Below are 70,887 nucleotides of genomic sequence, written 5' to 3'. Positions count from 1 at the left end.
GGGGTCCCGCACACATCCAGGGGAGCCCCGTTTCCGCCTCCTAGCTCGAGATGAGGGATCCTTTCCCTGTTTCGTAGGGAAAGAATTCCCGGCGTTCCCGTCGCATCTCAAGAGGAGGCGCTCTCCACAGGAAAGGCGAGAGGAACTCCAGGGTCGTGACACCATTCCAAGAGTCCCCCAGATGTGTCAGTCCATTCCAGAGGAACCTGTTTTCCCTGCACTGCCTTGACGTTCAAGCCGAGGATCGACTCCCACCACGTGTGCACGTGGGACAGCCCTGTGGGAAAGCCTCGTGGGAAAGCCTCGTGGGAAAGACTCGAGGGAAAACCATAGATCCTTTGATCCACGCGGCGGACTGCGTGACACTGCTTCTACTGCTCTGGAGGAAAGCGCAATGCATGCCCGCATTCGAGACGAGGACTGACTCCCCTGGGGAGACTCCAGAAGTACCCCAAGATCCATGTCAGCACTGGAGAGGAATCCTCAGTTTCCGGCCCCGACTCCACACAAGGTCTTAGGCCCCGGCATCGACGGGAGAGGAATCCCGAGACGCCCCCGAGGAACTCGCATGGGGACTGGCCTTTCCTGAGGCCACCAGAGCGGGTCCCTGAGGTCCCCGTCGTAAGTCGAGAGCACCTGCCGCAACTCGAGAAAATCTAGGAGGTTTTCCCCTCCAGGCGAGATGAGGCCCATTTCCGCTGAGGCTTCTCGAGGCCAATCACGTCTAACCACTGGAACTTCCAAAGGGTCCTTCACACCCTTGCTGCAACTCAAGAAGTTCCCCAACATACCCGTTTGCACTCGAGAGGAAGCACGTGGTGTCCCGCACACATCCAGGGGAGCCCCGTTTCCGCCTCCTAGCTCGAGATGAGGGATCCTTTCCCTGTTTCGTAGGGAAAGAATTCCCGGCGTTCCCGTCGCATCTCAAGAGGAGGCGCTCTCCACAGGAAAGGCGAGAGGAACTCCAGGGTCATGCCACCATTCCAAGAGTCCCCCAGATGTGTCAGTCCATTCCAGAGGAACCTGTTTTCCCTGCACTGCCTTGACTTTCAAGCTGAGGATCGACTCCCACCACGTGTGCACGTGGGACAGCCCTGTGGGAAAGCCTCGTGGGAAAGCCTCGTGGGAAAGACTCGAGGGAAAACCAAACATCCTTTGATCCACGCGGCGGATGGCGTGACACTGCTGCTACCGCTCTGGAGGAAAGCGCAAGTGCATGCCCGCATTCGAGACGAGGACTGACTCCCCTGGGGAGACTCCAGAAGTACCCCAAGATCCATGTCAGCACTGGAGAGGAATCCTCAGGTTCCGGCCCCGACTCCACACAAGGTCTTAGGCCCCGGCATCGACGGGAGAGGAATCCCGAGACGCCCCCGAGGAACTCGCATGGGGACTGGCCTTTCCTGAGGCCACCAGAGCCTTTCCCTTAGGTCCCCGTCGTAAGTCGAGAGCACCTGCCGCAACTCGAGAAAATCCAGGAGGTTTAGCCCTCCAGGCGAGATGAGGCCCATTTCCGCTGAGGCTTCTCGAGGCTAATCACGTCTAACCAGTGGAACTTCCAAAGGGTCCTTCACACCCTTGCTGCAACTCAAGAAGTTCCCCGACATACCCGTCTCCACTCGAGAGGAAGCACGTGGTGTCCCGCACACATCCAGGGGAGCCCCGTTTCCGCCTCCTAGCTCGAGATGAGGGATCCTTTCCCTGTTTCGTAGGGAAAGAATTCCCGGCGTTCCCGTCGCATCTCAAGAGGAGGCGCTCTCCACAGGAAAGGCGAGAGGAACTCCAGGGTCGTGCCACCATTCCAAGAGTCCCCCAGATGTGTCAGTCCATTCCAGAGAAACCTGTTTTCCCTGCACTGCCTTGACGTTCAAGCCGAGGATCGACTCCCACCACGTGTGCACGTGGGACAGCCCTGTGGGAAAGCCTCGTGGGAAAGCCTCGTGGGAAAGACTCGAGGGAAAACCATAGATCCTTTGATCCACGCGGCGGACTGCGTGACACTGCTGCTACCGCTCTGGAGGAAAGCACAAGTGCATGCCCGCATTCGAGACGAGGACTGACTCCCCTGGGGAGACTCCAGAAGTACCCCAAGATCCATGTCAGCACTGGAGAGGAATCCTCAGGTTCCGGCCCCGACTCCACACAAGGTTTTAGGCCCCGGCATCGACGGGAGAGGAATCCCGAGAGGCCCCCGAGGAACTCGCATGGGGACTGGCATTTCCTGAGGCCACCAGAGCGGGTCCCTGAGGTCCCCGTCGTAAGTCGAGAGCACCTGCCGCAACTCGAGTAAATCCAGGAGGTTTTGCCCTCCAGGCGAGATGAGGCCCATTTCCGCTGAGGCTTCTCGAGGCTAATCACGTCTAACCAATTGAACTTCCAAAGGGTCCTTCACACCCTTGCTGCAACTCAAGAAGTTCCCCGACATACCCGTCTGCACTCGAGAGGAAGCACGTGGGTCACGCACACATGCAGGGAAGCCCCGTTTCCGCCTCCTAGCTCGAGATGAGGGATCCTTTCCCTGTTTCGTAGGGAAAGAATTCGCGGCGTTCCCGTCGCAACTCAAGAGGAGGTGCTCTCCACAGGAAAGGCGAGAGGAACTCCAGGGTCGTGCCACCATTCCAAGAGTCCCCCAGATGAGTCAGTCCATTCCAGAGGAACCTGTTTTCCCTGCACTGCCTTGACGTTCAAGCCGAGGATCGACTCCCACCACGTGTGCACGTGGGACAGCCCTGTGGGAAAGCCTCGTGGGAAAGCCTCGTGGGAAAGACTCGAGGGAAAACCATAGATCCTTTGATCCACGCGGCGGACTGCGTGACACTGCTGCTACCGCTCTGGAGGAAAGCGCAATGCATGCCCGCATTCGAGACGAGGACTGACTCCCCTGGGGAGACTCCAGAAGTACCCCAAGATCCATGTCAACACTGGAGAGGAATCCTCAAGTTCTGGCCCCGACTCCACACAAGGTCTTAGGCCCCGGCATCGACGGGAGAGGAATCCCGAGACGCCCCCGAGGAACTCGCATGGGGACTGGCCTTTCCTGAGGCCACCAGAGCCTTTCCCTTAGGTCCCCGTCGTAAGTCGAGAGCACCTGCCGCAACTCGAGAAAATCCAGGAGGTTTTGCCCTCCAGGCGAGATGAGGCCCATTTCCGCTGAGGCTTCTCAAGGCCAATCACATCTAACCACTGGAACTTCCAAAGGGTCCTTCACACCATTGCTGCAACTCAAGAAGTTCCCCGACATACCCGTCTGCACTCGAGAGGAAGCACGTGGGGTCCCGCACACACCCAGGGGAGCCCCGTTTCCGCCTCCTAGCTCGAGATGAGGGATCCTTTCCCTGTTTCGTAGGGAAAGAATTCCCGGCGTTCCCGTCGCATCTCAAGAGGAGGCGCTCTCCACAGGAAAGGCGAGAGGAACTCCAGGGTCGTGACACCATTCCAAGAGTCCCCCAGATGTGTCAGTCCATTCCAGAGGAACCTGTTTTCCCTGCACTGCCTTGACGTTCAAGCCGAGGATCGACTCCCACCACGTGTGCACGTGGGACAGACCTGTGGGAAAGCCTCGTGGGAAAGCCTCGTGGGAAAGACTCGAGGGAAAACCATAGATCCTTTGATCCACGCGGCGGACTGCGTGACACTGCTGCTACCGCTCTGGAGGAAAGCGCAAGTGCATGCCCGCATTCGAGACGAGGACTGACTCCCATGGGAAGACTCCAGAAGTACCCCAAGATCCATGTCAGCACTGGAGAGGAATCCTCAGGTTCCGGCCCCGACTCCACACAAGGTCTTAGGCCCCGGCATCAACGGGAGAGGAATCCCGAGAGGCCCCCGAGGAACTCGCATGGGGACTGGCCTTTCCTGAGGCCACCAGAGCGGTTCCCTGAGGTCCCCGTCGTAAGTCGAGAGCACCTTCCGCAACTCGAGAAAATCCAGGAGGTTTTGCCCTCCAGGCGAGATGAGGCCCATTTCCGCTGAGGCTTCTCGAGGCTAATCACATCAAACAACTGGAACTTCCAAAGGGTCCTTGACACCCTTGCTGCAACTCAAGAAGTTCCCCGACATACCCGTCTGCACTCGAGAGGAAGCACGTGGTGTCCCGCACACATCCAGGGGAGCCCCGTTTCCGCCTCCTAGCTCGAGATGAGGGATCCTTTCCCTGTTTCGTAGGGAAAGAATTCCCGGCGTTCCCGTCGCATCTCAAGAGGAGGCGCTCTCCACAGGAAAGGCGAGAGGAACTCCAGGGTCGTGCCACCATTCCAAGAGTCCCCCAGATGTGTCAGTCCATTCCAGAGGAACCTGTTTTCCCTGCACTGCCTTGACGTTCAAGCCGAGGATCGACTCCCACCACGTGTGCACGTGGGACAGCCCTGTGGGAAAGCCTCGTGGGAAAGCCTCGTGGGAAAGACTCGAGGGAAAACCATAGATCCTTTGATCCACGCGGCGGACTGCGTGACACTGCTGCTACCGCTCTGGAGGAAAGCGCAAGTGCATGCCCGCATTCGAGACGAGGACTGACTCCCCTTGGGAGACTCCAGAAGTACCCCAAGATCCATGTCAGCACTGGAGAGGAATCCTCAGGTTCCGGCCCCGACTCCACACAAGGTCTTAGGCCCCGGCATCGACGGGAGAGGAATCCCGAGAGGCCCCCGAGGAACTCGCATGGGGACTGGCCTTTCCTGAGGCCACCAGAGCGGGTCCCTGAGGTCCCCGTCGTAAGTCGAGAGCACCTGCCGCAACTCGAGAAAATCCAGGAGGTTTTGCCCTCCAGGCGAGATGAGGCCCATTTCCGCTGAGGCTTCTCGAGGCCAATCACATCTAACCACTGGAACTTCCAAAGGGTCCTTCACACCATTGCTGCAACTCAAGAAGTTCCCCGACATACCCGTCTCCACTCGAGAGGAAGCACGTGGTGTCCCGCACACATCCAGGGGAGCCCCGTTTCCGCCTCCTAGCTCGAGATGAGGGATCCTTTCCCTGTTTCGTAGGGAAAGAATTCCCGGCGTTCCTGTGGCATCTCAAGAGGAGGCGCTCTCCACATTAAAGGCGAGAGGAACTCCAGGGTCGTGCCACCATTTCAAGAGTCCCCCAGATGTGTCAGTCCATTCCAGAGGAACCTGTTTTCCCTGCACTGCCTTGACGTTCAAGCCGAGGATCGACTCCCACCACGTGTGCACGTGGGACAGCCCTGTGGGAAAGCCTCGTGGGAAAGCCTCGGGGGAAAGACTCGAGGGAAAACCATAGATCCTTTGATCCACGCGGCGGACTGCGTGACACTGCTGCTACCGCTCTGGAGGAAAGCGCAAGTGCATGCCCGCATTCGAGACGAGGACTGACTCCCCTGGGGAGACTCCAGAAGTACCCCAAGATCCATGTCAGCACTGGAGAGGAATCCTCAGGTTCCGGCCCCGACTCCACACAAGGTCTTAGGCCCCGGCATCGACGGGAGAGGAATCCCGAGAGGCCCCCGAGGAACTCGCATGGGGACTGGCCTTTCCTGAGGCCACCAGAGCGGGTCCCTGAGGTCCCCATCGTAAGTCGAGAGCACCTGCCGCAACTCGAGAAAATCCAGGAGGTTTTGCCCTCCAGGCGAGATGAGGCCCATTTCCGCTGAGGCTTCTCGAGGCCAATCACATCTAACCACTGGAACTTCCAAAGGGTCCTTCACACCATTGCTGCAACTCAAGAAGTTCCCCGACATACCCGTCTCCACTCGAGAGGAAGCACGTGGGGTCCCGCACACATCCAGGGGAGCCCCGTTTCCGCCTCCTAGCTCGAGATGAGGGATCCTTTCCCTGTTTCGTAGGGAAAGAATTCCCGGCGTTCCCGTCGCATCTCAAGAGGAGGCGCTCTCCACAGGAAAGGCGAGAGGAACTCCAGGGTCGTGCCACCATTCCAAGAGTCCCCCAGATGTGTCAGTCCATTCCAGAGGAACCTGTTTTCCCTGCACTGCCTTGACGTTCAAGCCGAGGATCGACTCCCACCACGTGTGCACGTGGGACAGCCCTGTGGGAAAGGCTCGTGGGAAAGCCTCGGGGGAAAGACTCGAGGGAAAACCATAGATCCTTTGATCCACGCGGCGGACTGCGTGACACTGCTGCTACCGCTCTGGAGGAAAGCGCAAGTGCATGCCCGCATTCGAGACGAGGACTGACTCCCCTTGGGAGACTCCAGAAGTACCCCAAGATCCATGTCAGCACTGGAGAGGAATCCTCAGGTTCCGGCCCCGACTCCACACAACGTCTTAGGCCCCGGCATCGACGGGAGAGGAATCCCGAGAGGCCCCCGAGGAACTCGCATGGGGACTGGCCTTTCCTGAGGCCACCAGAGCCTTTCCCTGAGGTCCCCGTCGTAAGTCGAGAGCACCTGCCGCAACTCGAGAAAATCCATGAGGTTTGCCCTCCAGGCGAGATGAGGCCCATTTCCGCTGAGGCTTCTCGAGGCTAATCACGTCTAACCACTGGAACTTCCAAAGGGTCCTTCACACCCTTGCTGCAACTCAAGAAGTTCCCCGACATACCCTTCTCCACTCGAGAGGAAGCACGTGCGTCCCGCACACATCCAGGGGAGCCCCGTTTCCGCCTCCTAGCTCGAGATGAGGGATCCTTTCCCTGATTCGTAGGGAAAGAATTCCCGGCGTTCCCGTCACATCTCAAGAGGAGGCGCTCTCCACAGGAAAGGAGAGAGGAACTCCAGGGTCGTGACACCATTCCAAGAGTCCCCCAGATGTGTCAGTCCATTCCAGAGGAACCTGTTTTCCCTGCACTGCCTTGACGTTCAAGCCGAGGATCGACTCTCACCACGTGTGCACGTGGGACAGCCCTGTGGGAAAGCCTCGTGGGAAAGCCTCGGGGGAAAGACTCGAGGGAAAACCATAGATCCTTTGATCCACGCGGCGGACTGCGTGACACTGCTGCTACCGCTCTGGAGGAAAGCGCAAGTGCATGCCCGCATTCGAGACGAGGACTGACTCCCCTGGGGAGACTCCAGAAGTACCCCAAGATCCATGTCAGCACTGGAGAGGAATCCTCAGGTTCCGGCCCCGACTCCACACAAGGTCTTAGGCCCCGGCATCGACGGGAGAGGAATCCCGAGAGGCCCCCGAGGAACTCGCATGGGGACTGGCCTTTCCTGAGGCCACCAGAGCGGGTCCCTGAGGTCCCCGTCGTAAGTCGAGAGCACCTGCCGCAACTCGAGAAAATCCAGGAGGTTTTGCCCTCCAGGCGAGATGAGGCCCATTTCCGCTGAGGCTTCTCGAGGCCAATCACATCTAACCACTGGAACTTCCAAAGGGTCCTTCACACCATTGCTGCAACTCAAGAAGTTCCCCGACATACCCGTCTGCACTCGAGAGGAAGCACGTGGTGTCCCGCACACATCCAGGGGAGCCCCGTTTCCGCCTCCTAGCTCGAGATGAGGGATCCTTTCCCTGTTTCGTAGGGAAAGAATTCCCGGCGTTCCCGTCGCATCTCAAGAGGAGGCGCTCTCCACAGGAAAGGCGAGAGGAACTCCAGGGTCGTGCCACCATTCCAAGAGTCCCCCAGATGTGTCAGTCCATTCCAGAGGAACCTGTTTTCCCTGCACTGCCTTGACGTTCAAGCCGAGGATCGACTCCCACCACGTGTGCACGTGGGACAGCCCTGTGGGAAAGGCTCGTGGGAAAGCCTCGGGGGAAAGACTCGAGGGAAAACCATAGATCCTTTGATCCACGCGGCGGACTGCATGACACTGCTGCTACCGCTCTGGAGGAAAGCGCACGTGCATGCCCGCATTCGAGACGAGGACTGACTCCCCTGGGGAGACTCCAGAAGTACCCCAAGATCCATGTCAGCACTGGAGAGGAATCCTCATGTTCCGGCCCCGACTCCACACAAGGTCTTAGGCCCCGGCATCGACAGGAGAGGAATCCCGAGAGGCCCCCGAGGAAGTCGCAATAGGACTGGCCTGTCCTGAGGCCACCAGAGCGGGTCCCTGAGGTCCCCGTCGTAAGTCGAGAGCACATGCCGCAACTCGAGAAAATCCAGGAGGTTTTGCCCTCCAGGCGAGATGAGGCCCATTTCCGCTGAGGCTTCTCGAGGCCAATCTCATCTAACCACTGGAACTTCCAAAGGGTCCTTCACACCCTTGCTGCAACTCAAGAAGTTCCCCGACATACCCGTCTGCACTCGAGAGGAAGCACGTGGTGTCCGGCACACATCCAGGGGAGCCCCGTTTCCGCCTCCTAGCTCGAGATGAGGGATCCTTTCCCTGTTTCGTAGGGAAAGAATTCCCGGCGTTCCCGTCGCATCTCAAGAGGAGGCGCTCTCCACAGGAAAGGCGAGAGGAACTCCAGGGTCATGCCACCATTCCAAGAGTCCCCCAGATGTGTCAGTCCATTCCAGAGGAATCTGTTTTCCCTGCACTGCCTTGACGTTCAAGCCGAGGATCGACTCCCACCACGTGTGCACGTGGGACAGCCCTGTGGGAAAGCCTCGTGGGAAAGCCTCGTGGGAAAGACTCGAGGGAAAACCATAGATCCTTTGATCCACGCGGCGGACTGCGTGACACTGCTGCTACCGCTCTGGAGGAAAGCGCAAGTGCATGCCCGCATTCGAGACGAGGACTGACTCCCCTGGGGAGACTCCAGAAGTACCCCAAGATCCATGTCAGCACTGGAGAGGAATCCTCAGGTTCCGGCCCCGACTCCACACAAGGTCTTAGGCCCCGGCATCGACGGGAGAGGAATCCCGAGAGGCCCCCGAGGAACTCGCAATAGGACTGGCCTGTCCTGAGGCCACCAGAGCGGGTCCCTGAGGTCCCCGTCGTAAGTCGAGAGCACATGCCGCAACTCGAGAAAATCCAGGAGGTTTTGCCCTCCAGGCGAGATGAGGCCCATTTCCGCTGAGGCTTCTCGAGGCCAATCACATCTAACCACTGGAACTTCCAAAGGGTCCTTCACACCCTTGCTGCAACTCAAGAAGTTCCCCGACATACCCGTCTGCACTCGAGAGGAAGCACGTGGTGTCCGGCACACATCCAGGGGAGCCCCGTTTCCGCCTCCTAGCTCGAGATGAGGGATCCTTTCCCTGTTTCGTAGGGAAAGAATTCCCGGTGTTCCCGTCGCATCTCAAGAGGAGGCGCTCTCCACAGGAAAGGCGAGAGGAACTCCAGGGTCATGCCACCATTCCAAGAGTCCCCCAGATGTGTCAGTCCATTCCAGAGGAACCTGTTTTCCCTGCACTGCCTTGACTTTCAAGCCGAGGATCGACTCCCACCACGTGTGCACGTGGGACAGCCCTGTGGGAAAGCCTCGTGGGAAAGCCTCGTGGGAAAGACTCGAGGGAAAACCATAGATCCTTTGATCCACGCGGCGGACTGCGTGACACTGCTGCTACCGCTCTGGAGGAAAGCGCTAGTGCATGCCCGCATTCGAGACGAGGACTGACTCCCCTGGGGAGACTCCAGAAGTACCCCAAGATCCATGTCAGCACTGGAGAGGAATCCTCAGGTTCCGGCCCCGACTCCACACAAGGTCTTAGGCCCCGGCATCGACGGGAGAGGAATCCCGAAACGCCCCCGAGGAACTCGCATGGGGACTGGCCTTTCCTGAGGCCACCAGAGCGGGTCCCTGAGGTCCCCGTCGTAAGTCGAGAGCACCTGCCGCAACTCGAGAAAATCCAGGAGGTTTTGCCCTCCAGGCGAGATGAGGCCCATTTCCGCTGAGGCTTCTCGAGGCCAATCACATCTAACCACTGGAACTTCCAAAGGGTCCTTCACACCATTGCTGCAACTCAAGAAGTTCCCCGACATACCCGTCTGCACTCGTGAGGAAGCACGTGGTGTCCCGCACACATCCAGGGGAGCCCCGTTTCCGCCTCCTAGCTCGAGATGAGGGATCCTTTCCCTGTTTCGTAGGGAAAGAATTCCCGGCGTTCCCGTCGCATCTCAAGAGGAGGCGCTCTCCACAGGAAAGGCGAGAGGAACTCCAGGGTCGTGCAACCATTCCAAGAGTCCCCCAGATGTGTCAGTCCATTCCAGAGGAACCTGTTTTCCCTGCACTGCCTTGACGTTCAAGCCGAGGATCGACTCCCACCACGTGTGCACGTGGGACAGCCCTGTGGGAAAGGCTCGTGGGAAAGCCTCGGGGGAAAGACTCGAGGGAAAACCATAGATCCTTTGATCCACGCGGCGGACTGCGTGACACTGCTGCTACCGCTCTGGAGGAAAGCGCAAGTGCATGCCCGCATTCGAGACGAGGACTGACTCCCCTGGGGAGAGTCCAGAAGTACCCCAAGATCCATGTCAGCACTGGAGAGCAATCCTCAGGTTCCGGCCCCGACTCCACACAAGGTCTTAGGTCCCGGCATCGACGGGAGAGGAATCCCGAGAGGCCCCCGAGGAACTCGCATGGGGACTGGCCTTTCCTGAGGCCACCAGAGCGGGTCCCTGAGGTCCCCGTCGTAAGTCGAGAGCACCTGCCGCAACTCGAGAAAATCCAGGAGGTTTTGCCCTCCAGGCGAGACGAGGCCCATTTCCGCTGAGGCTTCTCGAGGCTAATCACGTCTAACCACTGGAACTTCCAAAGGGTCCTTCACACCCTTGCTGCAACTCAAGAAGTTCCCCGACATACCCGTCTCCACTCGAGAGGAAGCACGTGGGGTCCCGCACACTTCCAGGGGAGCCCCGTTTCCGCCTCCTAGCTCGAGATGAGGGATCCTTTCCCTGTTTCGTAGGGAAAGAATTCCCGGCGTTCCCGTCGCATCTCAAGAGGAGACGCTCTCCACAGGAAAGGCGAGAGGAACTCCAGGGTCGTGCCACCATTCCAAGAGTCCCCCAGATGAGTCAGTCCATTCCAGAGGAACCTGTTTTCCCTGCACTGCCTTGACGTTCAAGCCGAGGATCGACTCCCACCACGTGTGCACGTGGGACAGCCCTGTGGGAAAGCCTCGTGGGAAAGCCTCGTGGGAAAGACTCGAGGGAAAACCATAGATCCTTTGATTCACGCGGCGGACTGCGTGACACTGCTGCTACCGCCCTGGAGGAAAGCGCAAGTGCATGCCCGCATTCGAGACGAGGACTGACTCCCCTGGGGAGACTCCAGAAGTACCCCAAGATCCATGTCAGCACTGGAGAGGAATCCTCAGGTTCCGGCCCCGACTCCACACAAGGTCTTAGGCCCCGGCATCGACGGGAGAGGAATCCCGAGAGGCCCCCGAGGAACTCGCATGGGGACTGGCCTTTCCTGAGGCCACCAGAGCGGGTCCCTGAGGTCCCCGTCGTAAGTCGAGAGCACCTGCCGCAACTCGAGAAAATCCAGGAGGTTTTGCCCTCTAGGCGAGATGAGGCCCATTTCCGCTGAGGCTTCTCGAGGCTAATCACATCTAACCACTGGAACATCCAAAGGGTCCTTCTCACCCTTGCTGCAACTCAAGAAGTTCCCCGACATACCCGTCTCCATTCGAGAGGAAGCACGAGGGTCCCGCACACATCCAGGGGAGCCCCGTTTCCGCCTCCTAGCTCGAGATGAGGGATCCTTTCCCTGTTTCGTAGGGAAAGAATTCCCGGCGTTCCCGTCGCATCTCAAGAGGAGGCGCTCTCCACAAAAAAGGCAAGAGGAACTCTTGGGTCGTGCCACCATTCCAAGAGTCGCCCAGATGTGTCAGTCCATTCCAGAGGAACCTGTTTTCCCTGCACTGCCTTGACGTTCAACCCGAGGATCGACTCCCACCACGTGTGCACGTGGGACAGCCCTGTGGGAAAGCCTCGTGGGAAAGCCTCGTGGGAAAGACTCGAGGGAAAACCATAGATCCTTTGATCCACGCGGCGGACTGCGTGACACTGCTGCTACCGCTCTGGAGGAAAGCACAAGTGCATGCCCGCATTCGAGACGAGGACTGACTCCCCTGGGGAGACTCCAGAAGTACCCCAAGATCCATGTCAGCACTGGAGAGCAATCCTCAGGTTCCGGCCCCGACTCCACACAAGGTCTTAGGTCCCGGCATCGACGGGAGAGGAATCCCGAGAGGCCCCCGAGGAACTCGCATGGGGACTGGCCTTTCGTGAGGCCACCAGAGCGGGTCCCTGAGGTCCCCGTCGTAAGTCGAGAGCACCTGCCGCAACTCGAGAAAATCCAGGAGGTTTTGCCCTCCAGGCGAGATGAGGCACATTTCCGCTGAGGCTTCTCGAGGCTAATCACGTCTAACCACTGGAACTTCCAAAGGGTCCTTCACACCCTTGCTGCAACTCAAGAAGTTCCCCGACATAGCCGTCTCCACTCGAGAGGAAGCATGAGTCTCCCGCACACATCCAGGGGAGCCCCGTTTCCGCCTCCTAGCTCGAGATGAGGGATCCTTTCCCTGTTTCGTAGGGAAAGAATTCCCGGCGTTCCCGTCGCATCTCAAGAGGAGGCGCTCTCCACAGGAAAGGTGAGAGGAACTCCAGGGTCGTGCCACCATTCCAAGAGTCGCCCAGATGTTTCAGTCCATTCCAGAGGAACCTTTTTTCCCTCCACTGCCTTGACGTTCAAGCCGAGGATCGACTCCCACCACGTGTGCACGTGGGACAGCCCTGTGGGAAAGCCTCGTGGGAAAGCCTGGTGGGAAAGACTCGAGGGAAAACCATAGATCCTTTGATCCACGCGGCGGATTGCGTGACACTGCTGCTACCGCTCTGGAGGAAAGCGCAAGTGCATGCCCGCATTCGAGACGAGGACTGACTCCCCTGGGGAGACTCCAGAATTACCCCAAGATCCATGTCAGCACTGGAGAGGAATCCTCAGGTTCCGGCCCCGACTCCACACAAGGTCTTAGGCCCCGGCATCGACGGGAGAGGAATCCCGAGAGGCCCCCAGGAACTCGCATGGGGACTGGCCTTTCCTGAGGCCACCAGAGCGGGTCCCTGAGTTCCCTGTCGTAAGTCGAGAGCACCTGCCGCAACTCGAGAAAATCCAGGAGGTTTTGCCCTCCAGGCGAGATGAGGCCCATTTCCGCTGAGGCTTCTCGAGGCTAATCACGTCTAACCACTGGAACTTCCAAAGGGTCCTTCACACTCTTGATGCAACTCAAGAAGTTCCCCGACATACCCGTCTCCACTCGAGAGGAAGCACGTGGGGTCCCGCACACATCCAGGGGAGCCCCGTTTCCGCCTCCTAGCTCGAGATGAGGGATCCTTTCCCTGTTTCGTAGGGAAAGAATTCCCGGCGTTCCCGTCGCATCTCAAGAGGAGGCGCTCTCCACAGGAAAGGCGAGAGGAACTCGAGGGTCGTGCCACCATTCCAAGAGTCCCCCTGATGTGTCAGTCCATTCCAGAGGAACCTGTTTTCCCGGCACTGCCTTGACGTTCAAGCCGAGGATCGACTCCCACCACGTGTGCACGTGGGACAGCCCTGTGGGAAAGCCTCGTGGGAAAGCCTCGTGGGAAAGACTCGAGGGAAAACCATAGATCCTTTGATCCACGCGGCGGACTGCGTGACACTGCTGCTACCGCTCTGGAGGAAAGCGCAAGTGCATGCCCGCATTCGAGACGAGGACTGACTCCCCTGGGGAGACTCCAGAAGTACCCCAAGATCCATGTCAGCACTGGAGAGGAATCCTCAGGTTCCGGCCCCGACTCCACACAAGGTCTTAGGCCCCGGCATCGACGGGAGAGGAATCCCGAGAGGCCCCCGAGGAACTCGCATGGGGACTGGCCTTTCCTGAGGCCACCAGAGCGGGTCCCTGAGGTCCCCGTCGTAAGTCGAGAGCACCTGCCGCAACTCGAGAAAATCCAGGAGGTTTTGCCCTCCAGGCGAGATGAGGCCCATTTCCGCTGAGGCTTCTCGAGGCTAATCACGTCTAACCACTGGAACTTCCAAAGGGTCCTTCACACCCTTGCTGCAACTCAAGAAGTTCCCCGACATACCCGTCTCCACTCGAGAGGAAGCACGTGGGGTCCCGCACACATCCAGGGGAGCCCCGTTTCCGCCTCCTAGCTCGAGATGAGGGATCCTTTCCCTGTTTCGTAGGGAAAGAATTCCCGGCGTTCCCGTCGCATCTCAAGAGGAGGCGCTCTCCACAGGAAAGGCGATAGGAACTCCAGGGTCGTGCCACCATTCCAAGACTCCCCCGTATGTGTCAGTCCATTCCAGAGGAACCTGTTTTCCCTGCACTGCCTTGACGTTCAAGCCGAGGATCGACTCCCACCACGTGTGCACGTGGGACAGCCCTGTAGGAAAGCCTCGTGGGAAAGCCTCGTGGGAAAGACTCGTGGGAAAACCATAGATCCTTTGATCCACGCGGCGGATTTCGTGACACTGCTGCTACCGCCCTGGAGGAAAGCGCAAGTGCATGCCCGCATTCGAGACGAGGACTGACTCCCCTGGGGAGACTCCAGAAGTAACCCAAGATCCATGTCAGCACTGGAGAGGAATCCTCAGGTTCCGGCCCCGACTCCACACAAGGTCTTAGGCCCCGGCATCGACGGGAGAGGAATCCCGAGAGGCCCCCAGGAACTCGCATGGGGACTGGCCTTTCCTGAGGCCACCAGAGCGGGTCCCTGAGGTCCCCGTCGTAAGTCGAAAGCACCTGCCGCAACTCGAGAAAATCCAGGAGGTTTTGCCCTTCAGGCGAGATGAGGCCCATTTCCGCTGAGGCTTCTCGAGGCTAATCACGTCTAACCACTGGAACTTCCAAAGGGTCCTTCACACCCTCGCTGCAACTCAAGAAGTTCCCCGACATACCCGTCTCCACTCGAGAGGAAGCACGTGGGGTCCCGCACACATCCAGGGGAGCCCCGTTTCCGCCTCCTAGCTCGAGATGAGGGATCCTTTTCCTGTTTCGTAGGGAAAGAATTCCCGGCGTTCCCGTCGCATCTCAAGAGGAGGCGCTCTCCACAGGAAAGGCGAGAGGAACTCCAGGGTCGTGCCACCATTCCAAGAGTCCCCCAGATGTGTCAGTCCATTCCAGAGGAACCTGTTTTCCCTGCACTGCCTTGACGTTCAAGCCGAGGATCGACTCCCACCACGTGTGCACGTGGGAAAGCCCTGTGGGAAAGCCTCGTGGGAAAGCCTCGTGGGAAAGACTCGAGGGAAAACCATAGATCCTTTGATCCACGCAGCGGACTGCATGACACTGCTGCTACCGCTCTGGAGGAAAGCGCAAGTGCATGCCCGCATTCGAGACGAGGACTTACTCCCCTGGGGAGACTCCAGAAGTACCCCAAGATCCATGTCAGCACTGGAGAGCAATCCTCAGGTTCCGGCCCCGACTGCACACAAGGTCTTTGGCCCCGGCATCGACGGGAGAGGAATCCCGAGAGGCCCCCGAGGAACTCGCATGGGGACTGGCCTTTCCTGAGGCCACCAGAGCGGGTCCCTGAGGTCCCCGTCGTAAGTCGAGAGCACCTGCCGCAACTCGAGAAAATCCAGGAGGTTTTGCCCTCCAGGCGAGATGAGGCACATTTCCGCTGAGGCTTCTCGAGGCTAATCACATCTAACCACTGGAACTTCCAAAGGGTCCTTCACACCCTTGCTGCAACTCAAGAAGTTCCCCGACATACCCGTCTCCACTCGAGAGGAAGCACGTGGGGTCCCGCACACATCCAGGGGAGCCCCGTTTCCGCCTCCTAGCTCGAGATGAGGGATCCTTTCCCTGTTTCGTAGGGAAAGAATTCCCGGCGTTCCCGTCGCATCTCAAGAGGAGGCGCTCTCCACAGGAAAGGCGAGAGGAACTCCAGGGTCTTGCCACCATTCCAAGAGTCCCCCAGATGAGTCAGTCCATTCCAGAGGAACCTGTTTTCCCTGTACTGCCTTGACGTTCAAGCCGAGGATCGACTCCCACCACGTGTGCACGTGGGAAAGCCCTGTGGGAAAGCCTCGTGGGAAAGCCTCGTGGGAAAGACTCGAGGGAAAACCATAGATCCTTTGATCCACGCGGCGGACTGCGTGACACTGCTGCTACCGCCCTGGAGGAAAGCGCAAGTGCATGCCCGCATTCGAGACGAGGACTGACTCCCCTGGGGAGACTCCAGAAGTACCCCAAGATCCATGTCAGCACTGGAGAGGAATCCTCAGGTTCCGGCCCCGACTCCACACAAGGTCTTAGGCCCCGGCATCGACGGGAGAGGAATCCCGAGAGGCCCCCGAGGAACTCGCATGAGGACTGGCCTTTCCTGAGGCCACCAGAGCGGGTCCCTGAGGTCCCCGTCGTAAGTCGAGAGCACCTGCCGCAACTCGAGAAAATCCAGGAGGTTTTGCCCTCCAGGCGAGATGAGGCCCATTTCCGCTGAGGCTTCTCGAGGCTAATCACATCTAACCACTGGAACATCCAAAGGGTCCTTCTCACCCTTGCGGCAACTCAAGATGTTCCCCGACATACCCGTCTCCACTCGAGAGGAAGCACGTGGGGTCCTGCACACATCCAGGGGAGCCCCGTTTCCACCTCCTAGTTCGAGATGAGGGATCCTTTCCCTCTTTCGTATGGAAAGAATTCCCGGCGTTCCCGTCGCATCTCAAGAGGAGGCGCTCTCCACAGGAAAGGCGAGACGAACTCCAGGGTCGTGCCACCATTCCAAGAGTCCCCCAGATGTGTCAGTCCATTCCAGAGGAACCTGTTTTCCCTGCACTGCCTTGACGTTCAAGCCGAGGATCGACTCCCACCACGTGTGCACGTGGGACAGCCCTGTGGGAAAGCCTCGTGGGAAAGCCTCGTGGGAAAGACTCGAGGGAAAACCATAGATCGTTTGATCCACGCGGCGGACTGCGTGACACTGCTGCTACCGCTCTGGAGGAAAGCGCAAGTGCATGCCCGCATTCGAGACGAGGACTGACTCCCCTGGGGAGACTCCAGAAGTACCCCAAGATCCATGTCAGCACTGGAGAGGAATCCTCAGGTTCCGGCCCCGACTCCACACAAGGTCTTAGGCCCCGGCATGGACGGGAGAGGAATCCCGAGAGGCCCCCGAGGAACTCGCATGGGGACTGGCCTTTCCTGAGGCCACCAGAGCGGGTCCCTGAGGTCCCCGTGGTAAGTCGAGAGCACCTGCCGCAACTCGAGAAAATCCAGGAGGTTTTGCCCTCCAGGCGAGACGAGGCCCATTTCCGCTGAGGCTTCTCGAGGCTAATCACGTCTAACCACTGGAACTTCCAAAGGGTCCTTCACAACCTTGCTGCAACTCAAGAAGTTCCCCGACATACCCGTCTGCACTCGAGAGGAAGCACGTGGGGTCCCGCACACATCCAGGGGAGCCCCGTTTCCGCCTCCTAGCTCGAGATGAGGGATCCTTTCCCTGTTTCGTAGGGAAAGAATTCCCGGCGTTCCCGTCGCATCTCAAGAGGAGGCGCTCTCCACAGGAAAGGCGAGAGGAACTCCAGGGTCGTGCCACCATTCCAAGAGTCCCCCAGATGAGTCAGTCCATTCCAGAGGAACCTGTTTTCCCTGCACTGCCTTGACGTTCAAGCCGAGGATCGACTCCCACCACGTGTGCACGTGGGACAGCCCTGTGGGAAAGCCTCGTGGGAAAGCCTCGTGGGAAAGACTCGAGGGAAAACCATAGATCCTTTGATCCACGCGGCGGACTGCGTGACACTGCTGCTACCGCTCTGGAGGAAAGCGCAAGTGCATGCCCGCATTCGAGACGAGGACTGACTCCCCTTGGGAGACTCCAGAAGTACCCCAAGATCCATGTCAGCACTGGAGAGGAATCCTCAGGTTCCGGCCCCGACTCCACACAAGGTCTTAGGCCCCGGCATCGACGGGAGAGGAATCCCGAGAGGCCCCCGAGGAACTCGCATGGGGAATGGCCTTTCCTGAGGCCACCAGAGCGGGTCCCTGAGGTCCCCGTCGTAAGTCGATAGCACCTGCCGCAACTCGAGAAAATCCAGGAGGTTTTGCCCTCCAGGCGAGATGAGGCCCATTTCCGCTTAGGCTTCTGGAGGCTAATCACGTCTAACCACTGGAACTTCCAAAGGGTCCTTCACACCCTTGATGCAACTCAAGAAGTTCCCCGACATACCCGTCTCCACTCGAGAGGAAGCACGTGGGGTCCCGCACACATCCAGGGGAGCCCCGTTTCCGCCTCCTAGCTCGAGATGAGGGATCCTTTACCTGTTTCGTAGGGAAAGAATTCCCGGCGTTCCCGTCGCATCTCAAGAGGAGGCGTTCTACACAGGAAAGGCGAGAGGAACTCCAGGGTCGTGCCACCATTCCAAGACTCCCCCGGATGTGTCAGTCCATTCCAGAGGAACCTGTTTTCCCTGCACTGCCTTGACGTTCAAGCCGAGGATCGACTCCCACCACGTGTGCACGTGGGACAGCCCTGTGGGAAAGCCTCGTGGGAAAGCCTCGTGGGAAAGACTCGAGGGAAAACCATAGATCCTTTGATCCACGCGGCGGACTGCGTGACACTGCTGCTACCGCTCTGGAGGAAAGCGCAAGTGCATGCCCGCATTCGAGACGAGGACTGACTCCCCTGGGGAGACTCCAGAAGTACCCCAAGATCCATGTCAGCACTGGAGAGCAATCCTCAGGTTCCGGCCCCGACTCCACACAAGGTCTTAGGTCCCGGCATCGACGGGAGAGGAATCCCGAGAGGCCCCCGAGGAACTCGCATGGGGACTGGCCTTTCCTGAGGCCACCAGAGCGGGTCCCTGAGGTCCCCGTCGTAAGTCGAGAGCACCTGCCGCAACTCGAGAAAATCCAGGAGGTTTTGCCCTCCAGGCGAGATGAGGCACATTTCCGCTGAGGCTTCTCGAGGCTAATCACGTCTAACCACTGGACTTCAAAAGGGTCCTTCACACCCTTGCTGCAACTCAAGACGTTCCCCGACATACCCGTCTCCACTCGAGAGGAAGCACGTGGGGTCCCGCACACATCCAAGGGAGCCCCGTTTCCGCCTCCTAGCTCGAGATGAGGGATCCTTTCCCTGTTTCGTAGGGAAAGAATTCCCGGCGTTCCCGTCGCATCTCAAGAGGAGACGCTCTCCACAGGAAAGGCGAGAGGAACTCCAGGGTCGTGCCACCATTCCAAGAGTCCCCCAGATGAGTCAGTCCATTCCAGAGGAACCTGTTTTCCCTGCACTGCCTTGACGTTCAAGCCGAGGATCGACTCCCACCACGTGTGCACGTGGGACAGCCCTGTGGGAAAGCCTCGTGGGAAAGCCTCGTGGGAAAGACTCGAGGGAAAACCATAGATCCTTTGATCCACGCGGCGGACTGCGTGACACTGCTGCTACCGCCCTGGAGGAAAGCGCAAGTGCATGCCCGCATTCGAGACGAGGACTGACTCCCCCGGGGAGACTCCAGAAGTACCCCAAGATACATGTCAGCACTGGAGAGGAATCCTCAGGTTCCGGCCCCGACTCCACACAAGGTCTTAGGCCCCGGCATCGATGGGAGAGGAATCCCGAGAGGCCCCCGAGGAACTCGCATGGGGACTGCCCTTTCCTGAGGCCACCAGAGCGGGTCCCTGAGGTCCCCGTCGTAAGTCGAGAGCACCTGCCGCAACTCGAGAAAATCCAGGAGGTTTTGCCCTCCAGGCGAGATGAGGCCCATTTCCGCTGAGGCTTCTCGAGGCTAATCACATCTAACCACTGGAACATCCAAAGGGTCCTTCTCACCCTTGCTGCAACTCAAGAAGCTCCCCGACATACCCGTCTCCATTCGAGAGGAAGCACGAGGGTCCCGCACACATCCAGGGGAGCCCCGTTTCCGCCTCCTAGCTCGAGATGAGGGATCCTTTCCCTGTTTCGTAGTGAAAGAATTCCGGGCGTTCCCGTCGCATCTCAAGAGGAGGCGCTCTCCACAGGAAAGGCGAGAGGAACTCCAGGGTCGTGACACCATTCCAAGAGTCCCCCAGATGTGTCAGTCCATTCCAGAGGAACCTGTTTTCCCTGCACTGCCTTGACGTTCAAGCCGAGGATCGACTCCCACCACGTGTGCACGTGGGACAGCCCTGTGGGAAAGCCTCGTGGGAAAGCCTCGTGGGAAAGACTCGAGGGAAAACCATAGATCCTTTGATCCAGGCGGCGGATTGCGTGACACTGCTGCTACCGCTCTGGAGGAAAGCGCAAGTGCATGCCCGCATTCGAGACGAGGACTGACTCCCCTGGGGAGACTCCAGAAGTACCCCAAGATCCATGTCAGCACTGGAGAGTAATCCTCAGGCTCCGGCCCCGACTCCACACAAGGTCTTAGGGCCCGGCATTGACGGGAGAGGAATCCCGAGAGGCCCCCAGCAACTCGCATGGGGACTGGCCTTTCCTGAGGCCACCAGAGCGGGTCCGTGAGGTCCCGGTCGTATGTCGAGAGCACCTGCCGCAACTCGAGAAAATCCAGGAGGTTTTGCCCTCCAGGCGAGATGAGGCCCATTTCCGCTGAGGCTTCTCGAGGCTAATCACGTCTAACCACTGGAACTTCCAAAGGGTCCTTCACACCCTTGCTGCAACTCAAGAAGTTCCCCGACATACCCGTCTCCACGCGAGAGGAAGCACGTGGGGTCCCGCACACATCCAGGGGAGCCCCGTTTCCGCCTCCTAGCTCGAGATGAGGGATCCTTTCCCTGTTTCGTAGGGAAAGAATTCCCGGCGTTCCCGTCGCATCTCAAGAGGAGGCGCTCTCCACAGGAAAGGCGAGAGGAACTCCAGGGTCGTGCCACCATTCCAAGACTCCCCCGGATGTGTCAGTCCATTTCAGAGGAACCTGTTTTCCCTGCACTGCCTTGACGTTCAAGCCGAGGATCGACTCCCACCACGTGTGCACGTGGGACAGCCCTGTGGGAAAGCCTCGTGGGAAAGCCTCGTTGGAAAGACTCGAGGGAAAACCATAGATCCTTTGATCCACGCGGCGGACTGGGTGACACTGCTGCTACCGCCCTGGAGGAAAGCGCAAGTGCATGCCCGCATTCGAGACGAGGACTGACTCCCCTGGGGAGACTCCAGAAGTACCCCAAGATCCATGTCAGCACTGGAGAGGAATCCTCAGGTTCCGGCCCCGACTCCACACAAGGTCTTAGGCCCCGGCATCGACGGGAGAGGAATCCCGAGAGGCCCCCGAGGAACTCGCATGGGGACTGCCCTTTCCTGAGGCCACCAGAGCGAGTCCCTGAGGTCCCCGTCGTAAGTCGAGAGCACCTGCCGCAACTCGAGAAAATCCAGGAGGTTTTGCCCTCCAGGCGAGATGAGGCCCATTTCCGCTGAGGCTTCTCGAGGCTAATCACATCTAACCACTGGAACATCCAAAGGGTCCTTCTCACCCTTGCTGCAACTCAAGAAGTTCCCCGACATACCGGTCTCCATTCGAGAGGAAGCACGAGGGTCCCGCACACATCCAGGGGAGCCCCGTTTCCGCCTCCTAGCTCGAGATGAGGGATCCTTTCCCTGTTTCGTAGGGAAAGAATTCCCGGCGTTCCCGTCGCATCTCAAGAGGAGGCGCTCTCCACAGGAAAGGCGAGAGGAACTCCAGGGTCGTGCCACCATTCCAAGAGTCGCCCAGATGTGTCAGTCCATTCCAGAGGAACCTGTTTTCCCTGCACTGCCTTGACGTTCAAGCCGAGGATCGACTCCCACCACGTGTGCACGTGGGACAGCCCTGTGGGAAAGCCTCGTGGGAAAGCCTGGTGGGAAAGACTCGAGGGAAAACCATAGATCCTTTGATCCACGCGGCGGATTGCGTGACACTGCTGCTACCGCTCTGGAGGAAAGCGCAAGTGCATGCCCGCATTCGAGACGAGGACTGACTCCCCTGGGGAGACTCCAGAAGTACCCCAAGATCCATGTCAGCACTGGAGAGTAATCCTCAGGTTCCGGCCCTGACTCCACACAAGGTCTTAGGGCCCGGCATTGACGGGAGAGGAATCCCGAGAGGCCCCCAGGAACTCGCATGGGGACTGGCCTTTCCTGAGGCCACCAGAGCGGGTCCGTGAGGTCCCGGTCGTAAGTCGAGAGCACCTGCCGCAACTCGAGACAATCCAGGAGGTTTTGCCCTCCAGGCGAGATGAGGCCCATTTCCGCTGAGGCTTCTCGAGGCTAATCACGTCTAACCACTGGAACTTCCAAAGGGTCCTTCACACCCTTGCTGCAACTCAAGAAGTTCCCCGACATACCCGTCTCCACGCGAGAGGAAGCACGTGGGGTCCCGCACACATCCAGGGGAGCCCCGTTTCCGCCTCCTAGCTCGAGATGAGGGATCCTTTCCCTGTTTCGTAGGGAAAGAATTCCCGGCGTTCCCGTCGCATCTCAAGAGGAGGCGCTCTCCACAGGAAAGGCGAGAGGAACTCCAGGGTCGTGCCACCATTCCAAGACTCCCCCGGATGTGTCAGTCCATTTCAGAGGAACCTGTTTTCCCTGCACTGCCTTGACGTTCAAGCCGAGGATCGACTCCCACCACGTGTGCACGTGGGACAGCCCTGTGGGAAAGCCTCGTGGGAAAGCCTCGTTGGAAAGACTCGAGGGAAAACCATAGATCCTTTGATCCACGCGGCGGACTGGGTGACACTGCTGCTACCGCCCTGGAGGAAAGCGCAAGTGCATGCCCGCATTCGAGACGAGGACTGACTCCCCTGGGGAGACTCCAGAAGTACCCCAAGATCCATGTCAGCACTGGAGAGGAATCCTCAGGTTCCGGCCCCGACTCCACACAAGGTCTTAGGCCCCGGCATCGACGGGAGAGGAATCCCGAGAGGCCCCCGAGGAACTCGCATGGGGACTGCCCTTTCCTGAGGCCACCAGAGCGGGTCCCTGAGGTCCCCGTCGTAAGTCGAGAGCACCTGCCGCAACTCGAGAAAATCCAGGAGGTTTTGCCCTCCAGGCGAGATGAGGCCCATTTCCGCTGAGGCTTCTCGAGGCTAATCACATCTAACCACTGGAACATCCAAAGGGTCCTTCTCACCCTTGCTGCAACTCAAGAAGTTCCCCGACATACCCGTCTCCATTCGAGAGGAAGCACGAGGGTCCCGCACACATCCAGGGGAGCCCCGTTTCCGCCTCCTAGCTCGAGATGAGGGATCCTTTCCCTGTTTCGTAGGGAAAGAATTCCCGGCGTTCCCGTCGCATCTCAAGAGGAGGCGCTCTCCACAGGAAAGGCGAGAGGAACTCCAGGGTCGTGCCACCATTCCAAGAGTCGCCCAGATGTGTCAGTCCATTCCAGAGGAACCTGTTTTCCCTGCACTGCCTTGACGTTCAAGCCGAGGATCGACTCCCACCACGTGTGCACGTGGGACAGCCCTGTGGGAAAGCCTCGTGGGAAAGCCTCGTGGGAAAGACTCGAGGGAAAACCATAGATCGTTTGATCCACGCGGCGGACTGCGTGACACTGCTGCTACCGCTCTGGAGGAAAGCGCAAGTGCATGCCCGCATTCGAGACGAGGACTGACTCCCCTGGGGAGACTCCAGAAGTACCCCAAGATCCATGTCAGCACTGGAGAGGAATCCTCAGGTTCCGGCCCCGACTCCACACAAGGTCTTAGGCCCCGGCATCGACGGGAGAGGAATCCCGAGAGGCCCCCGAGGAACTCGCATGGGGACTGGCCTTTCCTGAGGCCACCAGAGCGGGTCCCTGAGGTCCCCGTCGTAAGTCGAGAGCACCTGCCGCAACTCGAGAAAATCCAGGAGGTTTTGTCCTCCAGGCGAGACGAGGCCCATTTCCGCTGAGGCTTCTCGAGGCTAATCACGTCTAACCACTGGAACTTCCAAAGGGTCCTTCACACCCTTGCTGCAACTCAAGAAGTTTCCCGACATACCCGTCTCCAGTTGAGAGGAAGCACGTGGGGTCCCGCACACATCCAGGGGAGCCCCGTTTCCGCCTCCTAGCTCGAGATGAGGGATCCTTTCCCTGTTTCGTACGGAAAGAATTCCCGGCGTTCCCGTCGCATCTCAAGAGGAGGCGCTCTCCACAGGAAAGGCGAGAGGAACTCCAGGGTCGTGCCACCATTCCAAGAGTCCCCCAGATGAGTCAGTCCATTCCAGAGGAACCTGTTTTCCCTGCACTGCCTTGACGTTCAAGCCGAGGATCGACTCCCACCACGTGTGCACGTGGGACAGCCCTGTGGGAAAGCCTCGTGGGAAAGCCTCGTGGGAAAGACTCGAGGGAAAACCATAGATCCTTTGATCCACGCGGCGGACTGCGTGACACTGCTGCTACCGCTCTGGAGGAAAGCGCAAGTGCATGCCCGCATTCGAGACGAGGACTGACTCCCCTGGGGAGACTCCAGAAGTACCCCAAGATCCATGTCAGCACTGGAGAGGAATCCTCAGGTTCCGGCCCCGACTCCACACAAGGTCTTAGGCCCCGGCATCGACGGGAGAGGAATCCCGAGAGGCCCCCGAGGAACTCGCATGGGGACTGGCCTTTCCTGAGGCCACCAGAGCGGGTCCCTGAGGTCCCCGTCGTAAGTCGAGAGCACCTGCCGCAACTCGAGAAAATCCAGGAGGTTTTGCCCTCCAGGCGAGATGAGGCACATTTCCGCTGAGGCTTCTCGAGGACAATCACGTCTAACCACTGGAACTTCCAAAGGGTCCTTCACACCCTTGCTGCAACTCTAGAAGTTCCCCGACATACCCGTCTCCACTCGAGAGGAAGCACGTGGGTCCCGCACACATCCAGGGGAGACGCGTTTCCGCCTCCTAGCTCTAGATGAGGGATCCTTTCCCTGTTTCGTAGGGAAAGAATTCCCGGCGTTCCCGTCGCATCTCAAGAGGAGGCGCTCTCCACAGGAAAGGCGAGAGGAACTCCAGGGTCGTGCCACCATTCCAAGAGTCCCCCAGATGTGTCAGTCCATTCCAGAGGAACCTGTTTTCCCTGCACTGCCTTGACGTTCAAGCCGAGGATCGACTCCCACCACGTGTGCACGTGGGACAGCCCTGTGGGAAAGCCTCGTGGGAAAGCCTCGTGGGAAAGACTCGAGGGAAAACCATAGATCCTTTGATCCACGCGGCGGACTGCATGACACTGCTGCTACCGCTCTGGAGGAAAGCGCAAGTGCATGCCCGCATTCGAGACGAGGACTGACTCCCCTGGGGAGACTCCAGAAGTACCCCAAGATCCATGTCAGCACTGGAGAGCAATCCTCAGGTTCCGGCCCCGACTGCACACAAGGTCTTAGGCCCCGGCATAGACGGGAGAGGAATCCCGAGAGGCCCCCGAGGAACTCGCATGGGGACTGGCCTTTCCTGAGGCCACCAGAGCGGGTCCCTGAGGTCCCCGTCTTAAGTCGAGAGCACCTGCCGCAACTCGAGAAAATCCAGGAGGTTTTGCCCTCCAGGCGAGATGAGGCACATTTCCGCTGAGGCTTCTCGAGGCTAATCACATCTAACCACTGGAACTTCCAAAGGGTCCTTCACACCCTTGCTGCAACTCAAGAAGTTCCCCGACATAACCGTCTCCACTCGAGAGGAAGCACGTGGGGTCCCGCACACATCCAGGGGAGCCCCGTTTCCGCCTCCTAGCTCGAGATGAGGGATCCTTTCCCTGTTTCGTAGGGAAAGAATTCCCGGCGTTCCCGTCGCATCTCAAGAGGAGGCGCTCTCCACAGGAAAGGCGAGAGGAACTCCAGGGTCTTGCCACCATTCCAAGAGTCCCCCAGATGAGTCAGTCCATTCCAGAGGAACCTGTTTTCCCTTTACTGCCTTGACGTTCAAGCCGAGGATCGACTCCCACCACGTGTGCACGTGGGAAAGCCCTGTGGGAAAGCCTCGTGGGAAAGCCTCGTGGGAAAGACTCGAGGGAAAACCATAGATCCTTTGATCCACGCCGCGGACTGCGTGACACTGCTGCTACCGCCCTGGAGGAAAGCGCAAGTGCATGCCCGCATTCGAGACGAGGACTGACTCCCCTGGGGAGACTCCAGAAGTACCCCAAGATCCATGTCAGCACTGGAGAGGAATCCTCAGGTTCCGGCCCCGACTCCACACAAGGTCTTAGGCCCCGGCATCGACGGGAGAGGAATCCCGAGAGGCCCCCGAGGAACTCGCATGGGGACTGGCCTTTCCTGAGGCCACCAGAGCGGGTCCCTGAGGTCCCCGTCGTAAGTCGAGAGCACCTGCCGCAACTCGAGAAAATCCAGGAGGTTTTGCCCTCCAGGCGAGATGAGGCACATTTCCGCTGAGGCTTCTCGAGGCTAATCACGTCTAACCACTGGAACTTCCAAAGGGTCCTTCACACCCTTGCTGCAACTCAAGAAGTTCCCCGACATACCCGTCTCCACTCGAGAGGAAGCACGAGGGTCCCGCACACATCCAGGGGAGCCCCGTTTCCGCCTCCTAGCTCGAGATGAGGGATCCTTTCCCTGTTTCGTAGGGAAAGAATTCCCGGCGTTCCCGTCGCATCTCAAGAGGAGGCGCTCTCCACAGGAAAGGCGAGAGGAACTCCAGGGTCGTGCCACCATTCGAAGACTCCCCCGGATGTGTCAGTCCATTCCAGAGGAACCTGTTTTCCCTGCACTGCCTTGACGTTCAAGCCGAGGATCGACTCCCACCACGTGTGCACGTGGGACAGCCCTGTGGGAAAGCCTCGTGGGAAAGCCTCGTGGGAAAGACTCGAGGGAAAACCATAGATCCTTTGATCCACGCGGCGGACTGCGTGACACTGCTGCTACCGCTCTGGAGGAAAGCGCAAGTGCATGCCCGCATTCGAGACGAGGACTGACTCCCCTGGGGAGACTCCAGAAGTACCCCAAGATCCATGTCAGCACTGGAGAGGAATCCTCAGGTTCCGGCCCCGACTCCACACAAGGTCTTAGGCCCCGGCATCGACGGGAGAGGAATCCCGAGAGGCCCCCAGGAACTCGCATGGGGACTGGCCTTTCCTGAGGCCACCAGAGCGGGTCCCTGAGTTCCCTGTCCTAAGTCGAGAGCACCTGCCGCAACTCGAGAAAATCCACGAGGTTTTGCCCTCCAGGCGAGATGAGGCCCATTTCCGCTGAGGCTTCTCGAGGCTAATCACATCTAACCACTGGAACATCCAAAGGGTCCTTCTCACCCTTGCTGCAACTCAAGAAGTTCCCCGACATACCCGTCTCCATTCGAGAGGAAGCACGAGGGTCCCGCACACATCCAGGGGAGCCCCGTTTCCGCCTCCTAGCTCGAGATGAGGGATCCTTTCCCTGTTTCGTAGGGAAAGAATTCCCGGAGTTCCCGTCGCATCTCAAGAGGAGGCGCTCTCCACAGGAAAGGCGAGAGGAACTCTTGGGTCGTGCCACCATTCCAAGAGTCGCCCAGATGTGTCAGTCCATTCCAGAGGAACCTGTTTTCCCTGCACTGCCTTGACGTTCAAGCCGAGGATCGACTCCCACCACGTGTGCACGTGGGACAGCCCTGTGGGAAAGCCTCGTGGGAAAGCCTCGTGGGAAAGACTCGAGGGAAAACCATAGATCCTTTGATCCACGCGGCGGACTGCGTGACACTGCTGCTACCGCTCTGGAGGAAAGCGCAAGTGCATGCCCGCATTCGAGACGAGGACTGACTCCCCTGGGGAGACTCCAGAAGTACCCCAAGATCCATGTCAGCACTGGAGAGCAATCCTCAGGTTCCGGCCCCGACTCCACACAAGGTCTTAGGTCCCGGCATCGACGGGAGAGGAATCCCGAGAGGCCCCCGAGGAACTCGCATGGGGACTGGCCTTTCCTGAGGCCACCAGAGCGGGTCCCTGAGGTCCCCGTCGTAAGTCGAGAGCACCTGCCGCAACTCGAGAAAATCCAGGAGGTTTTGCCCTCCAGGCGAGATGAGGCACATTTCCGCTGAGGCTTCTCGAGGCTAATCACGTCTAACCACTGGAACTTCCAAAGGGTCCTTCACACCCTTGCTGCAACTCAAGAAGTTCCCCGACATACCCGTCTCCACTCGAGAGGAAGCACGTGGGGTCCCGCACACATCCAGGGGAGCCCCGTTTCCGCCTCCTAGCTCGAGATGAGGGATCCTTTCCCTGTTTCGTAGGGAAAGAATTCCCGGCGTTCCCGTCGCATCTCAAGAGGAGGCGCTCTCCACAGGAAAGGCGAGAGGAACTCCAGGGTCGTGCCACCATTCCAAGACTCCCCCGGATGTGTCAGTCCATTCCAGAGGACCTGTTTACCCTGCACTGCCTTGACGTTCAAGCCGAGGATCGACTCCCACCACGTGTGCACGTGGGACAGCCCTGTGGGAAAGCCTCGTGGGAAAGCCTCGTGGGAAAGACTCGAGGGAAAACCATAGATCCTTTGATCCACGCGGCGGACTGCGTGACAGTGCTGCTACCGCTCTGGAGGAAAGCGCAAGTGCATGCCCGCATTCGAGACGAGGACTGACTCCCCTTGGGAGACTCCAGAAGTACCCCAAGATCCATGTCAGCACTGGAGAGGAATCCTCAGGTTCCGGCCCCGACTCCACACAAGGTCTTAGGCCCCGGCATCGACGGGAGAGGAATCCCGAGAGGCCCCCGAGGAACTCGCATGGGGACTGGCCTTTCCTGAGGCCACCAGAGCGGGTCCCTGAGGTCCCCGTCGTAAGTCGAAAGCACCTGCCGCAACTCGAGAAAATCCAGGAGGTTTTGCCCTCCAGGCGAGATGAGGCCCATTTCCGCTTAGGCTTCTGGAGGCTAATCACGTCTAACCACTGGAACTTCCAAAGGGTCCTTCACACCCTTGATGCAACTCAAGAAGTTCCCCGACATACCCGTCTCCACTCGAGAGGAAGCACGTGGGGTCCCCCACACATCCAGGGGAGCCCCGTTTCCGCCTCCTAGCTCGAGATGAGGGATCCTTTACCTGTTTCGTAGGGAAAGAATTCCCGGCGTTCCCGTCGCATCTCAAGAGGAGGCGTTCTACACAGGAAAGGCGAGAGGAACTCCAGGGTCGTGCCACCATTCCAAGACTCCCCCGGATGTGTCAGTCCATTCCAGAGGAACCTGTTTTCCCTGCACTGCCTTGACGTTCAAGCCGAGGATCGACTCCCACCACGTGTGCACGTGGGACAGCCCTGTGGGAAAGCCTCGTGGGAAAGCCTCGTGGGAAAGACTCGAGGGAAAACCATAGATCCTTTGATCCACGCGGCGGACTGCGTGACACTGCTGCTACCGCTCTGGAGGAAAGCGCAAGTGCATGCCCGCATTCGAGACGAGGACTGACTCCCCTGGGGAGACTCCAGAAGTACCCCAAGATCCATGTCAGCACTGGAGAGCAATCCTCAGGTTCCGGCCCCGACTGCACACAAGGTCTTAGGCCCCGGCATCGACGGGAGAGGAATCCCGAGAGGCCCCCGAGGAACTCGCATGGGGACTGGCCTTTCCTGAGGCCACCAGAGCGGGTCCCTGAGGTCCCCGTCGTAAGTCGAGAGCACCTGCCGCAACTCGAGAAAATCCAGGAGGTTTTGCCCTCCAGGCGAGATGAGGCACATTTCCGCTGAGGCTTCTCGAGGCTAATCACGTCTAACCACTGGACTTCAAAAGGGTCCTTCACACCCTTGCTGCAACTCAAGACGTTCCCCGACATACCCGTCTCCACTCGAGAGGAAGCACGTGGGGTCCCGCACACATCCAAGGGAGCCCCGTTTCCGCCTCCTAGCTCGAGATGAGGGATCCTTTCCCTGTTTCGTAGGGAAAGAATTCCCGGCGTTCCCGTCGCATCTCAAGAGGAGATGCTCTCCACAGGAAAGGCGAGAGGAACTCCAGGGTCGTGCCACCATTCCAAGAGTCCCCCAGATGAGTCAGTCCATTCCAGAGGAACCTGTTTTCCCTGCACTGCCTTGACGTTCAAGCCGAGGATCGACTCCCACCACGTGTGCACGTGGGACAGCCCTGTGGGAAAGCCTCGTGGGAAAGCCTCGTGGGAAAGACTCGAGGGAAAACCATAGATCCTTTGATCCACGCGGCGGACTGCGTGACACTGCTGCTACCGCTCTGGAGGAAAGCGCAAGTGCATGCCCGCATTCGAGACGAGGACTGACTCCCCTGGGGAGACTCCAGAAGTACCCCAAGATCCATGTCAGCACTGGAGAGCAATCCTCAGGTTCCGGCCCCGACTCAACACAAGGTCTTAGGTCCCGGCATCGACGGGAGAGGAATCCCGAGAGGCCCCCGAGGAACTCGCATGGGGACTGGCCTTTCCTGAGGCCACCAGAGCGGGTCCCTGAGGTCTCCGTCGTAAGTCGAGAGCACCTGCCGCAACTCGAGAAAATCCAGGAGGTTTTGCCCTCCAGGCGAGATGAGGCACATTTCCGCTGAGGCTTCTCGAGGCTAATCACGTCTAACCACTGGACTTCAAAAGGGTCCTTCACACCCTTGCTGCAACTCAAGACGTTCCCCGACATACCCGTCTCCACTCGAGAGGAAGCACGTGGGGTCCCGCACACATCCAGGGGAGCCCCGTTTCCGCCTCCTAGCTCGAGATGAGGGATCCTTTCCCTGTTTCGTAGGGAAAGAATTCCCGGCGTTCCCGTCGCATCTCAAGAGGAGACGCTCTCCACAGGAAAGGCGAGAGGAACTCCAGGGTCGTGCCACCATTCCAAGAGTCCCCCAGATGAGTCAGTCCATTCCAGAGGAACCTGTTTTCCCTGCACTGCCTTGACGTTCAAGCCGAGGATCGACTCCCACCACGTGTGCACGTGGGACAGCCCTGTGGGAAAGCCTCGTGGGAAAGCCTCGTGGGAAAGACTCGAGGGAAAACCATAGATCCTTTGACCCACGCGGCGGACTGCGTGACACTGCTGCTACCGCCCTGGAGGAAAGCGCAAGTGCATGCCCGCATTCGAGACGAGGACTGACTCCCCTGGGGAGACTCCAGAAGTACCCCAAGATCCATGTCAGCACTGGAGAGGAATCCTCAGGTTCCGGCCCCGACTCCACACAAGGTCTTAGGCCCCGGCATCGATGGGAGAGGAATCCCGAGAGGCCCCCAGGAACTCGCATGGGGACTGCCCTTTCCTGAGGCCACCAGAGCGGGTCCCTGAGGTCCCCGTCGTTAGTCGAGAGCACCTGCCGCAACTCGAGAAAATCCAGGAGGTTTTGCCCTCCAGGCTAGATGAGGCCCATTTCCGCTGAGGCTTCTCGAGGCTAATCACATCTAACCACTGGAACATCCAAAGGGTCCTTCTCACCCTTGCTGCAACTCAAGAAGTTCCCCGACATACCCGTCTCCATTCGAGAGGAAGCACGAGGGTCCCGCACACATCCAGGGGAGCCCCGTTTCCGCCTCCTAGCTCGAGATGAGGGATCCTTTCCCTGTTTCGTAGGGAAAGAATTCCCGGCGTTCCCGTCGCATCTCAAGAGGAGGCGCTCTCCACAGGAAAGGCGAGAGGAACTCCAGGGTCGTGCCACCATTCCAAGAGTCGCCCAGATGTGTCAGTCCATTCCAGAGGAACCTGTTTTCCCTGCACTGCCTTGACGTTCAAGCCGAGGATCGACTCCCACCACGTGTGCACGTGGGACAGCCCTGTGGGAAAGCCTCGTGGGAAAGCCTCGTGGGAAAGACTCGAGGGAAAACCATAGATCCTTTGATCCACGCGGCGGATTGCGTGACACTGCTGCTACCGCTCTGGAGGAAAGCGCAAGTGCATGCCCGCATTCGAGACGAGGACTGACTCCCCTGGGGAGACTCCAGAAGTACCCCAAGATCCATGTCAGCACTGGAGAGTAATCCTCAGGTTCCGGCCCCGACTCCACACAAGGTCTTAGGGCCCGGCATTGACGGGAGAGGAATCCCGAGAGGCCCCCAGGAACTCGCATGGGGACTGGCCTTTCCTGAGGCCACCAGAGCGGGTCCCTGAGGTCCCCGTCGTAAGTCGAGAGCACCTGCCGCAACTCGAGAAAATCCAGGAGGTTATTCCCTCCAGGCGAGATGAGGCCCATTTCCGCTGAGGCTTCTCGAGGCTAATCACGTCTAACCACTGGAACTTCCAAAGGCTCCTTCACACCCTTGCTGCAACTCAAGAAGTTCCCCGACATACCCGTCTCCACGCGAGAGGAAGCACGTGGGGTCCCGCACACATCCAGGGGAGCCCCGTTTCCGCCTCCTAGCTCGAGATGAGGGATCCTTTCCCTGTTTCGTAGGGAAAGAATTCCCGGCGTTCCCGTCGCATCTCAAGAGGAGGCGCTCTCCACAGGAAAGGCGAGAGGAACTCCAGGGTCGTGCCACCATTCCAAGACTCCCCCGGATGTGTCAGTCCATTTCAGAGGAACCTGTTTTCCCTGCACTGCCTTGACGTTCAAGCCGAGGATCGACTCCCACCACGTGTGCACGTGGGACAGCCCTGTGGGAAAGCCTCGTGGGAAAGCCTCGTGGGAAAGACTCGAGGGAAAACCATAGATCCTTTGATCCACGCGGCGGACTGCGTGACACTGCTGCTACCGCTGGGGAGGAAAGCGCAAGTGCATGCCCGCATTCGAGACGAGGACTGACTCCCCTGGGGAGACTCCAGAAGTACCCCAAGATCCATGTCAGCACTGGAGAGGAATCCTCAGGTTCCGGCCCCGACTCCACACAAGGTCTTAGGCCCCGGCATCGACGGGAGAGGAATCCCGAGAGGCCCCCAGGAACTCGCATGGGGACTGGCCTTTCCTGAGGCCACCAGAGCGGGTCCCTGAGGTCCCCGTCGTAAGTCGAGAGCACCTGCCGCAACTCGAGAAAATCCAGGAGGTTTTGCCCTCCAGGCGAGATGAGGCCCATTTCCGCTGAGGCTTCTCGAGGCTAATCACGTCTAACCACTGGAACTTCCAAAGGGTCCTTCACACCCTCGCTGCAACTCAAGAAGTTCCCCGACATACCCGTCTCCACTCGAGAGGAAGCACGTGGGGTCCCGCACACATCCAGGGGAGCCCCGTTTCCGCCTCCTAGCTCGAGATGAGGGATCCTTTCCCTGTTTCGTAGGGAAAGAATTCTCGGCGTTCCCGTCGCATCTCAAGAGGAGGCGCTCTACACAGTAAAGGCGAGAGGAACTCCAGGGTCGTGCCACCATTCCAAGAGTCCCCCAGATGTGTCAGTCCATTCCAGAGGAACCTGTTTTCCCTGCACTGCCTTGACGTTCAAGCCGAGGATCGACTCCCACCACGTGTGCACGTGGGAAAGCCCTGTGGGAAAGCCTCGTGGGAAAGCCTCGTGGGAAAGACTCGAGGGAAAACCATAGATCCTTTGATCCACGCGGCGGACTGCATGACACTGCTGCTACCGCTCTGGAGGAAAGCGCAAGTGCACGCCCGCATTCGAGACGAGGACTGACTCCCCTGGGGAGACTCCAGAAGTACCCCAAGATCCATGTCAGCACTGGAGAGCAATCCTCAGGTTCCGGCCCCGACTACACACAAGGTCTTAGGCCCCGGCATCGACGGGAGAGGAATCCCGAGAGGCCCCCGAGGAACTCGCATGGGGACTGGCCTTTCCTGAGGCCACCAGAGCGGGTCCCTGAGGTCCCCGTCGTAAGTCGAGAGCACCTGCCGCAACTCGAGAAAATCCAGGAGGTTTTGCCCTCCAGGCGAGATGAGGCACATTTCCGCTGAGGCTTCTCGAGGCTAATCACATCTAACCACTGGAACTTCCAAAGGGTCCTTCACACCCTTGCTGCAACTCAAGAAGTTCCCCGACATACCCGTCTCCACTCGAGAGGAAGCACGTGGGGTCCCGCACACATCCAGGGGAGCCCCGTTTCCGCCTCCTAGCTCGAGATGAGGGATCCTTTCCCTGTTTCGTAGGGAAAGAATTCCCGGCGTTCCCGTCGCATCTCAAGAGGAGGCGCTCTCCACAGGAAAGGCGAGAGGAACTCCAGGGTCTTGCCACCATTCCAAGAGTCCCCCAGATGAGTCAGTACATTCCAGAGGAACCTGTTTTCCCTGTACTGCCTTGACGTTCAAGCCGAGGATCGACTCCCACCACGTGTGCACGTGGGAAAGCCCTGTGGGAAAGCCTCGTGGGAAAGCCTCGTGGGAAAGACTCGAGGGAAAACCATAGATCCTTTGATCCACGCGGCGGACTGCGTGACACTGCTGCTACCGCCCTGGAGGAAAGCGCAAGTGCATGCCCGCATTCGAGACGAGGACTGACTCCCCTGGGGAGACTCCAGATGTACCCCAAGATCCATGTCAGCACTGGAGAGGAATCCTCAGGTTCCGGCCCCGACTCCACACAAGGTCTTAGGCCCCGGCATCGACGGGAGAGGAATCCCGAGAGGCCCCCGAGGAACTCGCATGAGGTCTGGCCTTTCCTGAGGCCACCAGAGCGGGTCCCTGAGGTCCCCGTCGTAAGTCGAGAGCACCTGCCGCAACTCGAGAAAATCCAGGAGGTTTTGCCCTCCAGGCGAGATGAGGCCCATTTCCGCTGAGGCTTCTCGAGGCTAATCACATCTAACCACTGGAACATCCAAAGGGTCCTTCTCACCCTTGCTGCAACTCAAGATGTTCCCCGACATACCCGTCTCCACTCGAGAGGAAGCACGTGGGGTCCTGCACACATCCAGGGGAGCCCCGTTTCCACCTCCTAGTTCGAGATGAGGGATCCTTTCCCTCTTTCGTATGGAAAGAATTCCCGGCGTTCCCGTCGCATCTCAAGAGGAGGCGCTCTCCACAGGAAAGGCGAGAGGAACTCCAGGTTCGTGCCACCATTCCAAGAGTCCCCCAGATGTGTCAGTCCATTCCAGAGGAACCTGTTTTCCCTGCACTGCCTTGACGTTCAAGCCGAGGATCGACTCCCACCACGTGTGCACGTGGGACAGCCCTGTGGGAAAGCCTCGTGGGAAAGCCTCGTGGGAAAGACTCGAGGGAAAACCATAGATCGTTTGATCCACGCGGCGGACTGGGTGACACTGCTGCTACCGCTCTGGAGGAAAGCGCAAGTGCATGCCCGCATTCGAGACGAGGACTGACTCCCCTGGGGAGACTCCAGAAGTACCCCAAGATCCATGTCAGCACTGGAGAGGAATCCTCAGGTTCCGGCCCCGACTCCACACAAGGTCTTAGGCCCCGGCATCGACGGGAGAGGAATCCCGAGAGGCCCCCGAGGAACTCGCATGGGGACTGGCCTTTCCTGAGGCCACCAGAGCGGGTCCCTGAGGTCCCCGTCGTAAGTCGAGAGCACCTGCCGCAACTCGAGAAAATCCAGGAGGTTTTGTCCTCCAGGCGAGACGAGGCCCATTTCCGCTGAGGCTTCTCGAGGCTAATCACGTCTAACCACTGGAACTTCCAAAGGGTCCTTCACACCCTTGCTGCAACTCAAGAAGTTTCCCGACATACCCGTCTCCAGTTGAGAGGAAGCACGTGGGGTCCCGCACACATCCAGGGGAGCCCCGTTTCCGCCTCCTAGCTCGAGATGAGGGATCCTTTCCCTGTTTCGTACGGAAAGAATTCCCGGCGTTCCCGTCGCATCTCAAGAGGAGGCGCTCTCCACAGGAAAGGCGAGAGGAACTCCAGGGTCGTGCCACCATTCCAAGAGTCCCCCAGATGTGTCAGTCCATTCCAGAGGAACCTGTTTTCCCTGCACTGCCTTGACGTTCAAGCCGAGGATCGACTCCCACCACGTGTGCACGTGGGACAGCCCTGTGGGAAAGCCTCGTGGGAAAGCCTCGTGGGAAAGACTCGAGGGAAAACCATAGATTCTTTGATCCACGCGGCGGACTGCGTGACACTGCTGCTACCGCCCTGGAGGAAAGCGCAAGTGCATGCCCGCATTCGAGACGAGGACTGACTCCCCTGGGGAGACTCCAGAAGTACCCCAAGATCCATGTCAGCACTGGAGAGGAATCCTCAGGTTCCGGCCCCGACTCCACACAAGGTCTTAGGCCCCGGCATCGACGGGAGAGAAATCCCGAGAGGCCCCCGAGGAACTCGCATGGGGACTGGCCTTTCCTGAGGCCACCAGAGCGGGTCCCTGAGGTCCCCGTCGTAAGTCGAGAGCACCTGCCGCAACTCGAGAAAATCCAGGAGGTTTTGTCCTCCAGGCGAGACGAGGCCCATTTCCGCTGAGGCTTCTCGAGGCTAATCACGTCTAACCACTGGAACTTCCAAAGGGTCCTTCACACCCTTGATGCCACTCAAGAAGTTCCCCGACATACCCGTCTCCACTCGAGAGGAAGCACGTGGGGTCCCGCACACATCCAGGGGAGCCCCGTTTCCGCCTCCTAGCTCGAGATGAGGGATCCTTTACCTGTTTCGTAGGGAAAGAATTCCCGGCGTTCCCGTCGCATCTCAAGAGGAGGCGTTCTACACAGGAAAGGCGAGAGGAACTCCAGGGTCGTGCCACCATTCCAAGACTCCCCCGGATGTGTCAGTCCATTCCAGAGGAACCTGTTTTCCCTGCACTGCCTTGACGTTCAAGCCGAGGATCGACTCCCACCACGTGTGCACGTGGGACAGCCCTGTGGGAAAGCCTCGTGGGAAAGCCTCGTGGGAAAGCTCGAGGGAAAACCATAGATCCTTTGATCCACGCGGCGGACTGCGTGACACTGCTGCTACCGCTCTGGAGGAAAGCGCAAGTGCATGCCCGCATTCGAGACGAGGACTGACTCCCCTGGGGAGACTCCAGAAGTACCCCAAGATCCATGTCAGCACTGGAGAGCAATCCTCAGGTTCCGGCCCCGACTCCACACAAGGTCTTAGGTCCCGGCATCGACGGGAGAGGAATCCCGAGAGGCCCCCGAGGAACTCGCATGGGGACTGGCCTTTCCTGAGGCCACCAGTGCGGGTCCCTGAGGTCCCCGTCGTAAGTCGAGAGCACCTGCCGCAACTCGAGAAAATCCAGGAGGTTTTGCCCTCCAGGCGAGATGAGGCACATTTCCGCTGAGGCTTCTCGAGGCTAATCACGTCTAACCACTGGACTTCAAAAGGGTCCTTCACACCCTTGCTGCAACTCAAGACGTTCCCCGACATACCCGTCTCCACTCGAGAGGAAGCACGTGGGGTCCCGCACACATCCAGGGGAGCCCCGTTTCCGCCTCCTAGCTCGAGATGAGGGATCCTTTCCCTGTTTCGTAGGGAAAGAATTCCCGGCGTTCCCGTCGCATCTCAAGAGGAGACGCTCTCCACAGGAAAGGCGAGAGGAACTCCAGGGTCGTGCCACCATTCCAAGAGTCCCCCAGATGAGTCAGTCCATTCCAGAGGAACCTGTTTTCCCTGCACTGCCTTGACGTTCAAGCCGAGGATCGACTCCCACCACGTGTGCACGTGGGACAGCCCTGTGGGAAAGCCTCGTGGGAAAGCCTCGTGGGAAAGACTCGAGGGAAAACCATAGATCCTTTGATCCACGCGGCGGACTGCGTGACACTGCTGCTACCGCCCTGGAGGAAAGCGCAAGTGCATGCCCGCATTCGAGACGAGGACTGACTCCCCTGGGGAGACTCCAGAAGTACCCCAAGATCCATGTCAGCACTGGAGAGGAATCCTCAGGTTCCGGCCCCGACTCCACACAAGGTCTTAGGCCCCGGCATCGATGGGAGAGGAATCCCGAGAGGCCCCCGAGGAACTCGCATGGGGACTGCCCTTTCCTGAGGCCACCAGAGCGGGTCCCTGAGGTCCCCGTCGTAAGTCGAGAGCACCTGCCGCAACTCGAGAAAATCCAGGAGGTTTTGCCCTCCAGGCGAGATGAGGCCCATTTCCGCTGAGGCTTCTCGAGGCTAATCACGTCTAACCACTGGAACTTCCAAAGGGTCCTTCACACCCTCGCTGCAACTCAAGAAGTTCCCCGACATACCCGTCTCCACTCGAGAGGAAGCACGTGGGGTCCCGCACACATCCAGGGGAGCCCCGTTTCCGCCTCCTAGTTCGAGATGAGGGATCCTTTCCCTGTTTCGTAGGGAAAGAATTCCCGGCGTTCCCGTCGCATCTCAAGAGGAGGCGCTCTACACAGGAAAGGCGAGAGGAACTCCAGGGTCGTGCCACCATTCCAAGAGTCCCCCAGATGTGTCAGTCCATTCCAGAGGAACCTGTTTTCCCTGCACTGCCTTGACGTTCAAGCCGAGGATCGACTCCCACCACGTGTGCACGTGGGAAAGCCCTGTGGGAAAGCCTCGTGGGAAAGCCTCGTGGGAAAGACTCGAGGGAAAACCATAGATCCTTTGATCCACACGGCGGACTGCATGACACTGCTGCTACCGCTCTGGAGGAAAGCGCAAGTGCATGCCCGCATTCGAGACGAGGACTGACTCCCCTGGGGAGACTCCAGAAGTACCCCAAGATCCATGTCAGCACTGGAGAGCAATCCTCAGGTTCAGGCCCCGACTGCACACAAGGTCTTAGGCCCCGGCATCGACGGGAGAGGAATCCGGAGAGGCCCCCGAGGAACTCGCATGGGGACTGGCCTTTCCTGAGGCCACCAGAGCGGGTCCCTGAGGTCCCCGTCGTAAGTCGAGAGCACCTGCCGCAACTCGAGAAAATCCAGGAGGTTTTGTCCTCCAGGCGAGATGAGGCCCATTTCCGCTGAGGCTTCTCGAGGCTAATCACGTCTAACCACTGGAACTTCCAAAGGGTCCTTCACACCCTTGCTGCAACTCAAGAAGTTTCCCGACATACCCGTCTCCAGTTGAGAGGAAGCACGTGGGGTCCCGCACACATCCAGGGGATCCCCGTTTCCGCCTCCTAGCTCGAGATGAGGGATCCTTTCCCTGTTTCGTACGGAAAGAATTCCCGGCGTTCCCGTCGCATCTCAAGAGGAGGCGCTCTCCACAGGAAAGGCGAGAGGAACTCCAGGGTCGTGCCACCATTCCAAGAGTCCCCCAGATGAGTCAGTCCATTCCAGAGGAACCTGTTTTCCCTGCACTGCCTTGACGTTCAAGCCGAGGATCGACTCCCACCACGTGTGCACTTGGGACAGCCCTGTGGGAAAGCCTCGTGGGAAAGCCTCGTGGGAAAGACTCGAGGGAAAACCATAGATCCTTTGATCCACGCGGCGGACTGCGTGACACTGCTGCTACCGCTCTGGAGGAAAGCGCAAGTGCATGCCCGCATTCGAGACGAGGACTGACTCCCCTGGGGAGACTCCAGAAGTACCCCAAGATCCATGTCAGCACTGGAGAGGAATCCTCAGGTTCCGGCCCCGACTCCACACAAGGTCTTAGGCCCCGGCATCGACGGGAGAGGAATCCCGAGAGGCCCCCGAGGAACTCGCATGGGGACTGGCCTTTCCTGAGGCCACCAGAGCGGGTCCCTGAGGTCCCCGTCGTAAGTCGAGAGCACCTGCCGCAACTCGAGAAAATCCAGGAGGTTTTGCCCTCCAGGCGAGATGAGGCCCATTTCCGCTGAGGCTTCTCGAGGCTAATCACGTCTAACCACTGGAACTTCCAAAGGGTCCTTCACACCCTTGCTTCAACTCAAGAAGTTCCCCGACATACCCGTCTCCACTCGAGAGGAAGCACGAGGGTCCCGCACACATCCAGGGGAGCCCCGTTTCCGCCTCCTAGCTCGAGATGTGGGATCCTTTCCCTGTTTCATAGGTAAAGAATTCCCGGCGTTCCCGTCGCATCTCAAGAGGAGGCGCTCTCCACAGGAAAGGCGAGAGGAACTCCAGGGTCGTGCCACCATTCCAAGAGTCCCCCAGATGTGTCAGTCCATTCCAGAGGAACCTGTTTTCCCTGCACTGCCTTGACGTTCAAGCCGAGGATCGACTCCCACCACGTGTGCACGTGGGACAGCCCTGTGGGAAAGCCTCGTGGGAAAGCCTCGTGGGAAAGACTCGAGGGAAAACCATAGATTCTTTGATCCACGCGGCGGACTGCGTGACACTGCTGCTACCGCCCTGGAGGAAAGCGCAAGTGCATGCCCGCATTCGAGACGAGGACTGACTCCCCTGGGGAGACTCCAGAAGTACCCCAAGATCCATGTCAGCACTGGAGAGGAATCCTCAGGTTCCGGCCCCGACTCCACACAAGGTCTTAGGCCCCGGCATCGACGGGAGAGGAATCCCGAGAGGCCCCCGAGGAACTTGCATGGGGACTGGCCTTTCCTGAGGCCACCAGAGCGGGTCCCTGAGGTCCCCGTCGTAAGTCGAGAGCACCTGCCGCAACTCGAGAAAATCCAGGAGGTTTTGCCCTCCAGGCGAGATGAGGCCCATTTCCGCTTAGGCTTCTGGAGGCTAATCACGTCTAACCACTGGAACTTCCAAAGGGTCCTTCACACCCTTGATGCAACTCAAGAAGTTCCCCGACATACCCGTCTCCACTCGAGAGGAAGCACGTGGGGTCCCGCACACATCCAGGGGAGCCCCGTTTCCGCCTCCTAGCTCGAGATGAGGGATCCTTTCCCTGTTTCGTAGGGAAAGAATTCCCGGCGTTCCCGTCGCATCTCAAGAGGAGGCGTTCTACACAGGAAAGGCGAGAGGAACTCCAGGGTCGTGCCACCATTCCAAGACTCCCCCGGATGTGTCAGTCCATTCCAGAGGAACCTGTTTTCCCTGCACTGCCTTGACGTTCAAGCCGAGGATCGACTCCCACCACGTGTGCACGTGGGACAGCCCTGTGGGAAAGCCTCGTGGGAAAGCCTCGTGGGAAAGACTCGAGGGAAAACCATAGATCCTTTGATCCACGCGGCGGACTGCCTGACACTGCTGCTACCGCTCTGGAGGAAAGCGCAAGTGCATGTCCGCATTCGAGACGAGGACTGACTCCCCTGGGGAGACTCCAGAAGTACCCCAAGATCCATGTCAGCACTGGAGAGCAATCCTCAGGTTCCGGCCCCGACTGCACACAAGGTCTTAGGCCCCGGCATCGACGGGAGAGGAATCCCGAGAGGCCCCCGAGGAACTCGCATGGGGACTGGCCTTTCCTGAGGCCACCAGAGCGGGTCCCTGAGGTCCCCGTCGTAAGTCGAGAGCACCTGCCGCAACTCGAGAAAATCCAGGAGGTTTTGCCCTCCAGGCGAGATGAGGCACATTTCCGCTGAGGCTTCTCGAGGCTAATCACATCTAACCACTGGAACTTCCAAAGGGTCCTTCACACCCTTGCTGCAACTCAAGAAGTTCCCCGACATACCCGTCTCCACTCGAGAGGAAGCACGTGGGGTCCCGCACACATCCAGGGGAGCCCCGTTTCCGCCTCCTAGCTCGAGATGAGGGATCCTTTCCCTGTTTCGTAGGGAAAGAATTCCCGGCGTTCCCGTCGCATCTCAAGAGGAGGCGCTCTCCACAGGAAAGGCGAGAGGAACTCCAGGGTCTTGCCACCATTCCAAGAGTCCCCCAGATGAGTCAGTCCATTCCAGAGGAACCTGTTTTCCCTGTACTGCCTTGACGTTCAAGCCGAGGATCGACTCCCACCACGTGTGCACGTGGGAAAGCCCTGTGGGAAAGCCTCGTGGGAAAGCCTCGTGGGAAAGACTCGAGGGAAAACCATAGATCCTTTGATCCACGCGGCGGACTGCGTGACACTGCTGCTACCGCCCTGGAGGAAAGCGCAAGTGCATGCGCGCATTCGAGACGAGGACTGACTCCCCTGGGGAGACTCCAGAAGTACCTCAAGATCCATGTCAGCACTGGAGAGGAATCCTCAGGTTCCGGCCCCGACTCCACACAAGGTCTTAGGCCCCGGCATCGACGGGAGAGGAATCCCGAGAGGCCCCCGAGGAACTCGCATGAGGACTGGCCTTTCCTGAGGCCACCAGAGCGGGTCCCTGAGGTCCCCGTCGTAAGTCGAGAGCACCTGCCGCAACTCGAGAAAATCCAGGAGGTTTTGCCCTCCAGGCGAGATGAGGCCCATTTCCGCTGAGGCTTCTCGAGGCTAATCACATCTAACCACTGGAACATCCAAAGGGTCCTTCTCACCCTTGCTGCAACTCAAGATGTTCCCCGACATACCCGTCTCCACTCGAGAGGAAGCACGTGGGGTCCTGCACACATCCAGGGGAGCCCCGATTCCACCTCCTAGTTCGAGATGAGGGATCGTTTCCCTCTTTCGTATGGAAAGAATTCCCGGCGTTCCCGTCGCATCTCAAGAGGAGGCGCTCTCCACAGGAAAGGCGAGAGGAACTCCAGGGTCGTGCCACCATTCCAAGAGTCCCCCAGATGTGTCAGTCCATTCCAGAGGAACCTGTTTTCCCTGCACTGCCTTGACGTTCAAGCCGAGGATCGACTCCCACCACGTGTGCACGTGGGACAGCCCTGTGGGAAAGCCTCGTGGGAAAGCCTCGTGGGAAAGACTCGAGGGAAAACCATAGATCGTTTGATCCACGCGGCGGACTGCGTGACACTGCTGCTACCGCTCTGGAGGAAAGCGCAAGTGCATGCCCGCATTCGAGACGAGGACTGACTCCCCTGGGGAGACTCCAGAAGTACCCCAAGATCCATGTCAGCACTGGAGAGGAATCCTCAGGTTCCGGCCCCGACTCCACACAAGGTCTTAGGCCCCGGCATCGACGGGAGAGGAATCCCGAGAGGCCCCCGAGGAACTCGCATGGGGACTGGCCTTTCCTGAGGCCACCAGAGCGGGTCCCTGAGGTCCCCGTCGTAAGTCGAGAGCACCTGCCGCAACTCGAGAAAATCCAGGAGGTTTTGTCCTCCAGGCGAGACGAGGCCCATTTCCGCTGAGGCTTCTCGAGGCTAATCACGTCTAACCACTGGAACTTCCAAAGGGTCCTTCACACCCTTGCTGCAACTCAAGAAGTTTCCCGACATACCCGTCTCCAGTTGAGAGGAAGCACGTGGGGTCCCGCACACATCCAGGGGAGCCCCGTTTCCGCCTCCTAGCTCGAGATGAGGGATCCTTTCCCTGTTTCGTACGGAAAGAATTCCCGGCGTTCCCGTCGCATCTCAAGAGGAGGCGCTCTCCACAGGAAAGGCGAGAGGAACTCCAGGGTCGTGCCACCATTCCAAGAGTCCCCCAGATGAGTCAGTCCATTCCAGAGGAACCTGTTTTCCCTGCACTGCCTTGACGTTCAAGCCGAGGATCGACTCCCACCACGTGTGCACGTGGGACAGCCCTGTGGGAAAGCCTCGTGGGAAAGCCTCGTGGGAAAGACTCGAGGGAAAACCATAGATCCTTTGATCCACGCGGCGGACTGCGTGACACTGCTGCTACCGCTCTGGAGGAAAGCGCAAGTGCATGCCCGCATTCGAGACGAGGACTGACTCCCCTGGGGAGACTCCAGAAGTACCCCAAGATCCATGTCAGCACTGGAGAGGAATCCTCAGGTTCCGGCCCCGACTCCACACAAGGTCTTAGGCCCCGGCATCGACGGGAGAGGAATCCCGAGAGGCCCCCGAGGAACTCGCATGGGGACTGGCCTTTCCTGAGGCCACCAGAGCGGGTCCCTGAGGTCCCCGTCGTAAGTCGAGAGCACCTGCCGCAACTCGAGAAAATCCAGGAGGTTTTGCCCTCCAGGCGAGATGAGGCCCATTTCCGCTGAGGCTTCTCGAGGCTAATCACGTCTAACCACTGGAACTTCCAAAGGGTCCTTCACACCCTTGCTTCAACTCAAGAAGTTCCCCGACATACCCGTCTCCACTCGAGAGGAAGCACGAGGGTCCCGCACACATCCAGGGGAGCCCCGTTTCCGCCTCCTAGCTCGAGATGTGGGATCCTTTCCCTGTTTCATAGGTAAAGAATTCCCGGCGTTCCCGTCGCATCTCAAGAGGAGGCGCTCTCCACAGGAAAGGCGAGAGGAACTCCAGGGTCGTGCCACCATTCCAAGAGTCCCCCAGATGTGTCAGTCCATTCCAGAGGAACCTGTTTTCCCTGCACTGCCTTGACGTTCAAGCCGAGGATCGACTCCCACCACGTGTGCACGTGGGACAGCCCTGTGGGAAAGCCTCGTGGGAAAGCCTCGTGGGAAAGACTCGAGGGAAAACCATAGATTCTTTGATCCACGCGGCGGACTGCGTGACACTGCTGCTACCGCCCTGGAGGAAAGCGCAAGTGCATGCCCGCATTCGAGACGAGGACTGACTCCCCTGGGGAGACTCCAGAAGTACCCCAAGATCCATGTCAGCACTGGAGAGGAATCCTCAGGTTCCGGCCCCGACTCCACACAAGGTCTTAGGCCCCGGCATCGACGGGAGAGGAATCCCGAGAGGCCCCCGAGGAACTCGCATGGGTACTGGCCTTTCCTGAGGCCACCAGAGCGGGTCCCTGAGGTCCCCGTCGTAAGTCGAGAGCACCTGCCGCAACTCGAGAAAATCCAGGAGGTTTTGCCCTCCAGGCGAGATGAGGCCCATTTCCGCTTAGGCTTCTCGAGGCTAATCACGTCTAACCACTGGAACTTCCAAAGGGTCCTTCACACCCTTGATGCAACTCAAGAAGTTCCCCGACATACCCGTCTCCACTCGAGAGGAAGCACGTGGGGTCCCGCACACATCCAGGGGAGCCCCGTTTCCGCCTCCTAGCTCGAGATGAGGGATCCTTTCCCTGTTTCGTAGGGAAAGAATTCCCGGCGTTCCCGTCGCATCTCAAGAGGAGGCGTTCTACACAGGAAAGGCGAGAGGAACTCCAGGGTCGTGCCACCATTCCAAGACTCCCCCGGATGTGTCAGTCCATTCCAGAGGAACCTGTTTTCCCTGCACTGCCTTGACGTTCAAGCCGAGGATCGACTCCCACCACGTGTGCACGTGGGACAGCCCTGTGGGAAAGCCTCGTGGGAAAGCCTCGTGGGAAAGACTCGAGGGAAAACCATAGATCCTTTGATCCACGCGGCGGACTGCGTGACACTGCTGCTACCGCTCTGGAGGAAAGCGCAAGTGCATGCCCGCATTCGAGACGAGGACTGACTCCCCTGGGGAGACTCCAGAAGTACCCCAAGATCCATGTCAGCACTGGAGAGCAATCCTCAGGTTCCGGCCCCGACTCCACACAAGGTCTTAGGTCCCGGCATCGACGGGAGAGGAATCCCGAGAGGCCCCCGAGGAACTCGCATGGGGACTGGCCTTTCCTGAGGCCACCAGAGCGGGTCCCTGAGGTCCCCGTCGTAAGTCGAGAGCACCTGCCGCAACTCGAGAAAATCCAGGAGGTTTTGCCCTCCAGGCGAGATGAGGCACATTTCCGCTGAGGCTTCTCGAGGCTAATCACGTCTAACCACTGGACTTCAAAAGGGTCCTTCACACCCTGGCTGCAACTCAAGACGTTCCCCGACATACCCGTCTCCACTCGAGAGGAAGCACGTGGGGTCCCGCACACATCCAGGGGAGCCCCGTTTCCGCCTCCTAGCTCGAGATGAGGGATCCTTTCCCTGTTTCGTAGGGAAAGAATTCCCGGCGTTCCCGTCGCATCTCAAGAGGAGGCGCTCTCCACAGGAAAGGCGAGAGGAACTCCAGGGTCGTGCCACCATTCCAAGAGTCGCCCAGATGTGTCAGTCCATTCCAGAGGAACCTGTCTTCCCTGCACTGCCTTGACGTTCAAGCCGAGGATCGACTCCCACCACGTGTGCACGTGGGACAGCCCTGTGGGAAAGCCTCGTGGGAAAGCCTCGTGGGAAAGACTCGAGGGAAAACCATAGATCCTTTGATCCACCCGGCGGATTGCGTGACACTGCTGCTACCGCTCTGGAGGAAAGCGCAAGTGCATGCCCGCATTCGAGACGAGGACTGACTCCCCTGGGGAGACTCCAGAAGTACCCCAAGATCCATGTCAGCACTGGAGAGTAATCCTCAGGTTCCGGCCCCGACTCCACACAAGGTCTTAGGGCCCGGCATTGACGGGAGAGGAATCCCGAGAGGCCCCCAGGAACTCGCATGGGGACTGGCCTTTCCTGAGGCCACCAGAGCGGGTCCGTGAGGTCCCCGTCGTAAGTCGAGAGCACCTGCCGCAACTCGAGAAAATCCAGGAGGTTTTGCCCTCCAGGCGAGATGAGGCCCATTTCCGCTGAGGCTTCTCGAGGCTAATCACGTCTAACCACTGGAACTTCCAAAGGGTCCTTCACACCCTTGCTGCAACTCAAGAAGTTCCCCGACATACCCGTCTCCACGCGAGAGGAAGCACGTGGGGTCCCGCACACATCCAGGGGAGCCCCGTTTCCGCCTCCAAGCTCGAGATGAGGGATCCTTTCCCTGTTTCGTAGGGAAAGAATTCCCGGCGTTCCCGTCGCATCTCAAGAGGAGGCGCTCTACACAGGAAAGGCGAGAGGAACTCCAGGGTCGTGCCACCATTCCAAGAGTCCCCCAGATGTGTCAGTCCATTCCAGAGGAACCTGTTTTCCCTGCACTGCCTTGACGTTCAAGCCGAGGATCGACTCCCACCACGTGTGCACGTGGGAAAGCCCTGTGGGAAAGCCTCGTGGGAAAGCCTCGTGGGAAAGACTCGAGGGAAAACCATAGATCCTTTGATCCACGCGGCGGACTGCATGACACTGCTGCTACCGCTCTGGAGGAAAGCGCAAGTGCATGCCCGCATTCGAGACGAGGACTGACTCCCCTGGGGAGACTCCAGAAGTACCCCAAGATCCATGTCAGCACTGGAGAGCAATCCTCAGGTTCCGGCCCCGACTGCACACAAGGTCTTAGGCCCCGGCATCGACGGGAGAGGAATCCCGAGAGGCCCCCGAGGAACTCGCATGGGGACTGGCCTTTCCTGAGGCCACCAGAGCGGGTCCCTGAGGTCCCCGTCGTAAGTCGAGAGCACCTGCCGCAACTCGAGAAAATCCAGGAGGTTTTGCCCTCCAGGCGAGATGAGGCACATTTCCGCTGAGGCTTCTCGAGGCTAATCACATCTAACCACTGGAACTTCCAAAGGGTCCTTCACACCCTTGCTGCAACTCAAGAAGTTCCCCGACATACCCGTCTCCACTCGAGAGGAAGCACGTGGGGTCCCGCACACATCCAGGGGAGCCCCGTTTCCGCCTCCTAGCTCGAGATGAGGGATCCTTTCCCTGTTTCGTAGGGAAAGAATTCCCGGCGTTCCCGTCGCATCTCAAGAGGAGGCGCTCTCCACAGGAAAGGCGAGAGGAACTCCAGGGTCTTGCCACCATTCCAAGAGTCCCCCAGATGAGTCAGTCCATTCCAGAGGAACCTGTTTTCCCTGTACTGCCTTGACGTTCAAGCCGAGGATCGACTCCCACCACGTGTGCACGTGGGAAAGCCCTGTGGGAAAGCCTCGTGGGAAAGCCTCGTGGGAAAGACTCGAGGGAAAACCATAGATCCTTTGATCCACGCGGCGGACTGCGTGACACTGCTGCTACCGCCCTGGAGGAAAGCGCAAGTGCATGCCCGCATTCGAGACGAGGACTGACTCCCCTGGGGAGACTCCAGAAGTACCCCAAGATCCATGTCAGCACTGGAGAGGAATCCTCAGGTTCCGGCCCCGACTCCACACAAGGTCTTAGGCCCCGGCATCGACGGGAGAGGAATCCCGAGAGGCCCCCGAGGAACTCGCATGAGGACTGGCCTTTCCTGAGGCCACCAGAGCGGGTCCCTGAGGTCCCCGTCGTAAGTCGAGAGCACCTGCCGCAACTCGAGAAAATCCAGGAGGTTTTGCCCTCCAGGCGAGATGAGGCCCATTTCCGCTGAGGCTTCTCGAGGCTAATCACATCTAACCACTGGAACATCCAAAGGGTCCTTCTCACCCTTGCTGCAACTCAAGATGTTCCCCGACATACCCGTCTCCACTCGAGAGGAAGCACGTGGGGTCCTGCACACATCCAGGGGAGCCCCGATTCCACCTCCTAGTTCGAGATGAGGAATCGTTTCCCTCTTTCGTATGGAAAGAATTCCCGGCGTTCCCGTCGCATCTCAAGAGGAGGTGCTCTCCACAGGAAAGGCGAGAGGAACTCCAGGGTCGTGCCACCATTCCAAGAGTCCCCCAGATGTGTCAGTCCATTCCAGAGGAACCTGTTTTCCCTGCACTGCCTTGACGTTCAAGCCGAGGATCGACTCCCACCACGTGTGCACGTGGGACAGCCCTGTGGGAAAGCCTCGTGGGAAAGCCTCGTGGGAAAGACTCGAGGGAAAACCATAGATCGTTTGATCCACGCGGCGGACTGCGTGACACTGCTGCTACCGCTCTGGAGGAAAGCGCAAGTGCATGCCCGCATTCGAGACGAGGACTGACTCCCCTGGGGAGACTCCAGAAGTACCCCAAGATCCATGTCAGCACTGGAGAGGAATCCTCAGGTTCCGGCCCCGACCCCACACAAGGTCTTAGGCCCCGGCATCGACGGGAGAGGAATCCCGAGAGGCCCCCGAGGAACTCGCATGGGGACTGGCCTTTCCTGAGGCCACCAGAGCGGGTCCCTGAGGTCCCCGTCGTAAGTCGAGAGCACCTGCCGCAACTCGAGAAAATCCAGGAGGTTTTGTCCTCCAGGCGAGACGAGGCCCATTTCCGCTGAGGCTTCTCGAGGCTAATCACGTCTAACCACTGGAACTTCCAAAGGGTCCTTCACACCCTTGCTGCAACTCAAGAAGTTTCCCGACATACCCGTCTCCAGTTGAGAGGAAGCACGTGGGGTCCCGCACACATCCAGGGGAGCCCCGATTCCGCCTCCTAGCTCGAGATGAGGGATCCTTTCCCTGTTTCGTACGGAAAGAATTCCCGGCGTTCCCGTCGCATCTCAAGAGGAGGCGCTCTCCACAGGAAAGGCGAGAGGAACTCCAGGGTCGTGCCACCATTCCAAGAGTCCCCCAGATGAGTCAGTCCATTCCAGAGGAACCTGTTTTCCCTGCACTGCCTTGACGTTCAAGCCGAGGATCGACTCCCACCACGTGTGCACGTGGGACAGCCCTGTGGGAAAGCCTCGTGGGAAAGCCTCGTGGGAAAGACTCGAGGGAAAACCATAGATCCTTTGATCCACGCGGCGGACTGCGTGACACTGCTGCTACCGCTCTGGAGGAAAGCGCAAGTGCATGCCCGCATTCGAGACGAGGACTGACTCCCCTGGGGAGACTCCAGAAGTACCCCAAGATCCATGTCAGCACTGGAGAGGAATCCTCAGGTTCCGGCCCCGACTCCACACAAGGTCTTAGGCCCCGGCATCGACGGGAGAGGAATCCCGAGAGGCCCCCGAGGAACTCGCATGGGGACTGGCCTTTCCTGAGGCCACCAGAGCGGGTCCCTGAGGTCCCCGTCGTAAGTCGAGAGCACCTGCCGCAACTCGAGAAAATCCAGGAGGTTTTGCCCTCCAGGCGAGATGAGGCCCATTTCCGCTGAGGCTTCTCGAGGCTAATCACGTCTAACCACTGGAACTTCCAAAGGGTCCTTCACACCCTTGCTTCAACTCAAGAAGTTCCCCGACATACCCGTCTCCACTCGAGAGGAAGCACGAGGGTCCCGCACACATCCAGGGGAGCCCCGTTTCCGCCTCCTAGCTCGAGATGTGGGATCCTTTCCCTGTTTCATAGGTAAAGAATTCCCGGCGTTCCCGTCGCATCTCAAGAGGAGGCGCTCTCCACAGGAAAGGCGAGAGGAACTCCAGGGTCGTGCCACCATTCCAAGAGTCCCCCAGATGTGTCAGTCCATTCCAGAGGAACCTGTTTTCCCTGCACTGCCTTGACGTTCAAGCCGAGGATCGACTCCCACCACGTGTGCACGTGGGACAGCCCTGTGGGAAAGCCTCGTGGGAAAGCCTCGTGGGAAAGACTCGAGGGAAAACCATAGATTCTTTGATCCACGCGGCGGACTGCGTGACACTGCTGCTACCGCCCTGGAGGAAAGCGCAAGTGCATGCCCGCATTCGAGACGAGGACTGACTCCCCTGGGGAGACTCCAGAAGTACCCCAAGATCCATGTCAGCACTGGAGAGGAATCCTCAGGTTCCGGCCCCGACTCCACACAAGGTCTTAGGCCCCGGCATCGACGGGAGAGGAATCCCGAGAGGCCCCCGAGGAACTCGCATGGGGACTGGCCTTTCCTGAGGCCACCAGAGCGGGTCCCTGAGGTCCCCGTCGTAAGTCGAGAGCACCTGCCGCAACTCGAGAAAATCCAGGAGGTTTTGCCCTCCAGGCGAGATGAGGCCCATTTCCGCTTAGGCTTCTGGAGGCTAATCACGTCTAACCACTGGAACTTCCAAAGGGTCCTTCACACCCTTGATGCAACTCAAGAAGTTCCCCGACATACCCGTCTCCACTCGAGAGGAAGCACGTGGGGTCCTGCACACATCCAGGGGAGCCCCGTTTCCGCCTCCTAGCTCGAGATGAGGGATCCTTTCCCTGTTTCGTAGGGAAAGAATTCCCGGCGTTCCCGTCGCATCTCAAGAGGAGGCGTTCTACACAGGAAAGGCGAGAGGAACTCCAGGGTCGTGCCACCATTCCAAGACTCCCCCGGATGTGTCAGTCCATTCCAGAGGAACCTGTTTTCCCTGCACTGCCTTGACGTTCAAGCCGAGGATCGACTCCCACCACGTGTGCACGTGGGACAGCCCTGTGGGAAAGCCTCGTGGGAAAGCCTCGTGGGAAAGACTCGAGGGAAAACCATAGATCCTTTGATCCACGCGGCGGACTGCGTGACACTGCTGCTACCGCTCTGGAGGAAAGCGCAAGTGCATGCCCGCATTCGAGACGAGGACTGACTCCCCTGGGGAGACTCCAGAAGTACCCCAAGATCCATGTCAGCACTGGAGAGCAATCCTCAGGTTCCGGCCCCGACTCCACACAAGGTCTTAGGTCCCGGCATCGACGGGAGAGGAATCCCGAGAGGCCCCCGAGGAACTCGCATGGGGACTGGCCTTTCCTGAGGCCACCAGAGCGGGTCCCTGAGGTCCCCGTCGTAAGTCGAGAGCACCTGCCGCAACTCGAGAAAATCCAGGAGGTTTTGCCCTCCAGGCGAGATGAGGCACATTTCCGCTGAGGCTTCTCGAGGCTAATCACGTCTAACCACTGGACTTCAAAAGGGTCCTTCACACCCTGGCTGCAACTCAAGACGTTCCCCGACATACCCGTCTCCACTCGAGAGGAAGCACGTGGGGTCCCGCACACATCCAGGGGAGCCCCGTTTCCGCCTCCTAGCTCGAGATGAGGGATCCTTTCCCTGTTTCGTAGGGAAAGAATTCCCGGCGTTCCCGTCGCATCTCAAGAGGAGACGCTCTCCACAGGAAAGGCGAGAGGAACTCCAGGGTCGTGCCACCATTCCAAGAGTCCCCCAGATGAGTCAGTCCATTCCAGAGGAACCTGTTTTCCCTGCAATGCCTTGACGTTCAAGCCGAGTATCGACTCTCACCACGTGTGCACGTGGGACAGCCCTGTGGGAAAGCCTCGTGGGAAAGCCTCGTGGGAAAGACTCGAGGGAAAACCATAGATCCTTTGATCCACGCGGCGGACTGCGTGACACTGCTGCTACCGCCCTGGAGGAAAGCGCAAGTGCATGCCCGCATTCGAGACGAGGACTGACTCCCCTGGGGAGACTCCAGAAGTACCCCAAGATCCATGTCAGCACTGGAGAGGAATCCTCAGGTTCCGGCCCCGACTCCACACAAGGTCTTAGGCCCCGTCATCGATGGGAGAGGAATCCCGAGAGGCCCCCGAGGAACTCGCATGGGGACTGCCCTTTCCTGAGGCCACCAGAGCGGGTCCCTGAGGTCCCCGTCGTACGTCGAGAGCACCTGCCGCAACTCGAGAAAATCCAGGAGGTTTTGCCCTCCAGGCGAGATGAGGCCCATTTCCGCTGAGGCTTCTCGAGGCTAATCACATCTAACCACTGGAATATCCAAAGGGTCCTTCTCACCCTTGCTGCAACTCAAGAAGTTCCCCGACATACCCGTCTCCATTCGAGAGGAAGCACGAGGGTCCCGCACACATCCAGGGGAGCCCCGTTTCCGCCTCCTAGCTCGAGATGAGGGATCCTTTCCCTGTTTCGTAGGGAAAGAATTCCCGGCGTTCCCGTCGCATCTCAAGAGGAGGCGCTCTCCACAGGAAAGGCGAGAGGAACTCCAGGGTCGTGCCACCATTCCAAGAGTCGCCCAGATGTGTCAGTCCATTCCAGAGGAACCTGTTTTCCCTGCACTGCCTTGACGTTCAAGCCGAGGATCGACTCCCACCACGTGTGCACGTGGGACAGCCCTGTGGGAAAGCCTCGTGGGAAAGCCTCGTGGGAAAGACTCGAGGGAAAACCATAGATCCTTTGATCCACGCGGCGGATTGCGTGACACTGCTGCTACCGCTCTGGAGGAAAGCGCAAGTGCATGCCCGCATTCGAGACGAGGACTGACTCCCCTGGGGAGACTCCAGAAGTACCCCAAGATCCATGTCAGCACTGGAGAGTAATCCTCAGGTTCCGGCCCCGACTCCACACAAGGTCTTAGGGCCCGGCATTGACGGGAGAGGAATCCCGAGAGGCCCCCAGGAACTCGCATGGGGACTGGCCTTTCCTGAGGCCACCAGAGCGGGTCCGTGAGGTCCCCGTCGTAAGTCGAGAGCACCTGCCGCAACTCGAGAAAATCCAGGAGGTTTTGCCCTCCAGGCGAGATGAGGCCCATTTCCGCTGAGGCTTGTCGAGGCTAATCACGTCTAACCACTGGAACTTCCAAAGGGTCCTTCACACCCTTGCTGCAACTCAAGAAGTTCCCCGACATACCCGTCTCCACTCGAGAGGAAGCACGTGGGGTCCCGCACACATCCAGGGGAGCCCCGTTTCCGCCTCCTAGCTCGAGATGAGGGATCCTTTCCCTGTTTCGTAGGGAAAGAATTCCCGGCGTTCCCGTCGCATCTCAAGAGGAGGCGCTCTCCACAGGAAAGGCGAGAGGAACTCCAGGGTCGTGCCACCATTCCAAGACTCCCCCGGATGTGTCAGTCCATTTCAGAGGAACCTGTTTTCCCTGCACTGCCTTGACGTTCAAGCCGAGGATCGACTCCCACCACGTGTGCACGTGGGACAGCCCTGTGGGAAAGCCTCGTGGGAAAGCCTCGTGGGAAAGACTCGAGGGAAAACCATAGATCCTTTGATCCACGCGGCGGACTGCGTGACACTGCTGCTACCGCCCTGGAGGAAAGCGCAAGTGCATGCCCGCATTCGAGACGAGGACTGACTCCCCTGGGGAGACTCCAGAAGTACCCCAAGATCCATGTCAGCACCGGAGAGGAATCCTCAGGTTCCGGCCCCGACTCCACACAAGGTCTTAGGCCCCGGCATCGACGGGAGAGGAATCCCGAGAGGCCCCCGAGGAACTCGCATGGGGACTGGCCTTTCCTGAGGCCACCAGAGCGGGTCCCTGAGGTCCCCGTCGTAAGTCGAGAGCACCTGCCGCAACTCGAGAAAATCCAGGAGGTTTTGCCCTCCAGGCGAGATGAGGCCCATTTCCGCTGAGGCTTCTCGAGGCTAATCACATCTAACCACTGGAACTTCCAAAGGGTCCTTCACACCCTTGCTGCAACTCAAGAAGTTCCCCGACATACCCGACTCCACTCGAGAGGAAGCACGTGGGTCCCGCACACATCCAGGGGAGCCCCGTTTCCGCCTCCTAGCTCGAGATGAGGGATCCTTTCCCTGTTTCGTACGGAAAGAATTCCCGGCGTTCCCGTCGCATCTCAAGAGGAGGCGCTCTCCAAAGGAAAGGCGAGAGGAACTCCAGGGTCGTGCCACCATTCCAAGAGTCCCCCGGATGTGTCAGTCCATTCCAGAGGAACCTGTTTTCCCTGCACTGCCTTGACGTTCAAGCCGAGGATCGACTCCCACCACGTGTGAACGTGGGACAGCCCTGTGGGAAAGCCTCGTGGGAAAACCTCGTGGGAAAGACTCGAGGGAAAACCATAGATCCTTTGATCCACGCGGCGGACTGCGTGACACTGCTGCTACCGCTCTGGAGGAAAGCGCAAGTGCATGCCCGCATTCGAGACGAGGACTGACTCCCCTGGGGAGACTCCAGAAGTACCCCAAGATCCATGTCAGCACTGGAGAGGAATCCTCAGGTTCCGGCCCCGACTCCACACAAGGTCTTAGGCCCCGGCATCGACGGGAGAGGAATCCCGAGAGGCCCCCGAGGAACTCGCATGGGGACTGGCCTTTCCTGAGGCCACCAGAGCGGGTCCCTGAGGTCCCCGTCGTAAGTCGAGAGCACCTGCCGCAACTCGAGAAAATCCAGGAGGTTTTGCCCTCCAGGCGAGATGAGGCACATTTCCGCTGAGGCTTCTCGAGGCTAATCACGTCTAACCACTGGAACTTCCAAAGGGTCCTTCACACCCTTGCTGCAACTCAAGAAGTTCCCCGACATACCCGTCTCCACTCGAGAGGAAGCACGAGGGTCCCGCACAAATCCAGGGGAGCCCCGTTTCCGCCTCCTAGCTCGAGATGTGGGATCCTTTCCCTGTTTCATAGGTAAAGAATTCCCGGCATTCCCGTCGCATCTCAAGAGGAGGCGCTCTCCACAGGAAAGGCGAGAGGAACTCCAGGGTCGTGCCACCATTCCAAGAGTCCCCCAGATGTGTCAGTCCATTCCAGAGGAACCTGTTTTCCCTGCACTGCCTTGACGTTCAAGCCGAGGATCGACTCCCACCACGTGTGCACGTGGGACAGCCCTGTGGGAAAGCCTCGTGGGAAAGCCTCGTGGGAAAGACTCGAGGGAAAACCATAGATCCTTTGATCCACGCGGCGGACTGCGTGACACTGCTGCTACCGCTCTGGAGGAAAGCGCAAGTGCATGCCCGCATTCGAGACGAGGACTGACTCCCCTGGGGAGACTCCAGAAGTACCCCAAGATCCATGTCAGCACTGGAGAGGAATCCTCAGGTTCCGGCCCCGACTCCACACAAGGTCTTAGGCCCCGGCATCGACGGGAGAGGAATCCCGAGAGGCCCCCGAGGAACTCGCATGAGGACTGGCCTTTCCTGAGGCCACCAGAGCGGGTCCCTGAGGTCCCCGTCGTAAGTCGAGAGCACCTGCCGCAACTCGAGAAAATCCAGGAGGTTTTGCCCTCCAGGCGAGATGAGGCCCATTTCCGCTGAGGCTTCTCGAGGCTAATCACATCTAACCACTGGAACATCCAAAGGGTCCTTCTCACCCTTGCTGCAACTCAAGATGTTCCCCGACATACCCGTCTCCACTCGAGAGGAAGCACGTGGGGTCCCGCACACATCCAGGGGAGCCCCGTTTCCACCTCCTAGTTCGAGATGAGGGATCCTTTCCCTCTTTCGTATGGAAAGAATTCCCGGCGTTCCCGTCGCATCTCAAGAGGAGGCGCTCTCCACAGGAAAGGCGAGAGGAACTCCAGGGTCGTGCCACCATTCCAAGAGTCCCCCAGATGTGTCAGTCCATTCCAGAGGAACCTGTTTTCCCTGCACTGCCTTGACGTTCAAGCCGAGGATCGACTCCCACCACGTGTGCACGTGGGACAGCCCTGTGGGAAAGCCTCGTGGGAAAGCCTCGTGGGAAAGACTCGAGGGAAAACCATAGATCCTTTGATCCACGCGGCGGACTGCGTGACACTGCTGCTACCGCTCTGGAGGAAAGCGCAAGTGCATGCCCGCATTCGAGACGAGGACTGACTCCCCTGGGGAGACTCCAGAAGTACCCCAAGATCCATGTCAGCACTGGAGAGGAATCCTCAGGTTCCGGCCCCGACTCCACACAAGGTCTTAGGCCCCGGCATCGACGGGAGAGGAATCCCGAGAGGCCCCCGAGGAACTCGCATGGGGACTGGCCTTTCGTGAGGCCACCAGAGCGGGTCCCTGAGGTCCCCGTCGTAAGTCGAGAGCACCTGCCGCAACTCGAGAAAATCCAGGAGGTTTTGCCCTCCAGGCGAGACGAGGCCCATTTCCGCTGAGGCTTCTCGAGGCTAATCACGTCTAACCACTGGAACTTCCAAAGGGTCCTTCACACCCTTGCTGCAACTCAAGAAGTTTCCCGACATACCCGTCTCCAGTTGAGAGGAAGCACGTGGGGTCCCGCACACATCCAGGGGAGCCCCGTTTCCGCCTCCTAGCTCGAGATGAGGGATCCTTTCCCTGTTTCGTACGGAAAGAATTCCCGGCGTTCCCGTCGCATCTCAAGAGGAGGCGCTCTCCAAAGGAAAGGCGAGAGGAACTCCAGGGTCGTGCCACCATTCCAAGAGTCCCCCAGATGTGTCAGTCCATTCCAGAGGAACCTGTTTTCCCTGCACTGCCTTGACGTTCAAGCCGAGGATCGACTCCCACCACGTGTGCACGTGGGACAGCCCTGTGGGAAAGCCTCGTGGGAAAACCTCGTGGGAAAGACTCGAGGGAAAACCATAGATCCTTTGATCCACGCGGCGGACTGCGTGACACTGCTGCTACCGCTCTGGAGGAAAGCGCAAGTGCATGCCCGCATTCGAGACGAGGACTGACTCCCCTGGGGAGACTCCAGAAGTACCCCAAGATCCATGTCAGCACTGGAGAGGAATCCTCAGGTTCCGGCCCCGACTCCACACAAGGTCTTAGGCCCCGGCATCGACGGGAGAGGAATCCCGAGAGGCCCCCGAGGAACTCGCATGGGGACTGGCCTTTCCTGAGGCCACCAGAGCGGGTCCCTGAGGTCCCCGTCGTAAGTCGAGAGCACCTGCCGCAACTCGAGAAAATCCAGGAGGTTTTGCCCTCCAGGCGAGATGAGGCCCATTTCCGCTGAGGCTTCTCGAGGCTAATCACGTCTAACCACTGGAACTTCCAAAGGGTCCTTCACACCCTTGCTTCAACTCAAGAAGTTCCCCGACATACCCGTCTCCACTCGAGAGGAAGCACGAGGGTCCCGCACACATCCAGGGGAGCCCCGTTTCCGCCTCCTAGCTCGAGATGTGGGATCCTTTCCCTGTTTCATAGGTAAAGAATTCCCGGCGTTCCCGTCGCATCTCAAGAGGAGGCGCTCTCCACAGGAAAGGCGAGAGGAACTCCAGGGTCGTGCCACCATTCCAAGAGTCCCCCAGATGTGTCAGTCCATTCCAGAGGAACCTGTTTTCCCTGCACTGCCTTGACGTTCAAGCCGAGGATCGACTCCCACCACGTGTGCACGTGGGACAGCCCTGTGGGAAAGCCTCGTGGGAAAGCCTCGTGGGAAAGACTCGAGGGAAAACCATAGATTCTTTGATCCACGCGGCGGACTGCGTGACACTGCTGCTACCGCCCTGGAGGAAAGCGCAAGTGCATGCCCGCATTCGAGACGAGGACTGACTCCCCTGGGGAGACTCCAGAAGTACCCCAAGATCCATGTCAGCACTGGAGAGGAATCCTCAGGTTCCGGCCCCGACTCCACACAAGGTCTTAGGCCCCGGCATCGACGGGAGAGGAATCCCGAGAGGCCCCCGAGGAACTCGCATGGGGACTGGCCTTTCCTGAGGCCACCAGAGCGGGTCCCTGAGGTCCCCGTCGTAAGTCGAGAGCACCTGCCGCAACTCGAGAAAATCCAGGAGGTTTTGCCCTCCAGGCGAGATGAGGCCCATTTCCGCTTAGGCTTCTGGAGGCTAATCACGTCTAACCACTGGAACTTCCAAAGGGTCCTTCACACCCTTGATGCAACTCAAGAAGTTCCCCGACATACCCGTCTCCACTCGAGAGGAAGCACGTGGGGTCCTGCACACATCCAGGGGAGCCCCGTTTCCGCCTCCTAGCTCGAGATGAGGGATCCTTTCCCTGTTTCGTAGGGAAAGAATTCCCGGCGTTCCCGTCGCATCTCAAGAGGAGGCGTTCTACACAGGAAAGGCGAGAGGAACTCCAGGGTCGTGCCACCATTCCAAGACTCCCCCGGATGTGTCAGTCCATTCCAGAGGAACCTGTTTTCCCTGCACTGCCTTGACGTTCAAGCCGAGGATCGACTCCCACCACGTGTGCACGTGGGACAGCCCTGTGGGAAAGCCTCGTGGGAAAGCCTCGTGGGAAAGACTCGAGGGAAAACCATAGATCCTTTGATCCACGCGGCGGACTGCGTGACACTGCTGCTACCGCTCTGGAGGAAAGCGCAAGTGCATGCCCGCATTCGAGACGAGGACTGACTCCCCTGGGGAGACTCCAGAAGTACCCCAAGATCCATGTCAGCACTGGAGAGCAATCCTCAGGTTCCGGCCCCGACTCCACACAAGGTCTTAGGTCCCGGCATCGACGGGAGAGGAATCCCGAGAGGCCCCCGAGGAACTCGCATGGGGACTGGCCTTTCCTGAGGCCACCAGAGCGGGTCCCTGAGGTCCCCGTCGTAAGTCGAGAGCACCTGCCGCAACTCGAGAAAATCCAGGAGGTTTTGCCCTCCAGGCGAGATGAGGCACATTTCCGCTGAGGCTTCTCGAGGCTAATCACGTCTAACCACTGGACTTCAAAAGGGTCCTTCACACCCTGGCTGCAACTCAAGACGTTCCCCGACATACCCGTCTCCACTCGAGAGGAAGCACGTGGGGTCCCGCACACATCCAGGGGAGCCCCGTTTCCGCCTCCTAGCTCGAGATGAGGGATCCTTTCCCTGTTTCGTAGGGAAAGAATTCCCGGCGTTCCCGTCGCATCTCAAGAGGAGACGCTCTCCACAGGAAAGGCGAGAGGAACTCCAGGGTCGTGCCACCATTCCAAGAGTCCCCCAGATGAGTCAGTCCATTCCAGAGGAACCTGTTTTCCCTGCACTGCCTTGACGTTCAAGCCGAGTATCGACTCTCACCACGTGTGCACGTGGGACAGCCCTGTGGGAAAGCCTCGTGGGAAAGCCTCGTGGGAAAGACTCGAGGGAAAACCATAGATCCTTTGATCCACGCGGCGGACTGCGTGACACTGCTGCTACCGCCCTGGAGGAAAGCGCAAGTGCATGCCCGCATTCGAGACGAGGACTGACTCCCCTGGGGAGACTCCAGAAGTACCCCAAGATCCATGTCAGCACTGGAGAGGAATCCTCAGGTTCCGGCCCCGACTCCACACAAGGTCTTAGGCCCCGTCATCGATGGGAGAGGAATCCCGAGAGGCCCCCGAGGAACTCGCATGGGGACTGGCCTTTCCTGAGGCCACCAGAGCGGGTCCCTGAGGTCCCCGTCGTAAGTCGAGAGCACCTGCCGCAACTCGAGAAAATCCAGGAGGTTTTGCCCTCCAGGCGAGATGAGGCCCATTTCCGCTGAGGCTTCTCGAGGCTAATCACATCTAACCACTGGAATATCCAAAGGGTCCTTCTCACCCTTGCTGCAACTCAAGAAGTTCCCCGACATACCCGTCTCCATTCGAGAGGAAGCACGAGGGTCCCGCACACATCCAGGGGAGCCCCGTTTCCGCCTCCTAGCTCGAGATGAGGGATCCTTTCCCTGTTTCGTAGGGAAAGAATTCCCGGCGTTCCCGTCGCATCTCAAGAGGAGGCGCTCTCCACAGGAAAGGCGAGAGGAACTCCAGGGTCGTGCCACCATTCCAAGAGTCGCCCAGATGTGTCAGTCCATTCCAGAGGAACCTGTTTTCCCTGCACTGCCTTGACGTTCAAGCCGAGGATCGACTCCCACCACGTGTGCACGTGGGACAGCCCTGTGGGAAAGCCTCGTGGGAAAGCCTCGTGGGAAAGACTCGAGGGAAAACCATAGATCCTTTGATCCACGCGGCGGATTGCGTGACACTGCTGCTACCGCTCTGGAGGAAAGCGCAAGTGCATGCCCGCATTCGAGACGAGGACTGACTCCCCTGGGGAGACTCCAGAAGTACCCCAAGATCCATGTCAGCACTGGAGAGTAATCCTCAGGTTCCGGCCCCGACTCCACACAAGGTCTTAGGGCCCGGCATTGACGGGAGAGGAATCCCGAGAGGCCCCCAGGAACTCGCATGGGGACTGGCCTTTCCTGAGGCCACCAGAGCGGGTCCGTGAGGTCCCCGTCGTAAGTCGAGAGCACCTGCCGCAACTCGAGAAAATCCAGGAGGTTTTGCCCTCCAGGCGAGATGAGGCCCATTTCCGCTGAGGCTTGTCGAGGCTAATCACGTCTAACCACTGGAACTTCCAAAGGGTCCTTCACACCCTTGCTGCAACTCAAGAAGTTCCCCGACATACCCGTCTCCACTCGAGAGGAAGCACGTGGGGTCCCGCACACATCCAGGGGAGCCCCGTTTCCGCCTCCTAGCTCGAGATGAGGGATCCTTTCCCTGTTTCGTAGGGAAAGAATTCCCGGCGTTCCCGTCGCATCTCAAGAGGAGGCGCTCTCCACAGGAAAGGCGAGAGGAACTCCAGGGTCGTGCCACCATTCCAAGACTCCCCCGGATGTGTCAGTCCATTTCAGAGGAACCTGTTTTCCCTGCACTGCCTTGACGTTCAAGCCGAGGATCGACTCCCACCACGTGTGAACGTGGGACAGCCCTGTGGGAAAGCCTCGTGGGAAAACCTCGTGGGAAAGACTCGAGGGAAAACCATAGATCCTTTGATCCACGCGGCGGACTGCGTGACACTGCTGCTACCGCTCTGGAGGAAAGCGCAAGTGCATGCCCGCATTCGAGACGAGGACTGACTCCCCTGGGGAGACTCCAGAAGTACCCCAAGATCCATGTCAGCACTGGAGAGGAATCCTCAGGTTCCGGCCCCGACTCCACACAAGGTCTTAGGCCCCGGCATCGACGGGAGAGGAATCCCGAGAGGCCCCCGAGGAACTCGCATGGTGACTGGCCTTTCCTGAGGCCACCAGAGCGGGTCCCTGAGGTCCCCGTCGTAAGTCGAGAGCACCTGCCGCAACTCGAGAAAATCCAGGAGGTTTTGCCCTCCAGGCGAGATGAGGCACATTTCCGCTGAGGCTTCTCGAGGCTAATCACGTCTAACCACTGGAACTTCCAAAGGGTCCTTCACACCCTTGCTGCAACTCAAGAAGTTCCCCGACATACCCGTCTCCACTCGAGAGGAAGCACGAGGGTCCCGCACAAATCCAGGGGAGCCCCGTTTCCGCCTCCTAGCTCGAGATGTGGGATCCTTTCCCTGTTTCATAGGTAAAGAATTCCCGGCATTCCCGTCGCATCTCAAGAGGAGGCGCTCTCCACAGGAAAGGCGAGAGGAACTCCAGGGTCGTGCCACCATTCCAAGAGTCCCCCAGATGTGTCAGTCCATTCCAGAGGAACCTGTTTTCCCTGCACTGCCTTGACGTTCAAGCCGAGGATCGACTCCCACCACGTGTGCACGTGGGACAGCCCTGTGGGAAAGCCTCGTGGGAAAGCCTCGTGGGAAAGACTCGAGGGAAAACCATAGATCCTTTGATCCACGCGGCGGACTGCGTGACACTGCTGCTACCGCTCTGGAGGAAAGCGCAAGTGCATGCCCGCATTCGAGACGAGGACTGACTCCCCTGGGGAGACTCCAGAAGTACCCCAAGATCCATGTCAGCACTGGAGAGGAATCCTCAGGTTCCGGCCCCGACTCCACACAAGGTCTTAGGCCCCGGCATCGACGGGAGAGGAATCCCGAGAGGCCCCCGAGGAACTCGCATGAGGACTGGCCTTTCCTGAGGCCACCAGAGCGGGTCCCTGAGGTCCCCGTCGTAAGTCGAGAGCACCTGCCGCAACTCGAGAAAATCCAGGAGGTTTTGCCCTCCAGGCGAGATGAGGCCCATTTCCGCTGAGGCTTCTCGAGGCTAATCACATCTAACCACTGGAACATCCAAAGGGTCCTTCTCACCCTTGCTGCAACTCAAGATGTTCCCCGACATACCCGTCTCCACTCGAGAGGAAGCACGTGGGGTCCCGCACACATCCAGGGGAGCCCCGTTTCCACCTCCTAGTTCGAGATGAGGGATCCTTTCCCTCTTTCGTATGGAAAGAATTCCCGGCGTTCCCGTCGCATCTCAAGAGGAGGCGCTCTCCACAGGAAAGGCGAGAGGAACTCCAGGGTCGTGCCACCATTCCAAGAGTCCCCCAGATGTGTCAGTCCATTCCAGAGGAACCTGTTTTCCCTGCACTGCCTTGACGTTCAAGCCGAGGATCGACTCCCACCACGTGTGCACGTGGGACAGCCCTGTGGGAAAGCCTCGTGGGAAAGCCTCGTGGGAAAGACTCGAGGGAAAACCATAGATCCTTTGATCCACGCGGCTGACTGCGTGACACTGCTGCTACCGCTCTGGAGGAAAGCGCAAGTGCATGCCCGCATTCGAGACGAGGACTGACTCCCCTGGGGAGACTCCAGAAGTACCCCAAGATCCATGTCAGCACTGGAGAGGAATCCTCAGGTTCCGGCCCCGACTCCACACAAGGTCTTAGGCCCCGGCATCGACGGGAGAGGAATCCCGAGAGGCCCCCGAGGAACTCGCATGGGGACTGGCCTTTCGTGAGGCCACCAGAGCGGGTCCCTGAGGTCCCCGTCGTAAGTCGAGAGCACCTGCCGCAACTCGAGAAAATCCAGGAGGTTTTGCCCTCCAGGCGAGACGAGGCCCATTTCCGCTGAGGCTTCTCGAGGCTAATCACGTCTAACCACTGGAACTTCCAAAGGGTCCTTCACACCCTTGCTGCAACTCAAGAAGTTTCCCGACATACCCGTCTCCAGTTGAGAGGAAGCACGTGGGGTCCCGCACACATCCAGGGGAGCCCCGTTTCTGCCTCCTAGCTCGAGATGAGGGATCCTTTCCCTGTTTCGTACGGAAAGAATTCCCGGCGTTCCCGTCGCATCTCAAGAGGAGGCGCTCTCCAAAGGAAAGGCGAGAGGAACTCCAGGGTCGTGCCACCATTCCAAGAGTCCCCCAGATGTGTCAGTCCATTCCAGAGGAACCTGTTTTCCCTGCACTGCCTTGACGTTCAAGCCGAGGATCGACTCCCACCACGTGTGCACGTGGGACAGCCCTGTGGGAAAGCCTCGTGGGAAAACCTCGTGGGAAAGACTCGAGGGAAAACCATAGATCCTTTGATCCACGCGGCGGACTGCGTGACACTGCTGCTACCGCTCTGGAGGAAAGCGCAAGTGCATGCCCGCATTCGAGACGAGGACTGACTCCCCTGGGGAGACTCCAGAAGTACCCCAAGATCCATGTCAGCACTGGAGAGGAATCCTCAGGTTCCGGCCCCGACTCCACACAAGGTCTTAGGCCCCGGCATCGACGGGAGAGGAATCCCGAGAGGCCCCCGAGGAACTCGCATGGGGACTGGCCTTTCCTGAGGCCACCAGAGCGGGTCCCTGAGGTCCCCGTCGTAAGTCGAGAGCACCTGCCGCAACTCGAGAAAATCCAGGAGGTTTTGCCCTCCAGGCGAGATGAGGCCCATTTCCGCTGAGGCTTCTCGAGGCTAATCACGTCTAACCACTGGAACTTCCAAAGGGTCCTTCACACCCTTGCTGCAACTCAAGAAGTTCCCCGACATACCCGTCTCCACTCGAGAGGAAGCACGTGGGGTCCCGCACACATCCAGGGGAGCCCCGTTTCCGCCTCCTAGCTCGAGATGAGGGATCCTTTCCCTGTTTCGTAGGGAAAGAATTCCCGGCGTTCCCGTCGCATCTCAAGAGGAGGCGCTCTCCACAGGAAAGGCGAGAGGAACTCCAGGGTTGTGCCACCATTCCAAGACTCCCCCAGATGCGTCAGTCCATTCCAGAGGAACCTGTTTTCCCTGCACTGCCTTGACGTTCAAGCCGAGGATCGACTCCCACCACGTGTGCACGTGGGACAGCCCTGTGGGAAATCCCCGTGGGAAAGCCTCGTGGGAAAGACTCGAGGGAAAACCATAGATCCTTTGATCCACGCGGCGGAATGCGTGACACTGCTGCTACCGCTCTGGAGGAAAGCGCAAGTGCATGCCCGCATTCGAGGCGAGGACTGACTCCCCTGGGGAGACTCCAGAAGTACCCCAAGATCCATGTCAGCACTGGAGAGGAATCCTCAGGTTCCGGCCCCGACTCCACACAAGGTCTTAGGCCCCGGCATCGATGGGAGAGAAATCCCAAGAGGCCCCCGAGGAACTCGCATGGGGATTGGCCTTTCCTGAGGCCACCAGAGCGGGTCCCTGAGGTCCCCATCATAAGTCGAGAGCACCTGCCGCAACTCGAGAAAATCCAGGAGGTTTTGACCTCCAGGCGAGATGAGGCCCATTTCCGCTGATGCTTCTCGAGGCTAATCACATCTAACCACTGGAACTTCCAAAGGGTCCTTCACACCCTTGCTGCAACTCGAGAAGTTCCCCGACATACCCGTCTCCACTCGAGAGGAATCACGTGGGGTCCCGCACACATCCAGGGGAGCCCCGTTTCCGCCTCCTAGCTCGAAATTAGGGATCCTTCCCTGTTTCGTAGGGAAAGAATTCCCGGCGTTCCCGTCGCATCTCAAGAGGAGGCGCTCTCCACAGGAATGGCGAGAAGAACTCCAGGGTCGTGCCACCATTCCAAGAGTCCCCCAGATGTGTCAGTCCATTCCAGAGGAACCTGTTTTCCCTGCACTGCCTTGACGTTCAAGCCGAGGATCGACTCCCACCACGTGTGCACGTGGGACAGCCCTGTGGGAAAGCCTCGTGGGAAAGCCTCGTGGGAAAGACTCGAGGGAAAGACTCGAGTGAAAACCATAGATCCTTTGATCCACGAGGCAGAGTGCGTGACACTGCTGCTACCGCTCTGGAGGAAAGCGCAAGTGCATGCCCGCATTCGAGACGAGGACTGACTCCCCTTGGAAGACTCCAGAAGTACCCCAAGATCCATATCAGCACTTGAGAGGAATCCTCCGGTTCCGGCCCCGAATCCACACAAGGTCTTAGGCCCCGGCATCGACGGGAGAGGAATCCCGAGAGGCCCCCGTGGAACTCGCATGGGGACTGGCCTTTCCTGAGGCCACCAGAGCGGGTCCCTGTGGTCCCCGTCGTAAGTCGAGAGCACCTGCCGCAACTCGAGAAAATCCAGGAGGTTTTGCCCTCCAGGCGAGATGAGGCTCATTTCCGCTGAGGCTTCTCGAGGCTAATCACATCTAACCACTGGAACTTCCAAAGGGTCCTTCACACCCTTGCTGCAACTCAAGCAGTTCCGCGACATACCCGTCTCCACTCGAGAGGAAGCACGTGGGGTCCCGCACACATCCAGGGGAGCCCCGTTTCCGCCTCCTAGCTCGAGATGAGGGATCATTTCCCTGTTTAGTAGGGAAAGAATTCCCGGCGTTCCCGTCGCATCTCAAGAGGAGGCGCTCTCCACAGGAAAGGCGAGAGGAACTCCAGGGTCGTGGCACCATTCCAACAGAACCCCAGATGTGTCAGTCCATTCCAGAAGAACCTGTTTTCCCTGCACTGCCTTGACGTTCAAGCCGCGGATCGATTCCCACCACGTGTGCCCGTGGGACAGCCCTGTGGGAAAGCCTCGTGGGAAAGCCTCGTGGGAAAGACTCGAGGGAAAACCATAGATCCTTTGATCCACGCGGCAGACTGCGTGACACTGCTGCTACCGCTCTGGAGGAAAGCGCAAGTGCATGCCCGCATTCGAGACGAGGACTGACTCCCCTGGGGAGACTCCAGATGTACCCCAAGATCCATGTCAGCACTGGAGAGGAATCCTCAGGTTACGGCCCCGAATCCACACAAGGTCTTAGGCCCCGGCATCTACGGGAGAGGAATCCCGAGAGGCCCGCGAGGAACTCGCATGGGGACTGGCCTTTCCTGAGGCCACCAGAGCGGGTCCCTGAGGTCGCGTCGTAACTCCAGAGCACCTGCCGCAACTCGAGAAAATCCGTGAGGTTTTGCCCTCCAGGCGAGATGAGGCCCATTTCCGCTGAGGCTTCTCAAGGCTAATCACATCTCACCACTGGAACTTCCAAAGGGTCCTTCACACCCTTGCTGCAACTCAAGCAGTTCCGCGACATACCCGTCTCCACTCGAGAGGAAGCCCGTGGGGTGCCACACACATCCAGGGGAGCCCCGTTTCCGCCTCCTAGTTCCAGATGAGGGATCCTATCCCTGTTTCGTAGGGAAAGAATTCCCGGCGTTCCCGTCGCATCTCAAGAGGAGGCTCTCTCCACAGGAAAGGCGAGAGGAACTCCAGGGTCGTGCCACCATTCCAAGAGTCCCCCAGATGTGTCAGTCCATTCCAGAGGAACCTGTTTTCCCTGCACTGCCTTGACGTTCAAGCCGAGGATCGACTCCCACCACGTGTGCACGTGGGACAGCCCTGTGGGAAAGCCTCGTGGGACAGCCTCGTGGGAAAGACTCGAGGGAAAACCATAGATCCTTTGATCCACGCGGCGGACTGCGTGACACTGCTGCTACCGCTCTGGAGGAAAGCGCAAGTGCATGCCCGCATTCGAGACGAGGACTGACTCCCCTGGGGAGACTCCAGAAGTACCCCAAGAATCATGTCACACTAGAGAAGAATCCTCAGGTTCCGGCCCCGACTCCACACAAGGTCTTAGGCCCCAGCATCGACGGGAGAGGAATCCCGAGAGGCCCCCGAGGAACTCGCATGGGGACTGGCCTTTCCTGAGGCCACCAGAGCGGGTCCATGATTTCCCCGTCGTAAGTCCAGAGCACCTGCCGCAACTCGAGAAAATCCAGGAGGTTTTGACCTCCAGGCGAGATGAGGCCCATTTCCGCTGAGGCTTCTCGAGGCTAATCACATCTAACCACTGGAACTTCCAAAGGGTCTTTCACACCCTTTCTGCAACTCAAGAAGTTCCCCGACATACCCGTATCCACTCGAGAGGAAGCACGAGGGTCCCGCACACATCCAGAGGAGCCCCGTTTCCGCCTCGTAGCTCTAAATGAGGGATCCTTTCCCTGTTTCGTAGGGAAAGAATTCCCGGCGTTCCCGTCGCATCTCAAGAGGAGGCGCTCTCCAAAGAAAGGCGAGAGGAACTCCAGGGTCGTGGCACCATTCCAAGAGACCCCAGATGTGTCAGTCTATTCCAGAGGAACCTCTTTTCCCTGTACTGCCTTGACGTTCAAGCCGAGGATCGACTCCCACCACGTGTGCACGTGGGACAGCCCTGTGGAAAAGCCTCGTGGGAAAGCCTCATGGGAAAGACTCGATGGAAAACCATAGATCCTTTGATCCACGCGGCGGACTGCGTGACACTGCTGCTACCGCTCTGGAGGAAAGCGCAAGTGCATGCCTGCATTCGAGACGAGGACTGACTCCCCTGGGGAGACTCCAGAAGTACCCCAAGATCCATGTCAGCACTGGAGAGGAATCCTCAGGTTCCGGCCCCGACTCCACACAAGGTCTTAGGCCCCGGCATCGACGGGAGAGGAATCCCGAGAGGCCCCCGAGGAACTCGCATGGGGACTGGCCTTTCCTGAGGCCACCAGAGGGGGTCCCTGAGGTCCCCGTCGTAAGTCGAGAGCACCTGCCGCAACTCGAGAAAATCAACGAGGTTTTGCCCTCCAGGCGAGATGAGGCCCATTTCCGCTGAGGCTTCTCGAGGCTAATCATACCTAACCACTGGAACTTCCAAAGGGTCCTTCACACCATTGCTGCAACTCGAGAAGTTCCCCGACATACCCGTCTCCACTCGAGAGGAATCACGTGGGGTCCCGCACACATCCAGGGGAGCCCCATTTCCGCCTCCTAGCTCGAAATGAGGGATCCTTTCCCTGTTTCGTAGGGAAAGAATTCCCGGCGTTCCCGTCGCATCTCAAGAGGAGGCGCTCTCCACAGGAAAGGCGAGAGGAACTCCAGGGTCGTGCCACCATTCCAAGAGTCCCCCAGATGTGTCAGTCCATTCCAGAGGAACCTGTTTTCCCTGCACTGCCTTGACGTTCAAGCCGAGGATCGACTCCCACCACGTGTGCACGTGGGACAGCCCTGTGGGAAAGCCTCGTGGAAAAGCCTCGTGGGAAAGACTCGAGGGAAAACCATAGATCCTTTGATCCACGCGGCGGACTGCGTGACACTGCTGCTACCGCTCTGGAGGAAAGCGCAAGTGCATGCCCGCATTCGAGACGAGGACTGACTCCCCTGGGGAGACTCCAGAAGTACCCCAAGATCCATGTCAGCACTGGAGAGGAATCCTCAGGTTCCGGCCCCGACTCCACACAAGGTCTTAGGCCCCAGCATCGACGGGAGAGGAATCCCGAGAGGCCCCCGAGGAACTCGCATGGGGACTGGCCTTTCCTGAGGCCACCAGAGCGGGTCCCTGAGGTCCCCGTCGTAAGTCGAGAGCACCTGCCGCAACTCGAGAAAATCCAGGAGGTTTTGCCCTCCAGGCGACATGAGGCCCATTTCCGCTGAGGCTTCTCGAGGATAATCACATCTAACCGCTGCAACTTCCAAAGGGTCCTTCACACCCTTGCTGCAACTCAAGCAGTTTCGCGACATACCCGTGTCCACTCGAGAGGAAGTACGTGGGGTCCCGTACACATCCAGGGGAGCCCCGTTTCCGCCTCCTAGCTCGAGATGAGGGATCCTTTCCCTGTTTCGTAGGGAAGGAATTCCCGGCGTTCCCGTCGCATCTCAAGAGGAGGCGCTCTCCACAGGAAAGGCGAGAGGACCTCCAGGGTCGTGCCACCATTCCAAGAGTCCCCCAGATGTGTCAGTCCATTCCAGAGGAACCTGTTTTCCCTGCACTGCCTTGACGTTCAAGCCGAGGATCGACTCCCACCACGTGTGCACGTGGAACAGCCCTGTGGGAAAGCCTCCTGGGACAGCCTCGTGGGAAAGACTCGAGGGAAAACCATAGATCCTTTGATCCACGCGGCGGACTGCGTGACACTCTGCTACCGCTCTGGAGGAAAGCGTACGTGCATGCCCGCATTCGAGTCGAGGACTGACTCCCCTGGGGAGACTCCAGAAGTACCCCAAGATCCATGTCACCACTGGAGAGGAATCCTCAGGTTCCGGCCCCGACTCCACACAAGGTCTTAGGCCCCAGCATCGACGGGAGAGGAATCCCGAGAGGCCCCCGAGGAACTCGAATGGGGACTGGCCTTTCCGGAGGCCACCAGAGCGGGTCCCTGAGGTCCCGGTCGTAAGTCGAGAGCACCTGCCGCAACTCGAGAAAATCCAGGAGGTTTTGCCCTCCAGGCGAGATGAGGCCCATTTCCGCTGATGCTTCTCGAGGCTAATCACATCTAACCACTGGAACTTCCAAAGGGTCCTTCACACCTTTGCTGCAACTCAAGAAGTTCCCCGACATACCCGTCTCCACTCGAGAGGAAGCACGTGGGGTCCCGCACACATCCAGGGGAGCCCCGTTTTCGACTCCTAGTTCGAGATGAGGGATCCTTTCCCTGTTTCGTAGGGAAAGAATTCCCGGCGTTCCCGTCGCATCTCAAGAGGAGGCGCTCTCCACAGGAAAGGGGAGAGGAACTCCAGGGTCGTGCCACCATTCCAAGACACCCCCAGATGTGTCAGTCCATTCCAGAGGAACCTGTTTTCCCTGCACTGCATTGACGTTCAAGCCGAGGATCGACTCCCACCACGTGTGCACGTGGGACAGCCGAGTGGGAAAGCCTCGTGGGAAAGCCTCGTGGGAAAGACTCGAGGGAAAACCATAGATCCTTTGATCCACGCGGCGGACTGCGTGACACTGCTGCTACCGCTCTGGAGGAAAGCGCAAGTGCATGCCCGCATTCGAGACGAGGACTGACTCCCCTGGGGAGACTCCAGAAGTACCCCAAGATCCATGTCAGCACTGGAGAGGAATCCTCAGGTTCCGGCCCCGACTCCACACAAGGTCTTAGGCCCCGGCATCGACGGGAGAGGAATCCCGAGAGGCCCCCGAGGAACTCGCATGGAGACTGGCCTTTCCTGAGGCCACCAGAGCGGGTCCCTGAGGTCCCCGTCGTAAGTCGAGAGCACCTGCCGCAACTCGAGAAAATCCAGGAGGTTTTGCCCTCCAGGCGAGATGAGGCCCATTTCCGCTGAGGCTCCTCGAGGCTAATCACATCTAACCACTGAAACTTCCAAAGGGTCCTTCACACCCTTGCTGCAACTCAAGAAGTTCCCCGACATACCCGTCTCCACTCGATAGGAAGCACGAGGGTCCCGCACACATCCAGGGGAGCCCCGTTTCAGCCTCCTAGCTCGAGATGAGGGATCCTTTCTCTCTTTCGTAGGGAAAGAATTCCCGGCGTTTCCGTCGCATCTCAAGAGTAGGCGCTCTCCACAGGAAAGGGGAGAGGAACTCCTGGGTCGTGCCACCATTCCAAGAGACCCCCAGATGTGTCAGTCCATTCCAGAGGAACCTGTTTTCCCTGCACTGCCTTGACGTTCAAGCCGAGGATCGACTCCCACCACGTGTGCACGTGGGACAGCCCTGTGGGAAAGCCTCGTGGGAAAGACTCGAGGGAAAACCATAGATCCTTTGATCCACGCGGCGGACTGCGTGACACTGCTGCTACCGCTCTGGAGGAAAGCGCAAGTGCATGCCCGCATTCGAGACGAGGACTGACTCCCCTGGGGAGACTCCAGAATTACCCAAAGATCCATGTCAGCCCTGGAGAGGAATCCTCAGGTTCCGGCCCCGACTCCACACAAGGTCTTAGGCCCCGGCATCGACGGGAGAGGAATCCCGAGAGGCCCCCGAGGAACTCGCATGGGGACTGGCCTTTCCTGAGACCACCAGAGCGGGTCCCTGAGGTCCCCGTCGTAAGTCGAGAGCACCTGCCGCAACTCGAGAAAATCCAGCAGGTTTTGCCCTCCAGGCGAGATGAGGCACATTTCCTCTGAGACTTCTCGAGGCTAATCACATCTAACCACTGGAACTTCCAAAGGGTCCTTCACACCCTTACTGCAACTCAAGAAGTTCCGCGACATACCCGTCTCCACTCGAGAGGAAGCACGTGGGTTCCCGCACACATCCAGGGGAGCCCCGTTTCCGCCTCCTAGCTCGAGATGAGGGATCCTTTCCCTGTTTCGTAGGGAAAGAATTCCCGGCGTTCCCGTCGCATCTCAAGAGGAGGCCCTCTCCACAGGAAAGGCGAGAGGAACTCCAGGGTCGTGGCACCATTCCAAGAGACCCCCAGATGTGTCAGTCCATTCCAGAGGACCCAGTTTTCCCGGCACTGCCTTGACGTTCAAGCCGAGGATCGAGTCCCACCACGTGTGCATGGGGTACAGCCCTGTGGGTAAGCCTCGTGGGAAAGCCTCGTGGGAAACACTCGAGGGAAAACCATAGATCCTTTGATCCACGCGGCGGACTGCGTGACACTGCTGCTACCGCTCTGGAGGAAAGCGCAAGTGCATGCCCGCATTTGAGACGTGGACTGACTCCCCTGGGGAGACTCCAGAAGTACCCCAAGATCCATGTCAGCACTGGAGAGGAATCCTCAGGTTCCGGCCCCGACTCCACACAAGGTCTTAGGCCCCGGCATCGACGGGAGAGGATTCCCGAGAGGCCCCCGAGGAACTTGCATGGGGACTGGCCTTTCCTGA

Source organism: Ovis canadensis, chromosome 16 (assembly GCF_042477335.2).
Source record: "Ovis canadensis isolate MfBH-ARS-UI-01 breed Bighorn chromosome 16, ARS-UI_OviCan_v2, whole genome shotgun sequence".
Classification (NCBI taxonomy): Eukaryota; Metazoa; Chordata; class Mammalia; order Artiodactyla; family Bovidae; genus Ovis; species Ovis canadensis.
Note: the sequence above shows the minus strand (reverse complement) of the source record.